This window comes from Sminthopsis crassicaudata, chromosome 5 (assembly GCF_048593235.1).
Source record: "Sminthopsis crassicaudata isolate SCR6 chromosome 5, ASM4859323v1, whole genome shotgun sequence".
Taxonomy (NCBI): Eukaryota; Metazoa; Chordata; class Mammalia; order Dasyuromorphia; family Dasyuridae; genus Sminthopsis; species Sminthopsis crassicaudata.
The window spans coordinates 206,515,544-206,587,632 of record NC_133621.1 but is presented as its reverse complement, the minus strand read 5'-3'; the positions used below and the strand labels follow the sequence as shown (position 1 = coordinate 206,587,632).

General features: G+C 36.3%; 1 protein-coding gene across 2 annotated transcripts; it reads left to right on the top strand.

Annotated features, from left to right (window-relative positions):
• Positions 1 to 22,660: 22,660 nt before the first annotated feature.
• Positions 22,661 to 71,697, top strand: LOC141544041 (uncharacterized). Of its 2 annotated transcripts, none has more exons than XM_074269698.1 (5): positions 22,661 to 22,794; positions 53,661 to 53,900; positions 58,920 to 59,067; positions 67,421 to 67,632; positions 70,600 to 71,697. In XM_074269698.1, exons 2-5 carry the CDS (start codon positions 53,707 to 53,709, stop codon positions 70,676 to 70,678), a joined length of 633 nt encoding a protein of 210 aa, XP_074125799.1. In that variant the 5' UTR covers positions 22,661 to 22,794; positions 53,661 to 53,706; the 3' UTR covers positions 70,679 to 71,697. The 2 variants fall into 2 exon arrangements, with proteins under 2 accessions (XP_074125799.1, XP_074125798.1); XM_074269697.1 differs by lacking the exon at positions 22,661 to 22,794 and adding an exon at positions 45,395 to 45,770.
• Positions 71,698 to 72,089: the final 392 nt, after the last annotated feature.

Sequence of the window (72,089 nt, the reverse complement as noted above, 5' to 3'; positions counted from 1 at the left end):
TTCCTGCTTGATTATGACCCAGAAAGCTTTCTCAAGATTATGAATCCTTATGAGTTCCTACTCAATGGGGACCAGGAGCAGATCATAATTACATCCAGTAAGCATTTATTAAATGTCTAGTATTTGTCAGATACTTTGCTAGGTGCAAAGTATCTACAAATACAAAGAGAGAAGGAAAACAGTTCTAGAGTTCATTTCACCCTATCACATTTCCTCTACTAAATGAGATATAAAGTTTACCACCTGCTATACTATTGTTTTCATGCCAAATATACTCTATTACGTTTGTTAGTCTTTTTTTTTTGTAGCTTAAAAAAATGTAAAGCTTTTTATTTTCCCAACATACACGTGGATAATTTTTCAACATTGACCTTTGCAAAACCTTGTGTTCCAAATTTTCCCCCTCTTCCCCTCATCCTCTCCCTTAGATGACAAGTAATCCAATATATATTAAATGTGTTAAAAATAATGTGTTAAATCTAATATATGATTACATATTTATACAGTTTTCTTGTTGCACAAGAAAAAATCAGATTAAAAAGGAAAGAATGAGAAAGAAAACAAAAAGCAAGCAAACAACAAAAAAGTGAAAATGCTATATTGTCATGCATCCTCAGTTCCCACAATTCTCTCTTTGGATATAGATGGCTCTCTCCATCACAAGATCATTGGAACTGGCATCAATTATCTCATTATTGGAAAATCACGTTCATCAGAATTGATTGTCGTATAATATTGTTATTGTTGTATATAATGATCTCCTTGTTTCATTAGCATTAGTCCATGCCTAGCTTCTGCCATACTAATTTCCAGTTTTCCCAGCAGTTTTTGTCAAATAATGAATTCTTATCCCAAAAGTTGGGATCTTTAGGTTTGTCAAACACTAGATTGCTATTTTTATTCACTATCTTGCCCTGTGAACCTAACCTATTCCACTGATCAACTAGTCTATTTCTTAGCCAATACCAAATGGTTTTGGTGACTGTTGCTTTATAATACAGTTCTAGATCATGTACAGCTAACCACCTTCATTTATTTTTTTTTCATTATTCCCTTGAAATTCTCAACCTTTTGTTGTTCCATATAAATTCTGTTGTTATTTTTTCTAGGTCATTAAAATAGTTTCTTGGGAGTCTGATTGGTATAGCACTAAATAAATAGATTAGGTTAGGGAGTATTGTCATCTTAATTATATTCGCTCGGCCTATCCAAGAGCACTGAATGTCTTTCCAATTATTTAAATCTGACTTTATTTTTGTGGCAAGTGTTATGTAATTTTGCTCATATAATTCCTGCCTATCCTTTGGTAGATATATTCCCAAATATTTTACACTATCGACAATTATTTTGAATGGAATTTCTCTTTGTATCTCTTGCTGTTGGATTGTGTTGGTAATGTATAAAAATGCTGAGGATTTATGTGGATTTATTTTGTATCCTGCAACTTTGCTAAAGTTCTGAATTATTTCTAATAGCTTTTTAGCAGAGTCTTTGGGGTTTTCTGTAGCGAGCTGTCGTCTCTAGAAGCTGCCGGATCGCTCTCTGGGAAGAGATCTGCTGTGTCTACTCAAATCTTTAAGACAGATTCTTCTTCCTGTAGTGAACCGTTGTCTCCAGGCAGTTGCTGTTAACTCTTGTCCTTAGAAGTGACTTCCCTTCCTGCAGAGAGCCCCGTCAGGCCTGATGTAATGCAGAGAGTCTTCTCCTTTGAATCCTGGCTCTGAATCTCCTCCAGCTCTTATCCTTCTCCAGGCCGATCTGCTCTCTGCGCCCAGTGCTGTGTCTTTTATCCTCCCAGAGAATGGGCGTGGGATAATGCAAGGGCTTCTGGGAAGAACCACCCCAGCCAATGAGCTTGCCCCCTCTATCAAGTCAACCTGAGTTCTCACCTTGTAATTGTCCAGAAAACCTGAGTTCTCACTTAGTAATCCTAACATCTCCCCCTTTCTTTTGATTTAGAACATAGGACAGTCATGACCTTGAAACATAAATCCATCAATATGGGAAGTATTACAGATAATTACATAAATGACCTTGAAACATAAATCCATCAATATGGGAAGTATTACAGATAATTACATAAATTACATAAGCACATAGTAACATAGTAACATAACACATGCTAGAAGTATATAACATAATCATAATCAAATAATCATAAATTGAAAATTTATAAATGTCCATAAGTCCATTGTCCATTAGTCTCATCTTGTGTGAGGAAGTCCAATGATTCCTGCTGGTTTTTAAAGTTCTTTAACAGTCTTCTTATTATCCATGCTCTTTCAGTGTCAGATGTTTCTTAGATCTTCTCCTTTATTTTGAGGTCTTTCTCTTTTTCTGTCTCTCTCTGGTGGACAAGGCGAATATGACTCATTGGCACCCATCTGATTCCTTCTCCTGCTGAAGAAATACAAGCAAACCCTCTCCCCCAGGCAGTTAACCTATCTGGTCCCTTCCATTCACCACTTTCTGGATCTCTCCACATCACCTGGCGATTATCTAAGGACAGTGGAGATGCTCTCACTGGACACTGCCCTTCTGGTGGGTTATAAAACCTGTCTGCTGGAGCCAGTGCATCTTTGTCAAAAATTAGAAAATTAATGGTATAGAGAACTAAATTTAGAAGTTCCCTAGGGCTACCTGTGGCTCCCCCTTTCTTTTGTTTTTGGAGGAGTGTCTTAATATCTCTGTTTCTTCTCTCTACTATTGCCTGCCCTTGAGGATTAAAGGGTATGCCCGTGGTATGTAAAATCTTATACTGTGCACAAAAGTGTGTAAAATGTTTAGACGTATATGCAGGTCCATTGTCTGTTTTTATTGCTTGTGGCACACCCATAATTGCAAAAGCTTGTATAAGGAATTCAGTGACCACTCGGGCTGTCTCTTTTGCTGCTGGCATTGCAAATGTGAATCCTGAAAAGGTGTCTACCACAACATGAATAAAAGATAGACGACCAAAAGATTTATAATGGGTCACATCCATTTGCCAGATTTCATTGGGTCTCAAACCACGAGGCTTCTTCCCTGGAGGGAGTGTAGGAGCATGGAAAGGAAGACAAGCTGTACAGCTTTTTACTATGCTCCTAGCTTCCTCTCTTGTGATTCCAAATTGTAAACGTAAAGCTCGAGCAGCCTGATGATATTTAGAATGAGATTCTTGCGCTTCCTGAAATAAAGGACTACTGGCTAACATGGTTAGAAGGCTATCTGCCATTGAATTTCCATCAAAAATAGGACATGGGAGTCCACTATGTGAGTGGACATGCAAGATATAAATCTTGCCTGGATGTTTTCTCACTTGCTCTTGAAGTTCCTTAAAGAGCTGATAAATATTGGAGGCTGCAAATTTTATTTGGGCTGTGGCAATTCTTTGTACTACACCTACTGAATAGGCTGAATCAGTAATTATATTTACGTCTCCTGGGGAATAAGTGAGAGCTAGCATGATAGCAAATAATTCATTCTGTTGAGTGGATTGAAAAGGAGTCCTGATTACTCTCTTTATGGTTAAATCATGAGAGTATATGGCACAAATATTTTCTTTGGAGGCATCTGTAAAGATTGTTGGTCCTTTAAGAGGAACCTTAGAAACCTTTTCTTCAAAAATCCATCGCCAATTATGTAGTAGCCGGGTAATCTTTAATGGAGATCCATGTGCAAAATTTGGAGCGGTGGCCAATAAAATTTGCCATTCTGGGATGTTCTCACAGCATACATTAATCTGTGCGTTAGTATAGAATGTGTATATTTTTTCAGGACTTATCCCAGATAATTGTGTTACTCTCTTAATAGCCTTTAATAAAATCCTAGCCACAAGCACTGGGTAAGGTGTAAGGCTTTGTTCTGGTTGTGCTGGGAGGTTCACCCACTCAATCACTCTGTCTCCTTGATGAAGGACTGCTGTGGGTGCCTCTTTTGTAGCAAAAACTGATATTTCCAAGGGTTTTTGAGTGACTCTTTCAACCACATTGGATAAAGCCAGTTCAACTTCTCTCAAAGCCTTTTGTGCTTCTTTTGTAAGCTGGCGTGGTGAATTTAAAGCACTGTCTCCCCTTAAAATGTCATAGAGAGGTTGTAGTTGATTGGTAGTTAAGCCTAACACTGGACGCATCCATTGGATATCTCCTATTAATTTTTGAAAGTCATTTAAGGTGTTCAACTTCTCTGTTCTTAAAGAAAGCTTTTGTACTGTGAGTGTCTTAGGATATACTTCATATCCTAAATATTGAAAAGGAGCATGTCTTTGAATTTTTTCTGTAGCTATATGCAGTTTGTAGTACTTTAATGTTTCCATGGTCCTTTGTAGACATGCCTCTAACATTTGTTCCTCAGGTGCACATCCCAAAATATCATCCATATAATGTAACAATATTACTTTTGGAAAGGCTTTTCTTACTGGAGCAAGAGCAGCTGCAACATACATTTGGCACATAGTAGGGCTGTTTTTCATTCCCTGTGGCAAAACTGTCCATTCATATCTTTTATAAGGCTCAGCCAAATTAACACTAGGCACTGAAAAAGCAAATCTTTTCATATCCTCCTTATCTAGAGGAATAGAATAGAAACAATCCTTAATGTCTATAACCCATAGAGGCCATTCTCTTGGCAACTGAGTAGGAGATGGAAGTCCAGGCTGAAGAGTTCCCATAGTTTCCATCTGTTCATTTACTCTTCTTAGATCAGTTATCATCCTCCATTTTCCAGATTTCTTTTTCACCACAAATACTGGGGAATTCCAAGGACTTAGAGAAGGCCGCAAGTGTCCTTGGTCAAGTTGTTCTTGCACTATGTCTAATAAGGCCTGAATTTTATCACTTCTTAAGGGCCACTGTTCTACCCACACTGGTGAATCAGTCTTCCACTGAATAGGAACTGGTGAAAGTGCAGGTAGGCCTTCAACAGCAGCCCTGCCTAAAAAGCCAAAGTGCTTATTTGTAATCCTATCTGCTGTAAAATGTCTCTTCCCCACAGATTGATGGGGATTTTTTCAACCACAAAAGGAGTAAAAGCTCCTGTTTCTCCTTCAAATACCCATCTCAAAGGCCTAGCACTAACCTCTGCTGCTATTGATCCTCCCACCCCAGACATATAGGTGTCTGCTTTAATCTTTGGCCAGTGACCGGGCCAATTGGCACCTCTAATAACTGTACGATCTGCACCCGTGTCTACCAATCCTTCAAATGGTATTCCGTTTATATAAATAGTAAGCATAGGTCGGTCAGCTGTCACAGCTGCTGTCCAATATATTCCTGGATTTTGTTCATTGGAGTCAAAATCTAGGCAACTATCACTAGGTTGCTTATTAGGGGTCCGTAACAATAAGCCTGATGCTACTACTTCTCCTGGTTGATAAATCACACGTTGTCTGCCTGTGTTAGTGACTGGGATATTAGATACACGTTCTCCAGTCTCCCACATCAGTGTATGGATGGACACTGTTTTGTAGGCACTCTCAGAAGGTGAAATGGTCAAGCCTACTGTGCCTGGAGGCAAAGGATCCATAGGCTCAACAGGAACAGATTTCACTTCTCCAGGGAGTATCTCGGTAGTCTCTACTGCACACAACTCTATTTTTCCTAATTTCAATCCCTTTCTTCCATCTGATTGCCTTTTGGCTGATTGATCGTGTCTTAAAATTCTCTGGATGTAACCTCGGCTGCCATCATGCCCCACTTGGGGGGCTGAAGCTGGGCCCCACCTGTCATTTCCCTGTGTCAATCTACATTCGGAGGCCCAGTGGAGGCCCTTGTGACATTTTGGACATGGAGTTTTAGGTCTTCTCTCACCCTGTCTTCTCACTGTATCTCCATATCTACACTGAGCTCTTAGATGCCCAATTTTTCCACATTGAAAACATCGCCGAGTTTTTCTAGAAGGCCCTTGCCATGAGGGACCCTGTCTTTCCACATTCATCATTGTCCGGGTGTAAAAAGCATTTGTTCCCACTGTAGCACAGCGTCTTATGATCTCCTCTAAAGGAGCATCTTTGTCTAATCCCCATATAATTCTTTTGCAAATCTCGTTGGCATTTTCCTTAGCCAGATGTCTGGTCATTATTTCTGTAGCTGAATTTTCTCCAATAGTTCTTTTGACAGCAGTTTGCAAACGTCCCACAAAATCTGCAAAAGGTTCATTGGGACCTTGCTGTATTTTAGTGAAAGCCTCTCCACGATCTTTCTGTCCAGGAAGGACACCCCAAGCTTTTATTGCAGCCTTAGCAATTTGTTCATATATTGTCATGGTATAATTAATCTGTTCCGAATTCTCTCCATACTGACCTTCACCAGCTAAGTGCTCAAAAGTGAATTGTGTGTTAACTCCTATTTCCAAATTGCATCTGACTTGAATTCTACATAATTCATGAAATTCCGAAAGCCATAATAAATTTTCTCCAGGTTCCAGGCATATCCTTGCTATGGATTTCCAATCATTTGGGGTTAGGACTTCATAAGACAAACCATCTAGTAACATTTTGACATAAGCTGATGTAGCCCCATAAAGGGTACAACCTTTTTTCAAATCCTTAATTTTATTCAAATCTAAAGGTGCATATCTTCTCCTTTTATGACCTACAGAATCAATATTTTCAATCACAGGATATGCATGTATAAAATCACTTATATCCTGTCCTTCTTTCTTAGCTTTAACCAATGCTTTTTCTAATCTTGTCATAGGCTTAGACTGCTTCACAGACAATTCTGTTTGTGTTTCTGCCTCTTCCTCTCCTCCTTCTTGCTCCACCCCTGAAGGGTTAATTGAGGGAGGAGATGGGAGGTGCTCCTGTTGCTGTTGCTCAGAATTGTACTTAACTTCATTGTTATCTGATTCATCCTTTTCACCTAGTTTAGTTGACACCTCCCCATTTTGCTCTTTCATCTCTTCCTTTGGAATAACATTTTATAAAGCCATTTGGATTAAATTGTAGGTATGAATTGTATCTTTGGAAACTGAGTTTGGTCTGGAACCAAAGGGTAAAATGTCACAAAGGTAATTGTACTGTTCACCTAATTGCTCTCCTACTAATTTCCACTCATCTGGATCCAATTCTTCTTCCAGAGAAAAAGAAGGACATATGACCTTCACAGTTCTTAAAAGTTCAGTAATCTCCTCTAAAATTATAATCAAGCCTTGGCTTTTCATAACCTTGATGATGCTCTCTAAACATTTTCCTTGAACAGAAGGTGTTTGCCCCATTTCACTATAAGAGATTGCTGGTTTAGCCCTTAACAAGTTAAGTTCCTTATTTATCTGTTAGCACGCTCACTTAATCTTTAACAAAGTTTCCTCGTTACTCACGGTTCTGGGTCAGAGAGACTGAGATCTAGATCAGAAGCTTTTCCACTGGAATCAGGACTGTGTCTGTCCCTGTTCGGGCGCCAAATTGCGAAGGTCTGGTCTAGCTCCTCTTGTCAGGATAAGCAAAAGTCCTTGCCCCACGTTGGGCGCCAAATGTAGCGAGCTGTCGTCTCTAGAAGCTGCCGGATCGCTCTCTGGGAAGAGATCTGCTGTGTCTACTCAAATCTTTAAGACAGATTCTTCTTCCTGTAGTGAACCGTTGTCTCCAGGCAGTTGCTGTTAACTCTTGTCCTTAGAAGTGACTTCCCTTCCTGCAGAGAGCCCCGTCAGGCCTGATGTAATGCAGAGAGTCTTCTCCTTTGAATCCTGGCTCTGAATCTCCTCCAGCTCTTATCCTTCTCCAGGCCGATCTGCTCTCTGCGCCCAGTGCTGTGTCTTTTATCCTCCCAGAGAATGGGCGTGGGATAATGCAAGGGCTTCTGGGAAGAACCACCCCAGCCAATGAGCTTGCCCCCTCTATCAAGTCAACCTGAGTTCTCACCTTGTAATTGTCCAGAAAACCTGAGTTCTCACTTAGTAATCCTAACAGTTTTCTAAGTATACCATCATGTCATCTGCAAAGAGTGATAGTTTGATTTCCTCATTACCTACTCTAATTCTTTGAATCTCTTTCTCGGCTCTTATTGCTAAGGCTAGTGTTTCTAGTACTATATTGAATAGTAATGGTGATAGTGGGCAACCTTGTTTCACTCCTGATGTAACAGCGAAAGGTTCCAGTTTATCGCCATTACATATGATGTTTACTGATAGTTTTAAATATATGCTCATTATTTTAAGGAATAGTCCATTTATTCCTATACTCTCAAGTGTTTTTAGTAGGAATGGATGTTGGATTTTATCAAATGCTTTTTCTGCATCTATTGAGATGATCATGTGGTTTTTGTTAATTTTGTTATTGATATAGTTGTTTATGCTAATAGTTTTCCTAATATTGAACCAGCCCTGCATTCCTGGTATAAATCCCACTTGGTCATAGTGTATTATCCTGGGGATGATTTTCTGTAGTCTTTTTGCTAATATTTTATTTAAGATTTTAGCATCAATATTCATCAGGGAGATTGGTCTATAATTTTCTTTCTCAGTTTTCAGCCTACCTGGTTTAGGTATCAGTACCATGTCTGTGTCATAAAAGGAATTTGGTAGGACTTCTTCAATCCCTATTTTTTCAAATAGTTTATATAGCATTGGAGTTAGTTGTTCTTTAAATGTTTGGTAGAATTCACATGTAAATCCATCTGGCCTTGGGGATTTTTTCTTAGGGAGTTAGTTAATAGCTCGTTCTATTTCTTTTTCTGAAATGGGACTATTTAGACTATTTACTTCTTCCTCTGTTAATCTGGGCAAGCTATATTTTTGAAGGTATTCTTCCATTTCATTTAAGTTGTCGAATTTTGTTAGGTTCTTACTAAGTGCTAATGAGATAATGAGATATTAGGTTCTTTACTAAGTGCTAAGTTGATACTTAACAATTCTCTAGTTCTGGTCTTTACTGGGAGTTTTACATCTGTGAACTCCTGGGGAGGAGCTTGCATGCTTAGGAGGAGCAAGTTCATTGGTTGAAGTAATTTTTCCCAGAAGCCCTTGCGTTATCCCACGCCCATTCTCTGGGAGGATAAAAGAGAGCGGCACTTGAGAGATAGAAGAGTCTCTGTTCTAGGTCACAGTTGAGGTGGCTCTCTGGAGGAAGAAATGTCTCCTCTAGACCAGAGAGTGATCAGCAGTCTCTGGAGACAACAGCACATTACAAATTGGCGCCCAACATGGGGCAAGGATTCTTGCTTATACTGACAAAGACTTATTCTGAGCCCTTCAGAGGAGCTAGCCCATACCTTCGCATTTAAGGACTTATTCTGAGCCCTTCAGAGGAGCTAGACCAGACCATTGCAAATTGGCACCCGAACAGGGACAGACACGATCCTGATTCCAGTGGAAAAACCTCCGATTCAGATTCCAGTGGAAAAGACTTTCTGACGCAGAAATAACTGTAACAAGGAAACTTTGTTAAAGATTAAGTGAGCGTTCTAATAGACAAATAAGGAACTTAACTTGTTAAGGGCTAAACCAGCAATCTCTTATAGTGAAATGGGGCAAATGCTTTCTGTTCAAGGAAAATGTTTAGAGAGCATCATCAAGGTTATGAAAAGCCAAGGATTGATTATACTTTTGGAGGAGATTACTGAACTTTTAAAAACTGTGCAGGTCATATATCTTTGTTTTTCTCTGGAAGAAGAATTGGATTTAAATTAATGGGAATTAGTAGGAAAGCAATTAGGTGAACACTACAATTCCAAACCAAACTTAATTTCCAAAGATATACTTCATACTTATAATTTAATCCAAATGGCTTTAAAAATTGTTATTCTAAAGGAAGAGAAGAAGGAGCAAAATGGGGAGGTGTCAACTAAATTAGGTGAAAAAGATAAATCAGATAACAATGAAGTTAAGTACAATTCTGAGCAACAGGAGCATTTCCCATCTCCTCCCTCAATTAACCCTTCAGGGGTGGAACAAGAAGGAGGAGGGGAAGAGGCAGAAACACAAACAGAATCGCCTTTGAAGCAGCCTATGACAAGATTAGAGAAAGCACTGGTTAAAGCTAAGAGAGAAGGACAGGATATAAGTGATTTTATACATGCATATCCTGTGATTGAAGAGATTGATTCTTTAGGTCAAAAAAGGAGAAGATATGCACCTTTAGATTTGAATAAAATTAAAGATTTGAAAAAAGGTTGTACCCTTTATGGGGCTACATCAGCTTATTTTAAAATGTTACTAGATGGTTTGTCTTATGAAGTCCTAACCCCGAATAATTGAAAATCCATAGCAAGGACATGTCTAGAACCTGGAGAAAATTTGTTATGGCTTGCGGAGTTTCATGAATTATGTAAAATCCAAGTCAGATGCAATTTGGAAATAGGAGTTAACACAAAATTCACTTTTGAGCACTTAGCTGGTGAAGGCTGGAACTAGAAAATTGTTAAGTACTGACTTAGCACTTAGTAAGAACCTAATTTCTCATTAGCATTTAGCAAGACCCTAACATCTCCCCCTTTCTTTTGATTTAGAACATAGGGTGGTCCATCAATATAATATCCATCAAGCCTTTCCAAAAGTAATATTGTTACATTATATGGATGATATTTTGGGATGTGCACCTGAGGAACAAATGTTAGAAGCATGTCTACAAAAGACCATGGAAACACTAAAGTACTACAAACTGCATATAGCTACAGAAAAAATTCAAAGACATGCTCCTTTTCAATATTTAGGATATGAAGTATATCCTAAGACACTCATAGTACAAAAGCTTTCTTTAAGAACAGAGAAGTTGAACACCTTAAAAATGATTTCCAAAAATTAATAGGAGATATCCAATGGATGCATCCAATGTTAGGCTTAACTACCAATCAACTACAACCTCTATATGACATTTTAAGGGGAGACAGTGCTTTAAATTCACCACGCCAGCTTACAAAAGAAGCACAAGAGGCTTTGAGAGAAGTTGAACTGGCTTTATCCAATGTGGTTGAGTCACTCAAAAACCCTTGGAAATATCAGTTTTTGCTACAAAAGAGGCAACCCACAGCAGTCCTTCATCAAGGAGACAGTGTGATTGAGTGGGTGAACCTCCCAACACCAGAACAAAGCCTTACTCATTTCCCAGTGCTTGTGGCTAGAATTTTATTAAAGGCTATTAAGAGAATAATACAATTATCTGGAATAAGTCCTGAAAAAATTCTATACTAATGCACAAATTAATGTATGTTATGAGACCATCCCAGAATGGCAAATTTTACTGGCCACAGCTCCAAATTTTGCACATGGGTCTCCATTAAAGATAACCCAGCTACTACATAATTGACGATGGATTTTTGAAGAAAAGGTTTCTAAGGTTCCTCTTAAAGGACCAACAATCTTAACAGATGCCTCCAAAGAAAATATTTGTGCTGTATACTTTCATGATTTAACCATAAAGAGAGTAGTCAGGACTCCTTTTCAATCCACTCAACAGAATGAATTATTTGCTATCATGCTAGCTCTTACTTATTACTCAGGAGATGTAAATATAATTACTGATTCAGCCTATTCAGTAGGTGTAGTACAAAGAATTGCCACAGCCCAAATAAAATTTTTAGCCTCTAATATTTATCAGCTCTTTAAGGAACTTCAAGAGCAAGTGAGAAAACATCCAGGCAAGATTTATATCTTGCATGTCCACTCACATAGTGGACTTCCAGGCCCTATTTTTGATGAAAATTCAAAGGCAGATAGCCTTCTAATCATGTTAGCCAGTACTTTTTTTCAGGAAGCACAAGAATCTCATTCTAAATATCATCAGGCTGCTCGAGCTTTACATTTACAATTTGGAATAACAAAAGAGGAAGCTAGTAGCATAGTAAAAAGCTGTATAGCTTGTCTTCCTTTCCACGCTCCTACACTCCCTCCAGGGAAGAATCCTCGTGGTTTGAGACCCAATGAAATCTGGCAAATGGATGTGACCCATTATAAATCTTTCGGTCGTCTGTCTTTCATCCACGTGGTAATAGATACCTTTTCAGGATTCACTTTTGCAGTGCCAACAGCAAAAGAGACAGCTTGAGTGGTCACTGAATTCCTTATTCAAGCATTTGCAATTATGGGTGTGCTACAAGAAATAAAAACAGATAATGGACCTGCATATAGTTCTAAACATTTTGTGCACTTCTCTGTGCAGTATAAGATTTTACACACTACTGGAATATCTTTTAATCCACAAGGTCAGGCAATAGTAGAGAAAAGAAACAGAGACATTAAGACACTCCTCCAAAAACAAAAGAAAGGGGAAGCCACAGGTAGCCTAGAGAACTTCTAAATTTAGTTCTCTATACCATTAATTTTCTAATTTTTGACAAAGATGCACTGGCTCCAGCAGACAGGTTTTATAACCCACCAGAAGGGCAGTGTCCAGTGCAAGCAGCTCCACTGTCCTTAGATAATCATCAGGTGATGTGGAGAGACCCAGAAAGTGGTGAATGGAAGGGACCAGATAGGTTAACTGCCTGGGGGAGAGGGTTTGCTTGTATTTCTTCAAATGGAGAAGGAATCAGATGGGTGGCAACAAGTCATATTCTCCTTGTCCATCGGAGAGAGACAGAAAAAGAGAAAGACTTCAAAACAAAGGAGAAAATCTAAGAAACATCTGACACTGAAAGAGCATGGCTAATAAGAAGACTATTAAAGAACTTTAAAACCAGCAGGAATCATTGGATTTCCTAACACAAGATGAGACTAATGGACAATGGACTTATGGACATTTATAAATTCTCAATTTATGATTATTTGATCATGTTATTTGTTACATACTTCTAGCATGTGTTATGTTATACTATGTTACTATGTGTAATCTATGTAATTATGTGTAATGCCTCCCATATTGATGGATTTATGTTTCAAGGTCATGACCACCTTATGTTGTAAATCAAAAGAAAGGGGGAGATGTTAGGTTCTTACTAATGCTAATGAGAAAATGAGATATTCGATTTTTACTAAGTGCTAAGTCGGTACTTAACAATTCTCTAATTCCGGTCTTTACTGGGAGTTTTACATCTGTGAACACCTGGGGAGGAGCTTGCATGCTTAGGAGGAGCAAGTTCATTGGTTGAAGTAATTTTTCCCAGAAGCCCTTGCATTATCCCACGCCCATTCTCTGGGAAGATAAAAGAGGGCGGCACTCCAGAGATAGAAGAGTCTCTGCTCTAGGTCAGAGTTGAGGCAGCTCTCTGGAGGAAGAAGTCTCTCCTCTAGTGTAAAGGGCTAGAACTGAGCAATGCGCTTGGATAATGAAGCACGTGAGACTAATTGCCAATTGGACAGTTCCCTATTAACTTGTTTGAAGGTTGACCCTCCCCAGCTGTTCTGTGCTGACTTGATTGGTGGGACTAAGAGGGGGGAGTGACGTGTGTGGGAGGAGTAGGAAGAGGAAGAGGAAGTGAGACGCAGAAGCTGACTTAGTCTCTCCTGGTGTTTGAGGGAGGAAGATGTGTGTGAGGTAGCTAGGCCTAACCTCCTGACCTTGACTGTAAAAGATCAAGAATAAAGACGTTTAGTGATCCTGACTCCAGCTGATTTCTGGGAAGACAGAGTTCCAGCACTCTAGCTCAGAGAGCGATCGGCAGTCTCTGGAGACAACAGCACATTACAGAATTTATTGGCATAAAGTTGGGCAAAGTAGCTCCTAACTATTGGTCTAATTTCCTCTTCATTAGTGGCGAGTTCTCCCTTTTCATTTTTAAGACTATCAATTTGCTTTTCCTCTTTCCTTTTTTAAATCAGATTTACTAAGGGTTTGTCTATTTTGTTGGTTTTTTCATAGAACCAATTCTTAGTTTTATTAATTCAATAGTTTTTTTACTTTCAATTTTATTAATCTCACCTTTTATTTTTAGAATTTCAAGTTTCCTGTTTGGGGGTTTTTAATTTGTTCCTTTTCTAGCATTTTTAGTTGTAAGCCCAATTCATTGACCTCTTTCTCTATTTTATGCAAGTAGGCCTCTAGAGATATAAAACTTTTCCTTATTACTGCTTTGGCTGTATCCCACACATTTTCGTATGATGTCTCATTATTGTCATTTTCTTGGGTGAAGTTATTAATTATGTCTATGATTTGCTGTTTTACCCAATCATTCTTTAGTATAAGATTATTTAGTCTCCAATTATTTTTTGGTCTATTTTCCCCTGGCTTTTTATTAAATGTAATTTTGATTGCATTGTGGTCTGAAAAGGATGCATTTACTATTTCTGCCTTACTGCATTTGATTTTGAGGTTTTTATGCCCTAGTATATGATCAATTTTTGTATAGGTTCCATGAACTGCTGAGAAGAAAGTATACTCCTTTCTGTCTCCATTTAGCTTTCGCCAAAGATCTATCATATCAAACTTTTCATTATCTATATATTTATATATATGTATATATTATCTGTATATTTTAGTAGGATATAGTTTCCTTTCTTATCTCTTTTAATTAGATCTATTTTTGCTTTTGCTTGATCTAAGATCAGGATCGCTACCCCTGCTTTTTAAAAATTTCAGCTGAAGCACAATAGATTCTGCTCCAGCCTTTTTCCTTTATGCTGAATGTATCACTCTGCTTTAAATGTTTCTTGTGAAAAACAACTTGTAGGATTCTAGTGTTTAATCCAGTCTGCCGATCATTCCATTCACATTCATAGTTAACTCTGTATTTCCTGCTATCTTGTTTTCCCTCAGCTATACTTTTCTCTTTTCTTTCCCCCTTTCCCTAGTATTTTGCTTTTACCCATTCCCTTCCTTAAACAGCCCTCTCCTTTTACAACTCCTCTCCCTTTTTTAAACCTTTTCCCGTCTACTTCTATTCTTCTTTCTATTAGCCTCTCCCTTTTCTTTCCCCTTCCCCCTTCTACTTCCCTATAGAGTGTGATAAGCTTCTCTATGAAGCTAAATGTGTCTAATATTCTCTCTCTGATCCAGGTCTGATGAGAGTAAAATTCACACAATGCTTATCCCCCTCCCTTCTTTCCCTCACTTGTAATAGGTCCTTTTTTGTCTCTTCATAAGATGCAATTTACCCCATTTTAAGTCAATCTTCCTCTTCTTCCAGTAGAATAATTTTCTCCTCTAGTTTCTTTTTTAAGTCATCACAATAAAATCAAATCATACCTGTCCCTCTAAGTACACCCATGACAGAGATACAGATCTCAAGAGTTAAACATATCATCTTCCCATATAGGGACATAAGCTTTTAAACTTTTAAAATAAAGTTTTTTTTTCCTTTTCCTTTTACCTTTTTATGCTTTTCTTGAGTTCTGCATTTGCAGATCAAATTTTCTATTCAGCTCTAGTCTTTTCATCAGAAATAAATTAAATTCACCTGTTTCATTGAATGGCCATTTTTCCCCTGAAAGATAATGCTCAGTTTTGCCGGATATTTGATTCTAGGCTTCAATCTAAGTTCCTTTGTTTTTTGGAATATCAGGTTCCATGCCTTTTTATCCTTTAAAGTGGAAGCTGCTAGGTCCTAGTAATCTTGATTGTGGCTTCTCAATTGTTTGAATTGTTTCCTTCTGGCTGCTTGCAATATGATTTGATAATTCCTTTTTCCTTTCCTTTCCCTCCCTTCCCTTTCCCTTTCCCTTAGGTAATGGGGGATTAAATGACTTGCCCAGGGTCACACAGCCAGAAGTGTTAAGTGTCTGAGACCAGATTTGAACTGAGATCCTTCTGATTTCAGGGCTAGTGCTCTATCCACTATTCCACCTAGCTGTTCCTTGAAGAATTTTACCCTCTGGTTCTAGGACATCAGTACAGTGTTCCTTGATAATTTCCTGAAAGATGATGTCTAAGCTCTTGGTTTTTTAGAAAGTCCAATACATCTTAGATTGTCTCTCCTAGATCTATGTTCCAGGTCGGTTGTTTTCCCAATGAGATAGTTTACATTTTTTTCTATTTTTTCTTTTCTTTTCTTTTTTCTTTTTTTTTTGTTTGTTTTGTTTTGTTTGACTGATTTTTGAAGTCTCATTGAGTCATTCACTTCCATTTTCATTTCTAATTTTTAGTGAATTATTTTCTTCAGTTAGTCTTTTTAACTCCTTTTGCATTTGGGCAATTGAACTTTTAAATGAGATATTTTGTTCATTGCATTTTTTCCCATTTCACAAATTCTGTTTTACTGTGAAAGACAAACCGAGTTTTTCATATCTATTTTGTAGGAGTTATGTGCCTTTTCCATTTCATCAAATATATTTTTAAGGAGTTTTCAGATAATTTTTGTTTTTCCTTTTTTACACTTTCTTGCCAAGTTCTCATTTCCGTTCCTCATTTTCTTCTCTCTTTTAAGATCCTTTTTGAATTCTTGCTAGAGAGGTTTGTGGAATGGGGAGCAACTCATATCTCCCTTTAGGGCTTTGTCTGGAGATGATTTGCCTTGAGGTCCTCAGAGTTTGAGGTCTTTTCTTTCTCCATAAAAGCTAACTATTTTTTGCTTTTTTGCTCATTTTTTTAAAGATTGAATCGGCTCTTAAGGCAAAGGTGGGTTAGTACTTAGAGAACCCCAAAGACTCTGCTAAAAAGCTATTAGAAATAATTCAGAACTTTAGCAAAGTTGCAGGATACAAAATAAATCCACATAAATCCTCAGCATTTTTATACATTACCAACACAATCCAACAGCAAGAGATACAAAGAGAAATTCCATTCAAAATAATTGTCGATAGTGTAAAATATTTGGGAATATATCTACCAAAGGATAGGCAGGAATTATATGAGCAAAATTACATAACACTTGCCACAAAATAAAGTCAGATTTAAATAATTGGAAAGACATTCAGTGCTCTTGGATAGGCCGAGCGAATATAATTAAGATGACAATACTCCCTAACCTAATCTATTTATTTAGTGCTATACCAATCAGACTCCCAAGAAACTATTTTAATGACCTAGAAAAAATAACAACAGAATTCATATGGAACAACAAAAGGTCGAGAATTTCAAGGGAAGTAATGAAAAAAAAAATAAATGAAGGTGGTCTAGCTGTACCTGATTTAGAACTGTATTATAAAGCAACAGTCACCAAAACCATTTGGTATTGGCTAAGAAATAGACTAGTTGATCAGTGGAATAGGTTAGGTTCACAGGGCAAGATAGTGAATAAAAATAGCAATCTAGTGTTTGACAAACCCAAAGATCCCAACTTTTGGAATAAGAATTCATTATTTGACAAAAACTGCTGGGAAAACTGGAAATTAGTATGGCAGAAACTAGGCATGGACCCATATTTAACACCACATACTAAGATTAGATCAAAATGGGTCCAAGATTTAGGCATAAAGAACGAAATCATAAATACATTGGAGGAACATGGGGTGGTTTACCTCTCAGACTTGTGGAGAAGGAAGGAGTTTGTGTCCAAGGGAGAACTAGAGACCATTATTGATCACAAAATAGAAAAATTTTGATTACGCCAAATTAAAAAGCTTTTGCACAAACAAAACTAATGCAAACAATATTAGAAGGGAAGTAAATTGGGAAAACATTTTTACAGTTAAAGGTTCTGATAAAGGCCTCATCTCCAAAATATACAAAGAATTGACTTTAATTTATAAGAAATCAAGCCATTCTCCAATTGATAAATGGTCAAAGAATATGAACAGACAATTTTCAGATGATGAAATTAAAACTATTTCCACTCATATGAAAGAGTGTTCCAAATCACTATTGATCAGAGAAATGCAAATTAAGACAACTCTGAGATATCATTACACACCTGTCAGATTGGCTAAGATGACAGGAACAAATAACAATGAATGTTGGAGGGGATGTGGAAAAACTGGGACACTGATGCATTGTTGGTGGAGTTGTGAAAGAATCCAACCATTCTGGAATTATGCCCAAAATGTTATCAAAATGTGCATACCCTTTGACCCAGCCGTACTACTACTGGGCTTATATCACAAGGAAATACTAAAGAAGGGAAAGGGACCTGTATGTGCCAAAATGTTTGTGGCAGCCCTTTTCATAGTGGCTAGAAGCTGGAAGATGAATGGATGTCCATCAATTGGAGAATGGCTGGGTAAATTATGGTATATGAATGTTATGGAATATTATTGTTTTGTAAGAAATGACCAACAGGAGGAATACAGAGAGGCTTGAAGAGACTTACATGAACTGATGCTGAGTGAAACGAGCAGAACTAGGGGATCACTATACACTTCAACAATGATACTGTATGAGGATGTATTCTGATGGAAGTGGATATCTTCAACATAGAGAAGAGCTAATCCAATTCCAATTGATCAATGATGGACAGAATCAGCTACATCCAGAAAAGGAACACTGGGAAATGAATGTAAACTGTGAGCATTGGGGTTTTTTTTTTGTTTTGTTTTGTTTCTCTTCCAGATTATTTTTACCTTGGGAATACAATCCTTCCTTTGCAACAACAACAACAACAACAAAATTCGCTTCTGCACATACCTATTGTACCTAGGATATTTATATTCTATTTAATATAGAATATAATTATTTACATATTTAATATATATGGGAATGCCCACCATCCAGGGGAGGGGGTGGAAGGAAGGAGAGGAAAAACTCGGAACAGAAGGGAGTACAAGGGATAATGTTGTAAAAAAAATTACCTATGCATATGTACTGCCAAAGAAAATGTAATAATTATAAAAATTAATAAAAATAATAATTTAAAAAAGCTTATTAATAATGTGCAAGGCCAAAACAATACTTCTAAACTTAGTGCTAATAAGAATGGGAGGGCTATTTTCCATTCCAAAGGAAAATTGAGAACAAAATTGAAATAAGAAAATAGACACCATTCCCCAGCAAACCATTCCAGTATTTGACATTATTAATCAACAGGGCCTTTGATTTTATTTTTTCAAATTCATACAAAGATAGTTTTCAATATTCACTTTTGCAAAACCATGTGTTCTAAATTTTTCTTCCTTCCTTCTCTCACCCCATTCCAATAGACAGCAAGTAATCCAATATAGGTTAAACATATAGGGTTTTTGAGTGTTAAGGTCAAGTCTACACTATTCCTGGCATATAGCAGATGCTTAATAAATGCTTGTTGACTATTCTGAAAAAAAAAAAAAAAAGATTGAATCTGTTCTTAAGGCAAAGGTGGGACAACCACTTTAAGTTGCCCTGAGGTCGGTGCTTCTGACTGACTTCTGACGCTGGATAGGTATGGCCAGGTCCCACATTTTTCTGGGGTTCAGAGTCTCACTATTTGCCTTTTGTACTTGCTTTGGGTGAATCACAGCTAATCTGTTGATTCACTGGCTTATGACCAGGACAGAGTAGTCAAAGAGCCAAGCTAGATTCTGCAAAGCCCTGGTTCCCTGCCCTGGGCTCCCTGCTCTGCATCTGGGCTCAGCAGCCTTTCCCCTCCTGACTGAAAACAGATCTCTTCTGAAGTTCTTCCAAAGTACCTTCTTCTGGAAATTTCTTGTGCTCCAAATATTTGTGGGTTTTGTTACTCCAAAATCACTTCAGAGGCTTGATCTAATGTTGATCTGAGGGACACTAGGAAGAGCTCAGATAAAGACCTGTCTACTCTCTGCCATCTTGGCTCCACCAATTTGTTAGTCTTTTAATGTTCTAGTTTAATTAATGTTAGTGTTTTAGTTCTAAGTTTTGACAGAATACTTTAAAGAAAACCATATATCAAGCCTCTGTGATACTACTGCTCTGCAGGTTATTAGGGATAAATATGGATAAAATCAAGGAATTGATTCCATAAAATAATCAATCATAATTTGACTCAGGGGATTTTTTTTTGTATCTCAACTCTTTTATATATTTAACAGGATGATGATATCCTGAGCTGGGGTTGTGATGAACATGCCATGGAGTCTGGGTATACCATTGATACAGACTGATGCCCAGACTATACAAGTCTTGGCAGAGAATTCAATCCATTTATGCCCTTGCAATACCCCTACCAGAGGCCAGGTATGGTGACTGCCTCTCTAGAGGAGGATTTAATATTATGTGATAAGATAATTAATGTGAGAGAAAGTCTTTTACATTTGGATTCTGATGGCCTCTCCCTGGTTCTCATCCTTCTAGAGCTGCTTTCAGATTCTGACAATATTGTTGACACCACTGGATGCTCTCTTGTTCTTTGGCTTATATGACAACTTTACTGACTTTCTTCTTGTTTATTTCCTGTGCTGGATCACCATTCATCTCTATCCATCCCAATTACAGCCAAGGATGTCACCCTCTTCTCTTTTTTATACTTCCTTGGTATGATCTCATCATTTCTAGTGGGTTCAGTTATTATTGCTGTATAAATGATTCCCAATTCTATCTCTCCTCCCCTAATCTTTATCCTGAATCCCAATCCTGTATTACCAACTGCAGGACATCTCTACTTGGATAAGTTAATTAAAGCTCAACATGTCTAAGTTGGAGCTTATTATTTTCTTCTCCAAAGCAAAACTTTTCTTTAGATGTCCTTTTTTCTGTTATTGTTCCACTGTTATTTCACTTACCTACATTTGCCTCAAGGTGTTGAATCCATGAGGGTGACTCCTCAACCTGTGGTAACTGGTATCAGGAATGCAGCCCTGTTACAGAGGGCAATCACTGTTTGGCTCTCACAGTGGGTCACAGCTAAACCCCAATATAGGACAATGGTCAGCTCTGGCAATGGAAGGCAATAGGTCAGTGGAGACAAGCACCACTCAGGCTTATGGCAACATGTAGCCGGGGCAGAAGGGGCAGGAGATAGAATTTTATCTGAGAAGTGAAGAAGAGATAGAATTTTATCTGAGACAGGGAGCAAGAAGGTAGAGATGTAACAAAGTTTTCCAGACATAGGTAGTTGATGTTGTTCACTGAACATTGTTTGGTAGTCTTAAACAAGTCACTATGGTGATTAGTTTCCTTACCTGTAAGAAATGAGGGAAGCAGTGCTATCCACTACCCAACAGAAAGGCAAAGGACTGAGGCTGCAGAATGAGACTGGATTATGGCCAATTATGATTGATTGTGGCTAACGGGGAAATTTGATTTTTCTTGACCATGCATGGCTGTTATAAGAATTTTACTTTTCTTTGTAAAAATAGGCAGGGAAGTAGGAGGAAGATGAATAGATTTCTGTATATTGAAGATAATTTAAATTTTAAAAATGACTTGTAAGTAGGCCACTATTATTGTGTTAATTTTATTGGTTAAAAGGGGATTTTTTTTGTATCTCAGCCCTTTTTATATAGTTAACAGTAGTTAGTTAGGGATATAATTGGACACAAACAGGGGGAATATATTGCCAACAAATAATTGGAAGATGAGACAGAAACCAGTATTTTAAACTGTTGCGTCTTCAAAGAAAGAAAAAAGAGAATTGGCTTAGAAGAAGTAAGAGGAAGAGACAGTGCTGGAAAGACTTAAAAGACTCTCATAGTTTGGTTGAGGGCCAAAGGAGCCTCTAATTTTGTGTGTGTTTATGGGAACTGAATTTCTCAGGACAATAATGGGTTCAGTGGGAGGTTGGGATGCTGAGAATTTTCTCTGGGTGCCTTCTCTCCCCAGGGTGAAGATTTTGGGGAAAGCTGTAACCTATCACTCCTCCCTGCTATTGAATTTTGATTGTTGAAACCTCTGCAAGATATTTTGGAGTTTGCAGGCTAGATTTCTTTCTTTCATAAGGACCATGCCTTAAACCCAAATTGAGCAGGCTCTCATTGATTGGCCAACAATAGATTCCAATCCCAGCTTCACTTGGTTTTGACTGGGGCCCTGATTACTCAGTGTGTAAATAGCAATTAATTCTATTCTGGTCAGAAACTGAGGGACTGATTTTTTTCTTCTTGGCAAGGTAAAAGAAGTCATTCTCTGCCTTAGTTTTTAACCTAGCTTTAATCACAGAGACCTGTTAAAGATCTTAGCTTAAAAGGCCAAAGTCTCCCATTTCATCTAGGGCCATCTTCAGTTATCTTGATCTTTATCTGTCCATTGGATCCAGATGGCTCTGTAGGGGAAAGTCCAGCAGGTGACCTCCTTCACTTAAATCTAATTCACTTGCATGACACAGCATCATCTGCCTGATGTCATGTCCTTTTTGAGAATGAAGTACAAACAACAACAACTACCTGTGTCTGGAAAACTCCTCCTCCTCCCTTCTGTTTTTTAGTTTCCTTCAAGGCTCAGCTAAAGTACTACCTTATGTAAGATACCTTTCTTAGTGAAGTCTTTCCCAGTTCCCATAATGCTCGTTTTCTTCCCTTTGCAATTATCTCCAATTTATCCTGAATATATATAACATTTGTACATAATAATTTGCACATTGCCTCTCACTTAAATTGTCAACTCCTATAAGGCAGGGACTGTTTTTGCCTTTCTTTGTATCCACATTCCTTAGCACAATGCCCATCATAGAGTCAGAACTTAATAACTGCTTTTTGAACATGACTAATATGGAAATACATTTTACATGATTACATCTATATAATCTACATAAAATTTCTTATCATTTTAGGAAAGAAGAGATGAGTGAGAGGGAGAGGAAAAATTTGGTACAATTTTTTTTAATGAATATTAAAAGTTATCTTTACATGTAATCGGAAAAATACTATTCAATCAACAAAAAGGTGAATGAATTAATGTATAAATAAATAAACCAAGTAATTAACAAATAAATGATGAAATAGATCCTTGTTGACTTGGAATCTGAGGGTATTGTACTAGGTAATAATTTGTAAAGTCTCTTCCACTCTCAAAATTCTATATTCTGTGTTCTATATTTTCAATTTCGTATGGAACAGAAGAGGCATTCAGAAGAGAAGACAGGAAAGTTACTTTTGGAAATTGTTGATTTAGTCAAATCCAAAAGGCTCCTAAACTCTAGGAACTTTGAACTGACCCTGAACTCTAAAAGAAGCCCCAGGAAACAAGGCCAGGTAGGAAAGGATGCCAGATACTACTGATGAGTATTGATGGTGCTTATTGTTCAGTGAATAACTGATTGATGTTGTTCACTGAACATTCTTTGGTAGTCTTGAACAAGTCACTATGGTGATCAGTTTCCTGACCTGTAAGAAATGAGGACATTTTAAAAAATTAAAAAAAAAAAAGAAATGAGGTAATCAAAAATTATTTTTTTCAAATCTAATACTCTATGATGGAATGTATGAAGAGAAAAGAAATAACTACCAATTGTTTAATTGGTGAATAAGTGAACTGGGGCCTTCATTTTTCTGCCTATAAAAATTGGATCATCTTTAAGGTCCTTTCTAGAGCAGTCAGAAAGAATTGAGTTAAAAATCTGACCTCAGGTACTTCCTAGCAGTGTGAGTCTGGGCAAATCACTTTACTTTGTTTGCCTCAGTTTCCTTATCTGTAAAATGAGCTGGAGGAAAGAAATGGCAAACCATTCCAGTTTCTTTGTCAAGAAAACCCCAGCTGTGGTCATGAAGAGTAAGATATTACAGAAAAATGACTGAATAACTACATAAAGTCTTAACATTTCAAGGATTCTAGGATTCCAATGAACTCATTTATTATTATGTGTAAGTCTGAGTAGAAACAAATGTTTTCACATATGTGTATATATGTGGGTGTGTATGTTGTGTATGCTGAGGTGTGGCTGGAGCTAACTCATATGAAAAGTTGACAAATTTTCAGAGTTAAGTATTTATACTTCAAAAATCAGTAAATGTCATATCTCAAAGCTTGATGAATTGCTTTGATTGATTAGATTTAAGAAAATGATAGAGAAAATATTAGTAATACAGGTTAAGCTTAAAAGCCATGTGTATATTATTCCTTCTCCATGTTTCTTTGTTTTTAATCAGTATTTACCAGTGCACCACTATATGCACTCCCTTTCATTTTACAGATGGGGAAATGGCTCTAAAGAGGTTTGAGTGGCTTGTCTAGGATAGAAGTGAGATATGAATCCAGATGTGAACTCAATGCTTTCTCTACCATATACCACTGAGCCCTAAGATCCTTTTAATATTTTGTCAAGTTTTTTAAATTAAAGATTTTTGACCTCCATGTCACATTGGCCCATGTATTTGATTCCATTTTAGATTGATGTATGCTGAAATCTCTAAAAGATAATATGAAAATATAATCCAAGTATCTTTTATGTATTTTCTTTAGAGTTATTTCCAGTCAAATCTTGCTAGTTAAGGAAATCTTACATCCAAATTATATGAAGGATTTCTATTCCAGGCTAACAGCATGGGAATCCTCCCTCTTAATTTGTCTTTATGCTTATTAAGGAATGTTGATTTAGGACCTTACGATTAAGTCTGGGAAGGATATTAAATTCGCTCCTCTCATTTTACAGATGAGGAAACTAAGGCATGGAGAATATAAATGGCTTATCTAAATTCATGGAAATAGAAACAGCTGAAAATGGAATCAAATTTGCCAGCTGTCCTGACCAGTGTTATCTGATGGAATTATGTAAATATATACTGAGGGACAGAGAGCCAACCTTGGAAGCAGAAAGGGCCAGTTTCAAATCTGACCTCCGTTATATGCTGGCCCTGTGACCTTGGGTGATATTATTAATTCTCAGTATCCTAGAAAATTGTCTTAGGCTATAAATTGTACAAGAGTTGCCAATATTCATTGCTGGAGGGAATTTCTTGAAGGTTTTCTTACGTGAATGAAATTTCAGATCTGTACCAAAAAATGCACATTAGCCCCTAGATTTGACATCTTAATTTGGAATTGTGTGTTAAACTTTTAAGCCTTCCATAATCCTCTAGAAAATGTGTCATTTTCACCTGGAATTCTGCAATTCCACTTAACTTTGTGTTATTGGTTTTTTCTTCCAGAAGATGGCAATAGAGTGTCATAAATGACAGCCCACCTATATCACCAATATTGCCCCTCCAGAGCATCTTTTGACCTTGCAGATCAGAGATCTTGACCTGTGTTTGATATTCTTTAGGGTGTCAAACTTGGAGATTCTATTTTGATGCAATTTTGGAAGAACAGATAAGGTTTCATTCCTTTCTATTCATCCTCCCTTATTTGCTTAACTTATGCTATTACAATAGGGATTCAGATTAAATGTGACTTTCTCCAGTGAAAAATGCCTAATTCTATTGGGTCTATGGAAAGGGAAACCAGGGTGGAGGGAAGTTTTGATCCTAGGGTTGAGAATAGAATTGCAAAACAATGTCAGATAATGATAGTAAGGGTTTGGAGTTGAACTCAACTCTTTTAACTCCAAATGCAGCATTCTGTTTATTACGCCAATTTAGCCAACTCTGTCCGATAATGTCTGATCCTGAATACAACCTATATTTGAGATGTCTACATTACATTTAGAGGAATTAAATGACTAAAGTCAGGAAGATGCTTCCTGATTTAAGGCTTAACACCTGGAGACAGGAAGACCTGAGTTCAAGTTCCGGCTTAAACACATGCAAGTTATATAACTCTGGATACCTCTTCCAGTTTCAATTTTTTTCATCAGTAAATGGGGATCCCAATATCTTCCTTATTGGGTTCCCAGTAAAAATCCAAGGCCACCCAATGAACTATTCCTTAACATAGAATCTGGGCTTTTATTTTTTTCTTCTAAGAGGGAGAGGTCCTAAATGCTTAGGAGATTATACTACAAAGTTAACTTTTGCAGGACTGGTCGTGTCTATTAAAATTTTAGACTGATATCACAATAGCCTGCCCACTTATCATTGTCCCTTCCCCAATCTGTTGTTTCTATTTACTTCACAATTTGTAGGATTCATTTACAATTCTCTAGTAATTAGTTATTAGATTGAAACTGCGAGCCAGAAGTAATCTTAAGGAAATAGGATTGCTGTTTGGTCACTTTGAGAATTTGGGGGAGGAAATTAAGCAAACTTTAAGAGCCAGAGCTTTGTAAGAAATTGGAATGGGTAACTGGAAAGAGAAATCTTGAGAATGGAGGGGAAATGAAGCTAGGTGGGGTACTGGGCTATGACATAGAAAGGGGAGGGTGCTAAGGAGGATGAAGGATGTTTAGGGGTATAGGAGAGAATAATGACCTTAGAATCATAGAATGTTAGAACTGACTCCTAATTTTCTGTGATTCTGTATTTGTTAATAGACTGCATGAAGAAAAAAAGACAATTACTAACAAGAAAATAACTGTAAAATGCTTAGCATAGTGCTGTATAAATGTTGGCTATTGTCATTATTTATCAAAAGGCACGTGTGCTGTTGGAGAGTTAAGTCCATATACCTTGTGAAATGGGAGGGTGGGAAGAGACTTCACTCTCAGAGGCTTGATGGAGCCAGATTGAACCAGCTTTGGCTGAGCCAATTGTCAAATTTTCAGAGTGAACATTTCTATCTCACAAATTGACAATCTGCTACCAACCAGGGCTTGATTTATCTTTTTTTTTTTTTTTTTTTTTATATAGATTTAAGAAAAGGATGGAGAAAATGCTAATAATGCAGATTCAACTTAAAAGAATGTTCTGTATATACATATTTTTAACTGAGAGAACTGTTGTAAAACATTTGCTACCATATTACCAGTCAATTGTGAACTTTAAGAAATCCATGTTAAATTCATTGGAAAGGGGTAATCTGATTAATCTTTATCAAGTAACAAATATTTACATGAAATAGGTAGACTTTTTTTAGTTTTCAGTGATAAATTATGGGAAAGAGAGAACTTAAAGGGTCAGTTTAAGGTAAGATTTAGGTAACTTAGTAGATAGAATGCTAGGCTTAGAGTCAGGAAGGCTCATCTCCTTGAGTGCAATCTGGCTTCAGAAACTTATTAGCTGTGTGGTACTGGGCAAGTCATTTAACCTCAATTTCCAAATAATAGCACCAATGTCCTAGGATTGATATGAAGATCAAATGTGATGATTGTTTGCCTCAATTTTCTCATGTGTAAAATGGACTTGAGAAGAAAATGGCAAAGAACTCCAGTATCTTTGCCAAGAAAACCCCAACTGGGGTCACAAAGAATCACACTTGACTGAACAACCACAACAAGGTAAGATGAGAAAATAGAGAAAACTTCTGTTCTTAGTCATTTTCCCCCATTCTCATGAATTTGCTCTCAACCAACCAACCAATCAATAAAGCATTTTATATATATATGCTTATATATTTGCTCATATATATATATGATATATATGATTATATATTTACTTACATATTTATAAGTATGTATTTATATACTTATATATTTGCTCATATATATATATGATATATATGATTATATATTTACTTACATATTTATAAGTATGTATTTATATACTTATATATTTATAAACTTACTTTGTGCCAGACAGCAGGGATACAAAGATAAGAGTAAAATATTTCTAGTCTTCAAGGATCTCCCATCCTAATGAGAGAGACAACATAAATGCATATGAATGTAAGCATAGAGTTTTTTAAAAGGTAGTTTGAGGAGGCGGTGCCTACAAGTTGGTGGGGAATGGACCAGAAAGGCAGCCTGCAGAATGTAGCCCTTAATTTGAGTACTGACAAAGACCATGGTTTCTAAGACATGGGAGATAATCTGTGCAAAACAGAGATAGGAAATGGAATGCCCTGTATGGAAAACACTGAGTAGGACTGTTTGAATAGTAGAAACACTTTTCATCATTTTCTATATATAGTCTTTTATGAATGGAACCCTATTTGAATCAAGGAGATTGTGTCTCATTTAAAGTGTTCATAAACTATCCATTTAATAAACAGTCTGAAACTTTGGTAATAATTACAGTCAAACTCGTAATTTGGAGAATTCATTTTCCCTTTTTGAAAAATCAGGAATCCATTTTCCTCTCTTCAGTCCTATGGCATCTTTCAGATTTCCTGTGGTTTTTCAAAGGTCAGGGACTGTGGCTCATTAATTATAGCTATCAGTTCTCTTAGTCCCTGCCATTACTCATCCAGCCTTGGTGACCTTCACTCACTGAGGAGATAGAACAAGAAGCCAGCTGTCCTCATTGAGTTCACTTTTGAGGTCTGATCTCTCTCCACCATTTTTGTACAAGCCTTCCTGATTGGAAGGCTTTGTGATAGAGAATAGTCTTAGTTAACTAAGTTACTAAGTTGTCTTTTTTTCTTAATGAGAAAAAAATACAGATAAAACTTAATGATGGCTATTAAATCTTAATGCAGCTTATTTCCTGGGGCTGTCTAACAGAAATGTTCTCTGCACAATTCCTTTAAGTAATTTGGGTTTTTTGCTGGTAAAAAAAAAAATAGGCTCCTTTCAAAGATAGAACATATATGGATCTATTTATAAATAGTGAATAACAGAATTTTCCTTTCATGTGAATTTTAGATCATTCATTAAATGTTTAATAAGTGTTTTTGGTTGAGGAAATATGGAAAAGTAGAGAGTGGTGGACTTGGGATCAGAAATAATAATAATTATGATGGTGATGATGAGCTAATATTTATATATCACCTATGAAGTACCAGACACTGTGCTAAGTGCTTTATAATCCTTACCCTTCAAAGTAAATGCTCTTATTTTCCTCATCTTACACACATGGAAACTGAGGCAAATAACAATTAAGGAATTAAGAATTGAGAAAAAACAATTAAGCAGCTCGTATTTATATTATTCTTACTATGTGCCAGGCACTGTGCTAAGTGGTTTACAATCATCTTATTTGATCTTTATAACAACCCTGGAAAATGTTGGGCATTTTATAAATGAGGAAATTGAGGCAAATAGAAGTCAAATGACTTATCCAGGATTACCCAGCTAGCAAGTGTCTGAGGCTGCATTTGAATTGAAGTCTCCAAACCTGGTACTCTAGTCACTCTAGTTCCCCTGGTAAGATCTAAGTTCAAATCTTATCTCAAACATTTATTAGCTATAAGATCCTGGGCAAATGACAAAACTTCTCCTTGACCTAGTTTCCTTATAGGTAAAATGAAGAAATTGGATTTAATTCTGATTCCTAGATTCTTTCCAATTCTGAATCTATGATTAGGGTTAGAATACAGTAAAATGGTAGCTTAGTTGTTGTTGAGTGTTCCATTTGGGGTTTTCTTGGCAAAGATACTAGAGTTGTTTGTCATTTTATTCTCCAGCTTATTTTACAGATTTACTGAGGCAAACAAGGTTAAGTGACTTGTCCAGAGTTACACAGCTACTAAGTGTTTGAGATCAAATTTGAATTGTCTTCCTTATTCCATTCATTACTCCATCTAGCTGCCACTTAATTCTATCTTTTCTCCATAACATCGTAATTGTTTCATCTGCCCAAGCTGTGGTTCTATGTATTCCTAGTTTATTCTGTTGCCCTCAGCATAGCTTTTGTTTCCTACATCATTCAGTAAATTTCAATTAGTTCTGGGCTTTTGCATTCCTGACGTAATTTTTATGGCACTGGGCTGGCTTTTCTTTTTTTGCTTCTCTCATGTCTTTTTTTTTTTTTTTTTTTTTTTTTTTTTTTTTTAAATTTGAGTCAGCAAGCTCTTTCAACATCCACATGGGTTTCTTTAGACAGCTTTGCCTTGCTTTTTATTATTATTATCATCAACTGGACTGTGTCTTCAGAATCCCATTTGTGGGAATTCCCTGACTCTTTTGAGCTGAATTCTATGGAATCTTAAACTACTAGATTCAAGGTTCTTTTTCTCTATACTCTTTTAAAAGCTACTACTTTCCCTCAAATCTAGAGGCCAAATCAGGCCATGTCTGGCATATTTCCTTTCTTTTCCATCGTGAATTCAATGATGGCGTGATTGCTTCCTCCCAAAGTTCCCATCATTTCTACTTCAAAAACTAGTTCCTCCTTATTGATAAGAATCATAATTTTTCTACATTGCCTCTTTTATCTTCTGAAAAATGAAAGATGTCACTACAGAAGAGGAGGACCAAAGAGTTGTTGTTTTTGTTTGTTTTTTTGGGTTTTTTTACTTTTCTGGTGCAACCAGATTAAGGATAATTAAGTATTCCTATAAAATAGGTATTCTTAACCTTTTTGTGGATCCCTTTAGAAGTCTGGGAAAGCTGTGGGACCTCCTCTTAGAACAATGTTTATAAAATACATAAAATGAAATATCTAGTATCACAAAGAAAACCAATTATATTGAAATGTGCTATCAAAATTTTTTTTTAAATAACCTTAGGGACAACAGATTTAAGTACTTTTGAATAAGATGTTACTACTTTGTCAGCTGTGGTATTTTTAAATGGAGAGAATTCCAGTTGATCAGAGAATTGAATTGTTCCATGACTGCTATATCACTTTAATTCCAGCTTTGTGATCTTTCAGAAGGTGTCATTCATTTCCTCCTTTTACCCAAGATGGTCTGTTTTATTTATTTTATAATATAATTATATATTACTTATTTATAACTTTATATATCATATTATAGAACGTAAAATATTATATATTTTATTTATTATAATATCCATAATAATATAATTTCTTTTTCTCCTTCCATTGATTTTCACCTAAATACTATCTACAACCTGCTTTTCCATGAAAATTTAAGAATTTTCTTTTCAGAGAGATACAATACTACTTGATAGCCCCTTTGTCAAATATGTTTCTTTAGAAAGAGCTACACTCTTCCATCATTCTGTCCCAGTCATCAGTCTCATGTAGCCAATTCTCATTGATATATCCTTGTATTAAGATCTCAAGTTCATTTTACTCATTACACAGAATATCCACTTGCATATAGAAACCTGAGGCTAAGAGCATTATCATTGATCCTATTTCTGGATCTTGTCTCTCATGAATTATTGGGCCACCCCATGCTGGCTCTAAATGAATAGTTTTCTCCCTCCCCCTCCATTTTCAATTTAAAGTCCTCTTGAATGAAGCTAGTATTTATTTATGGGAAGCTATACCTTAAGAAGCATGAGAGTGTAAAATAGGGTTCAAATTGTCCCATATATTTTCATCTTCAACTACAATTAGCAATTTCTTTCTGAAGATATTAGTCACTGGACATCCTATGATAGTCTTTTTTTTTAATTTAGAATTTTTTTCCCACAGTATATATGCATGAGTAATTTTTTAAAATAATATTATCCCTTGTATTCATTTTTCCAAATTATCCCCCCTCCCTCCACTCCCTCCCCCCGATGACAGGCAATCCCATACATTTTACATATGTTACAATATAACCTAGATATAATACATGTGTGTAAATACCATTTTCTTGTTGCACATTAAGTATTAGCTTCCGAAGGTATAAGTAACCTGGGTAAATAGACAGTAGTGCTAACAATTTACATTCATTTCCCAGTGTTCCTTCTCTGGGTGTAGTTGTTTCTGTCCATCATTGATCAACTGGAAGTGAGTTGGATCTTCTTTATGTTGAAGATATCCACTTCCATCAGAATACATCTTCATACAACATTGAAGTGTACAGCGATCTTCTGGTTCTATTCATTTCACTCAGCATCAGTTGATGTAAGTCTCTCCAAGCCTCTCTGTATTCCTCCTGCTGGTCATTTCTTACAGAACAATAGTATTCCATAACATTCATATACCATAATTTACCCAACCATTCTCCAATTGATGGGCATCCGTTCATTTTCCAGTTTCTAGCCACTACAAAAAAAGCTGCCACAAACATTTTGGCACATACAGGTCCCTTTCCGCTCTTTAGTATTTCTTTGGGATATAATCCCAATAGCAGCAATGCTGGATCAAAGGATATGCACAGTTTGATAACTTTTTGGGCATAATTCCAGAATGGTTGGATTCTTTCACAACTCCACCAACAATGTATCAGTGTCCCAGTTTTCCCACATCCCCTCCAACATTCATCATTATTTGTTCCTGTCATCTTAGCCAATCTGACAGGTGTGTAGCGGTATCTCAGAGTTGTCTTAATTTGCATTTCTCTGATTAGTAGTGATTTGGAACACTTTTTCATATGAGTGGATATAGTTTCAATTTCACTATGATAGTCTTTTAAATATTATTTCTTTACTTCTAATTTTTAGCTACTGAGCCATGAAGAATGTAGAGGGCAAAACAATATAATACAACAAATTTGCAAGGCTCTTAGCCATTCTCCTACTTAAGTAATATTAAGAATTTGGCTTCTAGACAAAGAAAGCTGAAGGATTCTGTTCATAAAAAAATCGATTCAATCATTCAGCAGTTGATTAAACAGTCAGTGGGTTATGTAAGTCCCTTCTTTCTCTGCTCTCTTCCTCTAACCAGATTAACACCTGAGCTTTCTGGGCTGTCTTGGATATGGACTATGCACTTTTCACTAACCTACCCAAATCTACACAACTCTTTTCAATGTATTTGGATATGTTGTCTCCCCATTAGAAAGTTAACTCCTTGAGGACAGAGGCTTTCCTTTTGCTTGTATTTTTGCTTGTGTTGCTGTAACCTTAGTACTTAGCACAGTGCCTAGTACATAGTAGGCACTTAATTAATACTTACTGAATGACTGAGACCAGGGATGGACCAGGGAGGGATAATATCCAAATATGAGGACAGAATGTGACAAAATGCAAATAGATCAGTATGACTGAGTGTTGTGTCCTGCTTTCTAGAGCCCCCAAGTTGGGGTGACATAACATGCTGTTGCTTTCTAGACCTCCCACACTGGGGTGATTAAAATATACCTTCCTAGTGGAGAAGTGATGAGGTGGGACTCTTGAGGAGGGTGGAAAAATGGAATCTGTTTATTTCAAGGGCTTTCCCCTTTTAATAATATAACAAAAACAACGCTGAGCACATGGGACCACATAAACAACTTGCTATTGTATGTAGTTTGCCACCTAGTATCACCCTGCTCCAATCTCAATACAGGTTGTCACCACCCCCTGACTTTTCAGGAAGGCCAAAAGCCCTTAGGGTTGATGGGGAGCCGAATCAGACACTGTCAGCAGATTCCCTCTGGGTTGAAGGGTCTTATAGCTCACCCAGAGTTTCCCCACTGACTGTGATTCTCTACACCTCACCCTTTCTTTTGTTTTAATTGAAGCAGGTATATATCAGTGATTAAATCCATCACCATGTGGGACTCACACAGGTAAGTTGTAATATCATACAAGCAAGTAGTAACATAATAGTATAAATAAACAAAATACTATAAAGATTTCCATGAGTCCCAGAAGGAAGGTTTAAAAATAACTATCAATTCACAAACCACACATACACCTCCTTCACCAGCCATAAAGTAGTCCAAAAGCAATCTATTGTCCATTGCTTCATGTTACAGGAAATCCAATTATTCCTGCAGGTTTTAAAGTCCTGCATCAGTCTCATTGAGAATTATTTTTGATGTTCTTGAGTACACAAAAGGTTAACTTCCAGGCTCTTTCAGTGGTGGGCACAGTCAGCAATGGAACTACCCCTTGCCTCCTGGATCTTCCCCTTTGCCCCAAGGGTCCTCTCCTTTTCTGTGTCTCTCTCTGATGGACAAGGCAGATACAGCTCATTGGCACCCATCAGGATACTATAAACAAATTAGGAGAACAAGGGATAATTTACCTATCACATCTTTGGAGAGGGGAAGAATTTATGACTAAAGAAAAACTAGAGAACATAATGAAAGACAAAATGGACAACTTTGTTTACATTAAATTAAAATGGTTTTTTTTTTTGCACAAATAAAACCATTAGAAACAAGATTAAAAGGGAAGCACAAAGCTGGGGAAATCCTTACAGATAGCATTTCTGATAAAGGTTTCATTTCTAAAATATATAAAGAACTGTTTCAAATTTATAAGAATACAAGCCATTCCCCAATTGATAAATGGTCAAAGGCTATGAACAGACAGTTTTCAGATGATGAAATTAAAGCCATTTGTAGTTATATGAAAAAATGCTCTAAATCACTATTGATTAAAGAAATGCAAATTAAAACAACTCTGAGGTACTACCTCACACTTCTCAGATTGGCTAAAATGACAGAAAAAGGTAATGCCAAATGTTGGAGGGAATGTGGGAAAATACATTGTTGGTGGAATTGTGATATGATCCAACTTTTCTGCAGCACAATCTGGAGCTATGCCCAAAAGGCTATAAAACTGTCATACCCTTTGACCCAGAAGTGCCATTACTGGGTCTGCCTATATACAGAAGAAACCATAAAGGAGGGAAAAAGACCTTTATGTGCAAAAATGTTTGTAGCAGCTCTTTTTATGGTAGCAAAGAACTGGAAAATGAGTGGATGCCCATCAATTGGCTGAATAATCTGTGGTACATGAAATATATTATTCTTCTATAAAAAATAATGAACAAGCTGATTACAGAAAGACCTGGAAAGATTCACACGAACTGATGATGAGCGAAACAAGCAGAACCAGGAATACAGTGAACACAATAAAAGCAAGAATGTGCGATGATTAACTATGAAAGGTTTGATTTTTCTCAGCAGTTCAGTGATCCAAAGCAGTTCCAATCGACTTTGGATAGAAAATGCCATCTACATTCAGAAAAAAGATCTAAGGAGACAGAATGTAAATCAACACATACTATGTTCACTTCTTTTTTCTGTTTTTTAAATCCTCTCTCATGGTTTTTCTGTTTTGTTCTGATTTTTTTTTCTCTCCCCAAAATGATTCATAAAACAAATGTGTAGTAAAAATAAACTTACTACAAAAAATAAAATTTTCCTCAGCATTTTTTCCAATTACATGTAAAGATCTTCTATAACACTTATTTTGTAAGACTTTGAGTTCCAAATTTTTCTCCCTTCTTTGTCCCCTCCCTCCTCAAGACAGCAAGCAATCTGATAAAGATTATACAAGTACAATCATTTCAAATATATTTTCATATTAGTCATATTGTGAAAGAAAAATCAGAGCAAAAGGGAAAAACTACAAGAAATATAAAACAAACCAAAAAAAAAAGTGCAAATAGTGTTCTTAGATCTGCATTCAGTTTCCATAGTTTTTTAGAGTCTACTGGAATTGTCTTGGATCACTATTTCTGAGAAATGATAAATCTATCATAGTTGATCATCACATAATCTTGTGATTGGTGTGTACCTTGTTATATTGGTTCTGCCCACTTTACTCAGCATCAGTTCATGTAAGTTTTTTCAGGCTTTTCAGAAATCAACTAGCTCATCATTTGTTTTAGAACAATAATATTCCATTACATCTATGAGTGGAATCTTTAGAGCTGTGATAAAATAACTTGAGGAAATTTTCAGATAGCAACTCTAGAGAGAGCCTCCTTGTTCTTTTATATCAACCCATGTACAATCATAGAACATACCTCTTATATACTAAAAAAAAGTTGAAGATCATAAGGGGTGGAGACGGAGACAATAAAACGAATAGGTAAAGCCCTTTCAGATGTAAAACTGAACATGTCCATGACTTTTAGAGTGTCTCAGGCAAGAGTAGCTCACTGACATATGAATTGGCTAGGAAGAGATTTTTTGCCCTAAGTACATAGACTATTAATCAATTTTTAAAAAATAGATCTTTTTTTTTGCATGTCACTCATTTGCATAGACCAACAAGAATCTGGGAAAAATGCTTGCTGATATGTACAAGTTACAGAGAGATCTCTCAAAAAGGGAATCCAGCTCTGAACCAAAAGGAGTGATTAAGGCTAGTGGTCTCTCATACTCTTTCTTGTAGGTAAACTTCAGAGCTGAGGTCCTGAAGGCACAAAATTGTAGAAATTTCTACCAATCCTATGCAGAAGAAATCTGCTTTTTCTGAAGGAAAGAACAAATGTATGACTGAGTCATACCTGAGCCTGGGACTAGAGGTAGCATAGAGAATAGCTTCCCATCAATGAACAAGCCTGAGGAACACAGAGGATTGATTTATTTAGTAGAGACTCCATGCCCAGTGAGGAGCACACTCAGATGAGTTATCTCTCTAACTGTAACCCTGTACCTTTGTAGAAAACCAGCTCAGCCTAAAAGGGCAAACCATGCATTACCGGCCATTGATAGCACTCTCTGAAGATCAATATTAGAGCATACAGGAAAGAGAAAGTACATTGAGCTCCTTCAGTTTATCTCTACTTTCTCTATTCCCCATGGATCTCATATTTGTGGGAAAATGCATAAAATCTGAGGGTACTCCGGTATCCTGGTACCAAAGATGATGTTGGGGAAGGAGAGAATCTGAGGGAACTCCTGTATCCTGGTACCAAAGATGTTAGGGCAGGATAGAATCTGAGAGTACTCCTGTATCCTGTACCTAAGATGATAGCATGGCAGGAGAGAATCTGAGGGTACTCTTGTATCCTAGTACTGAAGATGATGTGAGGAAGGAGAGAATCTGAGGGTACTCCTGTCTCCAGGTACTGAAGATGATATCTTGGTTTTGGTGGTGAATACTTTATAAATACCATTCTTGCTATGGGATTTGAGAAAATGTCTTTTCTAAGAGCCAATTAATTCTACTAGCTAATTTTTAATGGGGAAGCAGGGCTTGTAACTGTGTTGTTAGGATAATGACTCATAAGAGTACCACTAAATTCTGAAATGTCAGTTCTTCCTCTGGGGAATCAACCTGCTGGTGCAAATTAATGGAGTAAGCCCAGAGGGGTGATTATATAGGTGAGACCAGGCTTGTTAAAGAATGATCATCACTGGAAAGTATATTTCAGGATAGGGGATCTAGTATTAGAAGGAAATTAAGTTAAATGAGTTAGAGTTAAACAACCAGTTAAAGATGCACAAGTAGTACTCAAAAGCCACTTTTGCCATTGTACATGTTGCTCCTATTTAAATGCAGCTGAAATGCCTCAGTTCAGGGATTTAAACTGTGGTACAGCTCCTTTCTCCTTTTCCCCTGAAGGATGGGAGTTGAGAAAATGTAACTGCTCATAGGTATTCAAAGAGAAGCCAAGGGTTTTCCATTCAAGGTTAGGTGGGACATGCCCTTGTCCTTTCTTTTGGGGAATGAGACCAGAGGAGTGTTCCTATCAAGCATGATCAGAGTTCTGCTCTCCTCTCTGTGAACTGGAAATATGAATTCCTCTTTGTTATGAAGTGTTAATGGATTTCTCTTCTGAATTAATGATGTCCAGAATTTGGCATCAGCATCTGGGATGTATCTGGGACAGGACAAGTGCGGGGAATGGGGGAAGAGGGGTGACCAGCATGGAGGTGACCCTATGGGGAGTTATATATAGAGATGAGTTGCAGAGCAGTTTGTGGAAAGAAGCAGGGGGAAATAGACATTCCTAGACTCAGATTCTCTCCTTCCCCGACATCATTAGGTACTAGGATACAGGAGTACCCTCAGATTCTCTCCTTCCCCAACATGATCTTTGGTACTAGGATACAGAAGTATCCTTAGATTCTGTCCTTCCCCGACATCTTAGGTACCAGGATATAGGAGTACCCAAAGATTCTGTTCTTCCCTGACATCTTAAGTACCAGGATACAGGAGTACCCTCAGATTCTCTCCTTCCCTGACATCATTAGGTACTAGGATACAGGAGTACCCTCAGATTCTCTCTTTCCCCAACATCATCTTTGGTATTAGGATACAGGAGTACCCTTATATTCTGTCCTTCCCTGATATCTGAGGTACCAGGATACAGGAGTACCCTCTGATTCTCTCCTGTCCTGACATCTTAGGTACCAGGATACAGGAATACCCTCAGATTCTCTCCTTTCCCGACATCATCTTTAGTACTAAGATACAGGAGTACCTTTAGATTTTGTCCTTCCCTGACTTCATCTTTGGTACCATTATATAGGAGTATCCTGTAGGTACAGAGAGATATATTTTCACCACTGGAGTCATGAATCTGGCGGAAATTGAATTGCTGACTATTCTGGACTGTAAAAAAAAGGAATGACTTAATGACTTTGTATTCATTAAGGGATGTAGTCATACTGTTTTCATCAATTTAATATTTCTTTTTTTCTTATGTCAGGATGCTGAACATTCAAGTAGTAATCTATCTTGCAATTGTGAATCAAGTAGTTGAAGAAATAGACAAGAATAAAAAGAAAATCGAGATAGCTCAGGGGATAGTAAACATTTTCTACCCCAAAATAATATCTAACTTTGTAAAAAAAAACAACACAAAACCAACAAAAAACTTTCGTGATATTTACCATTTAAGTACTGTTCTTTAAGTGGGTTTATTGAAATCATGAATGATAGCTGAAAATTTAGCCCTGAGCAAAGTTTAGAAGTTCATGGTTTTCAGACTAGAGGGGATAAATCAGGCCCCCCAAATCCCCATGGTTGGAATCTGAATCTGAGAGAGGAATTGTGGGGAAAAGGCCATCAGGGCCTCAGAAGTAGCAAGGGAGGAATCTAAGTCCTGCTTTTGTCACATACTATCTGTGAATCTCTGGGAAGATCACTTTGAAGCAGCTAGCCAGAGTCAGTAGATTAAAGTATGGTAATTAAAGTCAGGAAGACCTGAGTTCAAATCCAGCCTCAGACAGGTGTGTGACTCTAGGCAAGTTAGTTAATTTCTCTTTGCCTCAATTTCTTTATATAAAATGAATCTTACAGAATTAAATGATCTTCTGTCTTATAGAATTAAATGATCCTAACATATATAAAGTGCTTTGCAAACCTTAAAACATTAGGTAAATAATACTATAATGTTTAACAATATTATCACCAAAATAATTGTTATTATTTAACTTAAGTTAGTACTACTATTATTCCACTACAACTATGCTATAATTACTACCCTACTACAACTACTCTATTACTACTGCTACTCTATTACTCCTCTACTCCTCTACTACTCCAACTATTATTCCTCCTCCTCTACTGCTACTATAGCTACTACTACTACTACTACTCTACCATTATTACTCTACTACTACTACCACTACTACTATAACTAGTACTATTCTACTACTATTATTTTGCCACCACTACAACTACAACTTTATTTCTCCTCTTCTTTCTCCTCTACTCCTCTTCCTTTTCCTCCTCCTCTTCTTCTATTACAACTACAACTACACCTACTATTCCTTTACTATTACTACTACAACAATCACTACTCTTCTTCTATTACAACTACAATTACACCTACTATTCCTTTACTATTACTACTACAACAATTACTACTACAACAATTACTACTCTTTTACTACGACAATAGCAACAAATACTACTAACACTACAATCACTTTTAAAAATTAACTTAATTTTTAAAAAATATATTGCTTTGAATCTACTATTACTACTACTGCTACTGCTACTACTACTACTATAATCTAGGCAATGGTCTAAGAGTGTAGATGGCATTGGGGAAGGGACAAAGGGTTAAGGGAGTGAAACTGAATATGGATAAAAAAGGGAAATTTTATTTTCACTAAACTCTAAATGTAATTAGCATTTCATTCAATTATTTTAAAACCTTTTTCTAAGAGGTAAATTAATCTTCATCAGGCTAGCAAAAAAAAAGTTAAAAATCTCTGCTATAACATTAAATGTTAAAGAAAAAAGGCAATCTCACTTTTTAGAGGGTGTTTCCTCATTGGAGAATTTCATTTCTCATTTAAATCTCAGGTCTTGTCCCTATCCCTCTCCACAAAGGTCTTAGGTAGGTAGGTGGAAAGGCGAGGAACTCACCGTGAAACTATTTCCTACCAAAAAATGGTCTCATCTGGCACCTCTTGTGACATACATGCAAAGTCTTATGACAAGAAGTGTTATTAGAACCAAAATCTCTGTGAAAGGAGAGCATTTCAAGTCCTAATCATGAGCTTGTATATTTAAACTAAGTGCTAACACTGCAAAATCTCCTTGGAACACATTCTAGGATTTGTACGGAATCTAATTTTCTTCAAGTATTTTTTTTCCCTTTTGTTTGATGGAGTAATATCTTCATCTTGGAATCTCAGACTTCTGAAGAGATTACCAAATAACAATGGAAAATCTTGCCCCTGAGACTTAGAGGCAAGGACATTTTTTTAAAGCTTTGTTTTAAAATTTTTTTTTGCTTCAGGAAAGACCTTTCCAGAGCTTCACAAGCAAAATTTGTGATCCAACTTCCAGACTGCCTTTGATTCCAGGAATATGATTGGAAAGTCATCTCTAGTTGCTGCTTGATATTTTAAAGTAGAGAGCTAAAATCTTTATTTTGGGAAAGGGCCTAGGCCCTCCATCCTTCCTTCTCAGGACTTTGCCACCATGTTTACCTTGGATGGTTCAGGGGACAGAGTTTGGGGCCTGGAGTCAGAAAGACTCATCTTCCTAAGTTCAAATCTGACCCCAGCTGCCCAGCTGGGCAAGTCACTTAACCCTGTTTGCCTCAGTTTCCTCATCTGTAAAATGAGCTGAAGAAGGAAATGATAAACCTCTCCAGTATTTCTGCCAAGAAAACCCCAAATGGGATCATAAAGTTGGACACTACTCAAATGACATAACAACAGCAAAAATCTACCTTTCTCCTCTGCTTCTCTCATGGATGAATTCTTACCTAAACCTCCATTTTAAGAAAGGGTCTAGCCAGTCATGTTCATTTTCCCTTTCCCCACATTTAATTGCTTTTAAGCTCCTTGTTTTGTATGTTCTACTTCCATTTGAATATAAGCTCTCTGGGTGAATTGATAATATATAATTTCTCTAGGTGTTACTAGTTCATGGTAAAGTTAGCTCTGTCTGTTTATAGAAGTTTCATTTACAATTTCTTCCTAAAAATGGTAGCAAAAGCTAAATGATGATTTTTTCCATCTAATTTCTCTTGTTCTTAATCATATAAGTTCTTTTCTTATTTTTTTTTTGTTTTTGTTTTTGTTTTTGTTTTTGTTTTTTTCAATGCAGAAAAGATTTAGTTAACATTCTTGCAAGAATGAGTACCTAGGTTGGTACACATTCTTTTGGAACTACAAAGGCAGTGTTTTATTTCCTATCCTGAAAAGTAAGTCTCTCCCCTATTAATTATACAATTTTGGGCAGGAAAATGGTTCTGTGATCCCATAGGGACAGACTGAGACTTATCCATCCTTGCCCATCCTCTGAGCCTCTTCTCCTCAAGGAAGCCATCTGCTTTCTCTTAATATTATATTTGTTGTATGAGATACTCCATCTATTCACTTGTGATCACTTGCTCTTGTCATGTGACTCTGTTTCTGGAATACAATTTCTTGTGGATGTTTCGTGAATAATTTCATATTATGGACAGAAAAGTTATTTTTAATTTTCTGGTGTTCCATGGATTTATTCTCATGAAGCCTCATTCCTTTTTTCCCTTTCCCACTGAGGTGAAAATGATATTTTCCTCCTCAATTATCTAACAACATTTCCCCTGGAAATCTCCTTGACAATTGTTTGACTTTGTGTTGTGATGAGGCTACAGTGAACTCCCCAACTGTTCGGTTTCTGTCCCTCTTTTTTGTCCAGGTTGATCAGGAGTTCTTAATGTTCTTCCGTGTCATAGAGTTCTTGACAATCTGATAAGCCTGCAGAGCCCTTCTCAGAAGAATGCTTTTTTAAATAATTGAAGGAAATCCTTAGTTTTTGTTTTAACTTAGTGAAAATAAATTTATACTTTTTCCTGATCCAAGTTCATGGACTCCCAGAATTCTCCCCACAGTCATCAGGTTAAGAACCCTTAACTTAGCTGTTTTGAGATATATTCCCTAATACTTTGAATATTCCTACTCCTTAGGAGGGATGGTCTGTACAGTGGGACTAATAATAGCACCTACTTAGAGAAAATTATTGTGAGAATCAAATAGCATAATCCACGTAAAGGTTTACAAACTTATGAATTCAGGCCTTCCTTTCTCCCAGGCTATTCCTTTATTCTTTTTTTCATATTACTTTTCTGTTCACAGGTAGGGATTATTTCCTATGGGCTTCAAGAAAAGTTCACTCAATGAACCCAAAACTGTAAATAAACCTGCTCATATTCATTGTACTCCCCTGCCATCTTCTTACCAGCCACTCTGTGGGTCACAAATCAGATATGGTTTAACAGAGCAGAGTACATTGGAGTGATCATCTCCCTATGTCTCTCTTAATACACTATGTACATGAAATAGCTAAAAAATCAGATCAAGGCAGGGCTATAACTCCATGCAATATTAGGCATGCCCTTGAGACACAGGAATAATATGATATGACTTCTTTATCACTTCTATTCTCACCATATTTTCCAATGTTGGTTTTCTAGTTCTGTAGTTTCTCCCAGACACACCAACTCATAAATCTCTTACTATTATATAGTCATATTTATTTTCTCTGGTTCTAGTCAACTTGAAGAAATAACAGAGGGACATGCTGCTATCTTATTTATCCCCCTTACATTAATTTTCTCTTTTATGCTTACCATTTATTGTTTTTCTTGTCCTGAGAAGGATTAAACTCTATCTTAAAACACCAAGTATAGATTGTTCTTGGCAAGAAAAAAACTAGTGAATTAATTTTGTGAATGATAGCAGTAGTATTGAAGACATTTTCTTCTTTGAAGCTCAGCTTGAGTGGAAGAGAAAAGGAGTATATGTAAAGAAAGTGGGTAAGTTATATAGTATCTAATGCCATTGGGAGCTGACAAGATCAGGTTGGGTTGGGGCCAGCTTTAACTGGCTGGGAAGAATAGATTGTTTAATATCAGCATGACCATTTATATCTTGAAAATTAGCAAATGCTACCGCTTGGTTTACTGTTTATTATCTTAGGAAACTGATGGAGAGAATATAAATAATGCATTGTACTTAAGTATGTATTATGGGTATGTCTCCTTCCCAACTTACTTCCCCAGTAAGAGCCAGTTATTCAACATTTATTAACACATCCCTGAAAAAAGTTTGCTTTGTGTTATAGCTGTGTTCTCTGCCAAGGTGAGCAGCGTGATCAGTTCTTCCCTCTCAACATGAATAGTTCACTTTGATTCAATGATACATCAAGAAGACTTTTTAAATTTCTTTTTTCTTTTCTTTTTTTTTTCTCACATTATAGAGGAGGACACTGGGTCAAGTGGCCTGCCAAAGATAACCCAACTAATGAGTGTATGGAGCCAGATTTGAACAAGATGAGTCTTTCTGACTACAGGCCCAGCAATCTATCCACTGCTGCACTGAGCTGACCTACATCAAGAATATTTGATGTCCAATTAATCAGACTTTCATTATGATAAGACGTATTCTTGCACTTCCCCAATTTGTGATTATTTCTAGTTTCCCCAGGGAAAAAGCTCTCAGTCACATCAATACAATATATGAATAGCCATAGAAAGAACAGTGTGCATAATGATACCTTGATACCTTTATACCTTAGATCTCTGGATTCTTGCTTCTCAATGTCAGCTTTGGCATTTTTGCTGGAGAAAAGTGCTGTTTTGTGACTCTGTAATTGGCTGAGCTGTGTTTTTTTTTTAAACAAGAAAATAGAGTATCTGGGCTTGGTTTATAAGTAACCTTGCAATGTCATTGTATACTGGATTCCTATAGTTTGTAGGTCGTGTTATCTTGTACATTCAAATAGTTGTAGATATGTGTGTGTTTCCTATCATACAATCAAGTTTTTATTGAGTCCTTTTATGTGCCAGGCATTATGCTAGGAGTTGGTGATACAAGTATAAAGAATTAGATAATCTCCACTTACAGATCTTATATTCTTCTTCTTCTTCTTTTTTTTTTTTTTTTTTTTCAGTCAGCAAGCTTTTTATTAAGCACTTACTATATTTCAGGCTCTATGCTAAGTGCTGGAACTAGAAATGTGAGTATATATATATATATATATATATATATATAATTCTTGCCCTCAAGGAGTTTGTATTTTATGGAGAAGACAATATATAAAAGGAAATTGAAAGGAGGTAGAGGGAGGGAAAGTATGCAGTATAGTGACAGGATGGAAAAATCCAGAGAAGTGAAAAGTGGTTTTATAGTCTAATGGGGAGGAGACAAGACATATTTAAAGTAGAAATTTATAAGAAATGATGGAAATATATAAATATAAACAAATATAAATATGTAACCAATATGACACTATGAATATAAAGTTTATATGCATAAAATAGTTAAATATAAAGTTGTTAGGGAAGGAAGGCACTTGCAAGAGGGCGAAGCGGATTAAGAAAGGCTTCATTATAAAAGTGTTTAAACTCTATTTTTGACAGAACATATGCATAGGTAATTTTTCAGCATTGTCCCTTGCACTCACTTCAGTTGAATTGTTTTAAAAAGAGACTCTATGAGGCAGAATTAAGGAGAGAGTACTTTTGGGCATGTGGGCTGGAACATGAAAAGATGAGATGATGATGGATGAAGTATAGGGTGAGAGAGGAAGAAATAGGATTTGGTTGTGAAGGGTTTTTAAAGTTAAATAGAGGAATACTTTTTTATTTTAGTGGATCTAGAAAGCTACTGACACTTTAAATTAGGAAAGTCTTGTGGTCAGGTTGATGCTTAAAGACAATTATTTTGGCTGCAGCCATGTAAGAAGGACTAGAGTGATGATAGATTCAAGGCAGGGGGACAATTAGATTGTTGTAATAATCTAGGTGAGAAATGATAAAAGTTTGAATTAAAGTAATTTGAGCGTCAGATGTAAAGGAAGTGAAAGTGGAAAGAGCAAGATTTGGCAGCTGATTGGCTATATGAGGTGATGGAGAGTGAAACACTGAAAGGGTGCCAACATTCTGAACTCAAGACATTGGAAGGATGATGGCCCTTTAACAGAACATAATGTATGGCATAGACGTGGTCCTCAAACTTTTTAAATAGGGGGCCAGTTCACTGTCCCTCGGCTGGACTGTGGTAAAAACAAAAACTTGCACTCTGTCTCCTCCCCTTAGCCCATTTGCCATAACCTGGCGGGCTGCATAAATGTCCGGCCGTAGTTTGAGAACCCCTGGCTAGAGTAAGAAATCCAAAGTATTATTAGGTATTTGTGGATGTCTGGAGCCCATTCAGTAGAAACACTTGTTTTTATTTGGAGTCTCTTATACTATTGTAGTCACAGCATATAAGCATGATCAGAACTCACTATTGATTTAATAATTTTAATTTATAAATAAATTTAATTAATTTGATAATTAATCCAGGCTAGAATTTGTCCCTAATATAAACTTTTATGATTTCCCCAAGTATATTGCTGCCAAGACTCAAAGTCAGGAAGATGAGGAAAGAAGTAGAAATGATGGCCTGCAGCATAGACCCTAGTGATCAGTGGTTGGCCAGGGATGCTAATTAATCATTAAATGGAGCTGGCAGAAATGGGGGCAAAAGGACAATTACATGAGCTCATTTTATGTCTTGGACGAGGATGTGCAGAGCCTAATTGAAGCCTGGGACCTTCTGGGTCCGGGAAGAGGTGGAAAGAACACTGACTAGGGGTTGACTTTGTTCTGCTGTTTCTTGGCTGTGTTCTCTTGGGAAAGTGATTTCACCATCTTAGGTTTCAAATTCTCCACCTGGAAAATAAGTGACTTGAAAGAGGCAATCTCTAATATCCTTCCCGGCCCTGATAATTTTGTGGAGTGATATTTCGGATATCTTGGCCTGGCATGCAAACTCTTTGCCACTTGTGCCCAACATACAGATTCCGATTCTATATGATGGCCCTTGAAGTGTGATCCTGAAATAATAACAGTCTGAGTCATTCAGGAATAATTTTCATCTCAAAGCATGGGAATCATGAATATCTGGGTGAGGGTCTTAGCCAATTTACAGATGATCCTACTTTCATATCTTATATTCTTTTTTTCCAGTCAGCAAGTTTTTATTAAGCACTTACTATATTACAGACTGTGTGCTAAATGCTGAGAATACAAACACAAGTAAAAAGGTCTTGGCCAACTTGATGGAGGAAAGAGAAAAAGAACAGGAGCCGATTCAGCAACCATGGGGTTAACACTACACATTCTGCCACTGCAGATATTTTCTCCGCCATGTTGAATAATAAATGAGATAGTTGTATGTCTTTATCTCACGGTTCAGGAAGGAAATAAGAGATGCTATCTATAAAAATTGAGAAAGGAGAAAATGCCTCCATAGAGAAAACTACAGAAGATTCTTAGAGGTAGAAAAGTTCTGAATAATGGTAAGCTTGGAAAGTAGAGTATTATTATTATAATACTATAATAACAATACTGCTGTTGTTATAATAGGAATACTAATAATAACAATAACTAGAATTTATATAATGCTTTTAAAGTTTGTACATACTTATACAATAACTTTAGGAGACAGATGTTATTATGATGATGCTCATTTTACAGGTGAAGAAACTGAGACAAATAGAGGTTAAATGACTTGCCCACATGTTTGAGTGCAGGTTTGACCTCGTCTTCCTGATTACAGCTCTAGCATTCTACCTATTGTGCTACCTAGTTGCCTCTGATGAAAAAACATACTACAGAATGTCATTGGAGCTGAAGTTCTCAGTAATGATGAGGTCCAGTGTATGTCCATGCTTGTGAGCGGAGAGTAAATAGAGTAAAAGTGTAGATCATTGGTGTTGAGCTTATTAGAATGGAAGAATTTTAAAACAGATCATTTCCAAAGTTCCAGATGGAATGATGATGTTTTAATGTTCTGGGGATTCTAATGGAAAATCTGATTAGACTCAGAGGCAATGGGCAGTTTTTTAGAGTAGGCCATTGGAGCAATGTGACACAATAGCCCTCAGCAGTTTTCCTCCCTTAGTTGATGGTCTGAACTATAAACCAATAGGTGGAATTAGCCTTTTTGCTGGCATGGGAATTATATAATGATAAGATTGGATTGTGGAAGGGGCAAACCAAGCTGGGGTGAGTTGTTTTGGTCAACATTGAGGGATCGCAAATAAAGAAAGTATAAACAAAGGGCAGCCAAATTATATAAAAAGAGAAGTACAAATTTTAGAATAGCAAACTTGCTAAGATTGAGCTCAGTAATATGGCACCACAAATTTAATATTTTTCTATTTTATGAATAGTGTTGACAAAATGAGTTATTCACATTATATTTCTGTGGATTAAAGTCAGCATTACTAGGAAATGACCAATTGCTGTTCATTGCAATTTACTCAAATCTGTTTTGGTTCTTTCTATTTAGGAACATAACAGATATTCCCTAGGTTATGATGCAATTTTGAAAAGTGCATAAATTAGGATAAGATATTATGCTATGTATTCATTTTAGTTGGAAAGGCAGTATGACAATGACAAGAGAACTGGCTTTGGGATCAGGAAATCCTGTGTCCAAGTCTTACTCTTGGCTAGGTGGCCTTGGGAAATTCATTTAAACTTTCCAGGCAACTCTTTATGATTATAAATCACAGATTAGGGGCCATTCTGCTTTTTTTAGAGAGAGCTTCCTCAGTACAAGTTCTCTAAGCTAGTAAGGTCATCAATGTGGTCCAACAACAATAACAAAAAAAATTGGCTATTATTGTGGGTGTTGGAAATGAAGAAATCTTGGAGATAATCTGATTCAATTACTTTTCATATAGCAGAAATAGGATTTGGATTCAGTGCAGTTCAATAAGAGCCTACTATGTGCTAGGAGTGTATTGAGGACACAAAGACAAGAATGAAATGGTTGCCATTCTCGAAGAGCTTACTTAATATAGGACTTGAATCAAGAACTTAAGATTTGCTCTAGATTCCATGATCAATCCTCCCCTCCTTTCCTACAAAGATTTTTTTTTTAGTACCTGTGCCCCACGTATAAACTTCTCCTTCTTGATATCTCTCCCAGTACTCTCATCCTTATATGTTCTGTACACAGAAGGAGCTTAGTTAGTCTTTTGAATTGAATTAAATTGAATTTTTCAATGACTCAGGATGTTTTCCTCTCCTTGAAGAATGACAGGGTAGAGGAGCTGAAATGTTTACAGTGGTCATGGTGGTTAGTCATCTTCAGGGACAAACTGGGAAGTTTTACTTGAGATCTGATTGCTTATTTGATTAAAAGATGTTGAAACTCTTGGAGGTATATCCCTGTTTTGTCCCAGGTGTAATAAACACTAATAAGTATGACTCACCTTCTTTATGCCTCCTCCTCCTTATTTTGTTCTTGTTCTCCTCTTTCTCTTCCTTTCCCTTTTTCTTCTCTTCCTTCTTATTCTTGTTCTCCTTTTCCTTATCTTTCTTCTCCTCCTCTTCTTCTCCCTCTTTTTCTTCTTCCTCCTCCTCATTCTCTCTTTCTTTCCTTTCTTCCTTTCTCTTTCTTTCCATCCCTTCCTCCTTCTCTTTCTTTCCTTCCTTCCTTCCTTTCCTTTCTCTTTCATTCCATCCCTTCCTCCCTTCCTCCTTCCCTTCCTTCCTTTCTTCCTTTCTTTCTTCCTTCCTTTTCTTCCTTCCTTCCTTCCTCCCCTCTCTCTCCCTCCCTCTCCCTCCCTTTTTCTTTCTTTCTTTCTTTCTTTCTTTCTTTCTTTCTTTCTTTCTTTCTTTCTTTCTTTCTTTCTTTCTTTCTTTCTTTCTTTCTTTCTTTCTTTCTTTCTTTCTTTCTTTCTTTCTTTCTTTCTTTCTTTCTTTCTTTCTTTCTTTCTTTCTTTCTTTCTTTCTTTCTTTCTTTCTTTCTTTCTTTCTTTCTCTCTCTCTCTCTCTCTCTCTCTCTCTCTCTCTCTTTCTTTCTTTCTTTCTTTCTTTCTTTCTTTCTTTCTCTTTCTCTCTCTCTCTCCTTCCTTCCTTCCTTCCTTCCTTCCTTCCTTCCTTCCTTCCTTCCTTCCTTCCTTCCTTCCTTCCTTCCTTCCTTCCTTCCTTCCTTCCTTCCTTCCTTCCTTCCTTCCTTCCTTCCTTCCTTCCTTCCTGTTCTTCTCCTCTTCCTTCTCCTTCTTCTCAAAAATGAAAAAGAAAGCCAGTCTCTCAAGGAACTTACAATCTAATAGTGAAATAGATCACACCAAAGGAAGCAAAGTTTGCTGGGCTTCTGAGCTGTTTTTATATGTTGGCTTTGGGAAGAAGTTTTTGCTCTAATCTCTAGCCTTTCAATCAGAGAATACTGATGTGAGAGTCCCAAATTTCAACTGCTCTCTGGGATGATGAGTTTTCTGGTGTTGAAGGGAATGAGGTGGTGGTGTGATGAATACAAATAATTATTTCTCTCAGTGGTCATGGTGATGGTGGAGTGGAATCCAAAAAATGGGGAAAGCACTGCCTATGCTAATTTATGTCTGTCCAGGATTAGCCTCTCATTGAACAGTGGACTTTCAAACATGTCCCTGGATGATACATCTATCAATCAAAGTATCAGGTTTGAATAGATCAGTGGCTGCAAGATGACTGGAGGGGAATGACAGTTACTTTGTTTTCAACTCAGTACTCCTAATGAGATTATTGCATCAATTAAAAGGAACCCTACTGGGTCTAAACATGGCTTTCATGGTGCTATAGTATCTCAAGAATTCAGTGTAAAGATACCTGCTAATCATTCTCGAGATCAAATTTTGATAGACACAGAAAAGAAAGATCTCAAGTTAGATATACTTTAATTCCCAATATAGTATTTACAGTTGATTTGAATAATTTTAAGTTGTAATTGTTCTCAGAAGTGTCATTTTGATTCAGAACCAATATGAATTGTAAAGTACCCATTTCACCAAAGCCCTTCCTTTAAAAGTCTTTTGATGAAATTAAATGAATTACATTATTAAGCGCCTACAGTATGCCATTCAGAGACATCGTGGAGTTGTTCAGAGTCAGCCTCAAATCAGGAAGAGCTGGGTTCAATTCTTCAGATGCTTGTATAATGTGGGCAAGCCTCTGACTCAGTTTTCTGTATTCAACAAATACCTTCTTAACCTCTTGAGTCTCCTTTCCCCTTTGATTGGAGGGTTAGAAGGTAGAACATTAAATTCATCCTAATATCTTCTTTTATATCCAGACTTTTTCAGATGACTCCATTTTCCAGCAGCAGCTCTGCTTGCCAGTGATTCCACAAAGAAACAAACTCCTTGCTGCTCTCCCCTTCCCCCTTTTAACCTTCCTTTAGTGTATGTGTGTGGGATTATTAGATTGTAAACTCCTGGAAAGCAGGGACTGCTGAGCTGATGGAGGAGCCAAGAAAACACAGAATGTATTCTTTTATTTTAGAAACATTTATGAATTGGTTCTGGGATACAAGGAATTCAGGGACAAGGAAATCACTTTTTCTCTCTCCCCAAACATACTTCCACAGTTTCCTTAGAGGAAAGAGGTTTTTACTTTAGGATATATATTGTTAGTGGAAACTTTCTCCTTCTGTTGAAATACTTCAGCTTCTCAATGCCCTTTCTCTCCCTGCCCTTCACTCTCAACCCCAGAACTTCCAGATTTTGTTCTTTTAGACCAGAGTTCAAATGGGACTATCAGCTCTCTTGCTCTGGATCCTAAACTCTACCAATATAAGCTACAATTCACATTAGCTGCATTGGTTGCCAGTTGAGAGAACTCCCAAGACTTTCACAGGAGTTGTTTTATAAATACATCTTCCACTACTCTCTATTTCCTAAGGTAAATTTTTTTTTTGGAATGACTGAGTGGAAGACAGTTTAGTTTTCCAAGGTTCTAGACTTCTCCTAAGCAATTTCTGCTTTCAGTATGGTCTATTCAAAATTCAGTAAGGATATCATTGTGGCACACACTGTACAATTAGCTCATTAAGCCTCATGACAACATCTTATACCTAGTTAATATGAGATTGTCTTTGAAAAGCATTGATCCATAAAGGCAGCAGCATCTGTCTGGAGTATGTTAAACATCAAAATGGAATTTTAATGCTAATAAATAACCAGAATATCTCACTTGGACAGAAGCTATTTGATTTTCTTGTTTGAGTTAAAATATCATTTTTTTAACTATCAAACTTCCACACTGGAAGGGCAATTTCAATTTTCTATATAGTCATTTTTTGGGAGGTAGGGTTATATATATGTAATCATGTAAAGCATATTACCATGTTAGTCATATTATAATTTAAAAAAAATATATTTCTGTTATGAACTTGATAGTTATCAGCAAATATGAACATTTCTGTTTTCAAAGAAATAAAGAAACTGCATATATAATTAAAATTATATGTCTTTATGTATATATAAATATATATTTAAAAGCATAATGTGCAGTCTTTAAAAGTATAATGCAACTTTAACATAGCTATAAAAACACTGTTCTTGTTGATGTCTTCTTCAGAAATTTCTTGTGAAGAACGTAATTTTTTGATAAAGGAATTTAAATTTCTCCTAAAGACATTAGGGAGCCCCTGAAGTTTGTTGAATAGTCAGGAGCCATATTTAGACTTGACCAAGCTGAGGCCATGCCATGATTCCCTGTCTTCTTGCTGGTACTGAATGCTTCCTTTGGTGCTATTTCTTTTGTCTTTTTTGGGGGGGAGCAGCTGGGGTGGGCTCTGCCTCTAAGGGCAACCAAGGAAGCTAAAACAATGCTTGCGTTGACCTGATACACTAAATAACTTTCCACAGCTCTAGTCTTGAGAATGACAGGATTGAGCCATACAAGTGACAGAAACCTGATCAATAAACTCAGAATACAGTCATTTACTCTCCTCATTTTTGGAGGCTGGTAGAATCTGAGGAAACCAAAACTGTTCACTTGCCCTCAGTGTTTCTGGCTTATTCTCCTCTAACAGTTCTCTCTCTCTCTCTCTCTCTCTCTCTCTCTCTCTCTCTCTCTCTCTCTCTCTCTCTCTCTCTCTCTCTCTCTCTCTCTCTCTGTCTCTGTCTGTCTCTGTCTCTGTCTCTGTCTCTGTCTCTCTCTCTCTGTCTCTCTGTCTCTCTCTCTCTCTCTCTCTCTCTCTCTCTCTCTCTCTCTCTCTCTCTCTCTCTCTCTCTCTCTTTATTCCCAGAAAGAGTTGTCAGTTAAATTCATGTGTAAGAAGCAAGCATCAGGAAAACAGAATAGTGCAAGTGGAATAGGCCATAATTCGGAAATGTTTTCTCAGAGCAACAAAATTCCTTTGATAATTGATTTTTTGACTGTTAAATTAGTGGTTCCTATTTGATATTTGGATATTAACAAATGCCAAGAAGTCTGTTACAGACATTGCCTATTAATGCCTGCCGGATCTCTCATTCACATTGTACCTCGATACCAAATTCTAGAATTATAAAATCATGGTTTTACAGATGGAAGGTACCTTAGATGCCCTCTAACCCTCTCATTTTAATAATTGTAATAATAATAAAGATAATAACAACAATAATAATGATAGTTAGCATCTATGCTTTAAAATTTTCAAACCTAGGTGCAGTTGCTATTATTATTCCCATTTCACAGGAAGCTGAGGTAGACAAGTTAAATGACTTGCCTAGGGTCATACAATTGATATATATTTTGACAATGAATGTGACTTCAGGTCTTCCTTGGCACAAGTCCAGTATTTTAGGAATGAGGAAACTGAAAACCAAATAAGCTTAATGATTTAGAGAAGTTTGTTGTTGTAATCATCTTTTTGAACTCAGATTCTCTGAATCCAGAGTCAGTGCTCATTCCATTTGGACTCTTGCATTAGCCATTTATCTGTCTTAACTTGTAATCATTTATTTGACACTAGCTTATTTCTTTGATCCATTTTATATCCTCCTGCAAGATCAGTGTCCTTAATGTGTAGTTCTAATCATATGACTTCACTGCCCAAAAAGCATTTTCTATTATATCAGTCAGAGAAGTTGGTTTTGGATTTTGATTCTGCTCCTTCTTATCTGTTAACTGATCTTCTGGCAGGTCAGTAAACTTAGCTGGACCTCAGCATTTAATCTAATGGAAGAAGGTCATATCAGGTCAGTGCTTCTTAAAGTGTGATCCAAGGGATCCTGAGGATCTTTGAAACTCTGAGGGCCTACAAATTCAAAATTAGTTTTAATTTCTCATATGGAAAGTATCTATAAATACAACTCACATAAACAAAATCTCTTTGGATAGCACCTCAATAATTCTTAGTAGAATAAAGATACTGAGGACAAAAGTTTGAGAAACACTGGATGATCTCTTAACCCATCTCAAATCTTTAAAGTGATGAGCAGCACATAATTTTATACTCAGGATGTTCTGTAATCTGAACTTTCTAGCCTTTATCTTCCATTGCTTTCTGACCTCCATCTGGGACTCCTTTTTGTCATTTAAATATAATTTTTTAAATTTAAAAATGTATTTATTTAATACTTCATTTCCTCAGTTACATGTAAAAATTTTAATATTCATTTTTTTTAAATGTGGCGTTTCAAATTCTGTCCTTCGCCCTCTTTGAGAAGGCAAGCAATTTGATATTGGTTATATATGTGCAGTCATGCAAAACACATTTCTGTATTAATCATGTTGTGAAAGAAAATATAGACCCTCAACCCACAAACCCATAAAAGGAAAAATAAAGGTAAAAAACTTCAATCTTCATCAGTTTTTTCTCTAGAGAGTGATAGCATTTTTTTCAAGTGTGAGATTCCTTAGCATTTTCTACAAATCCCTTGTTGTTTTTTGATTCCTTTACTTTGCTCACATCTGTTATTGCAGTAACACAGTTGAGATATGGTGGCTATGTGAATAGAGAGGAGATGGATGGGAGAATTGTTTTGAAGGTAGAAGTGACAATGACATGGACATTCGGAATGAGGAAGTATGAGGAGTGAGAAATGAAGTTGTGAACTTGGGTAACTACAAGGGTGATATTACTCTTGATAGAAATGGAAGTTTGGAAGAGAGTTAGATTTTTGGGAAAGACAAGGAATTCTCTTTTGGGCATCTTGAGTCCGAGATGATGATGGGCAATGAATTTGAAATGTTCAGTAGGCAGCTGGAGATGTAGAGCTCATGAGAGAGAGACTGGGGCTGGGTATAAAGATAATTATCATCTGCATAGAGATGATCATTAAACCCAGAACTAATGTGGTCATCAAGGGAAGAAAAATAGTCTACTGGTCAGAAAAATGTGATTTGAACATTTATTAATAAGTGAAATAGTTATTTAAAACTGCACATGAAATCATACTGAGTCTCTTGTGTAATTTACATTTCAGCCTTTTTGGTGGCCAGAGTTCCACTATATAGTCTACATTGGGAAACATGTCAATCTCTGGCTCTCCTCTGCCTTTCATCAGCACTGCCATGATAACCACAGAGAAGCTGGATCCAAGGAAGGTCGCCTTGACTACCATTGTTGAATATGTAACTAAGAGGAATGGGGCTCGGAATGTGAGCAAGGTTCAGATCCAGTGCTCCTCCTCTTATTTTCCTAAGAATTCCCCTTCACCGTTGAGGTAAGACCTGTCACCTGTAGCTGGATGACACTTGGGTGACTGGTCATTGGTTATTCCAGTCTTAAAAGGAGAGTCAGTGTCAGCGTGCTACATACAGTAAGTAAAACCCTACTCTCTAAAAACCTTTTCCCTTCAGGCCAAACGATGCTGCTACTGGGGAGATACATATCTATCTACTGTACTTTAGAACTGTTATAGAAACTTTAAATCCATTTGTTGTCACTTTTTTAAAAACATGGCTTTCAGGGACTCAGCAAAATTTCTGAAGAAGTTTAATGAAACAAACAACCACAAAAAAAGGAAATTGATAAGTTAATTTACTTCAAATATATTTTAAGTTTTTACAAAGAGTAGTATAATTTCTTTTCCTATGACGCTGGCAATTCATTTAAGTAGGTGTCACTTATAGTGTATCTGGGGGGTCTGCTGTCCAGGTACTGAGCTAGCTTTGGAATTTACCTAAATAAGATAGTAAAGATTTCTTTTTTTTTTTAAATAAAGGAGACTTGTCTTAATCAGTTAGGACAGGGCTCTTTTCCTGCAGTCTTGGTGTATAGGAAGTATAGGAAGTAAAGGAAGAAAGAAGGTGGAAAGAAGGAAGGAGTATGGAAGAAATGATGAAAGAAGGGAGGAAGAAGGAAGGAAGGTAGAAGGAGGAAGATAGACAGGAAGAAGGAAGAAAGGAGCAAGAAAGGGAGGGTAGGAGGAAGAAAGATAATTCCTGCCCTCAAGTTGCTTACGATCTAATAATGGGGGAAGATGAAACATAAAAAGCTGAAGGGAAGGATTGGGGGAAGGAAGAAGAGAAGATATCTAATGGGAGTTGTGAGATAAGGCGATGTCTCCTTATCTTCCTTAAATGTCCATGGCCCTACCCTCCAATCTGAGAGGCTGAGAGAAGTGATGAGAGGTGGGTTACTAAAGCTGATGAGATCTTACAGGAAAGTAAGGTTTTCCCAGTAATAAGATTCCTGGGACAGGGAGAAAGAATCAGAGAAGTCCCAAAGTGAGAGATGAGGATACAGATGCATTGAAGGTACTTTTAGTAAGATTGCCATGTAAGACATGGGGTTTGGAATAAAATAAGGTTGCCATTATAGAATAAGGCGTTTAAAAAAACACATTGTAAACTAGATGTAGAAGATGGAACAAAATTGAGAATACAAGAATATAAGTGGTATTATATGGGGTCTGATTCAGATCCCTACACCAGTGTTCCCTCTAAATTTATCAAGTTATGAGGAGTGCTGTAAAGAAACTGCCAGCTTTACAGACAAAAATCCTGAGTTCAAGTCTTAAATATGTCCCTATTTATTGTAGGATTAGAGGCTTTCTAACTTTTCTTTCATCTCTAAATCTATGATCCTATAAAATGTGACCTGAATTAAAATGTGGCCTCAGACACCTATTAGCTGGATCATTTAACCCTGTCCGCTTCAATTCTCCATCTGTAAAATGATCGGGAAAAGGAAATTACAAACTACTCCAGTATCTGTGCCAAGAAAACCCCAAATGGGGATAGGAATAGTCAGATATGACTGAAAAAAAAAAGATTAAACAACATTAACAATAGAATGTAAATAATCCTTAAATAAGAAACTATTAAGACTGATCAACTGTGAACATATTTAAGCATTGTAATCAAATATAAACCATCATTTGGCTCTGGAGAGTGAACTCCTTCCTATCATGAAGTCATCTCTATCTTTCAGTTCATCCATCCACTGGGAATATGATTTTTCCTTTTCCCAGTAACTAATTCCTCCTCCCTTTATAGGGGCATGGCTTTGTTTTAAAACCTCAGCTTGCTAAAAATAAAATACATTTGAAAAAAAATCTGGCAACCAGGAGTGGGAAAAAGAAAGTAAACATTTCCTGTATTTTATACACTTACATATTGACTCTTATTTGTCTGGTTTGCATCTCAGCAGGCAACTGGTCCCCAAGTATTATTCTCTTTCTCTATCAAACTCTAAAATATCATTTAAATATGTGGTTTGAACCCCCAAGCCAGTTTTTTGCTGGCAAGAGGCCAAATTGGGTTTATAAAATCTCAGTAATTTAAATCTACTCCCCAATTACATTGATTCAGACTCTTTGCCCAGTCTCACTGCTTAGATTCATGTAAATGGAACTGGCACAGATTCAAATAGCTATTCTAATTGTCACATACTGAGAAAGAAATCTAAAACAGTACCTAGAAAAAGGATAACTGTTCCAAATGTGGCTCTGCCATCTGCAGCTAAAAGGGCAGAGGGGTAAAAGAAAGAATAACTGGTTTTCATTTATCATCCTTTTCATTAGGAAATAGGAAAAGCAAGTAAGTAACTGAGGTGGGCGAAAAGGAAGGGGATCCCTGGTTCCAAGAGAGCACAAGAAGAGAATTTTCAAGTCTCCAAACCTCCAAATAAAACAAACTTCATTCTGCATCTCCAATGAACATCCTTTGATCATTAGGGAGAAGTGAACTGGTCAGCTCATGGCAACACAAAAGTTCAATATAATGACTGCTAATATTCAATATAATATTCAATATAATGACTGCTCAATGGTATTCTGGCTCCAATCTGCTGCATTCTCCACTCTTTTCCAGGCCAAGTCTTTTGCAATTTCAATACCTAACCCTCTTCATCTGCCCCACTAACTTTACTTTCACTGGGGCTTCTTGTTTGCCCCAGGTCCTTCTCCAGCTGCAATCTCTCCATTCTTCCTCAGCCTCCCTTAGGCTGAGAGGGCTGGTTTCTGAGCCATATTGTTGTCCTCCCTTCCTTTGGTATGACTGAGTAAGGGGATGCTGGGAATTTCTGTCGACATGTGATGACACCTCCATTCCTCCTACCTGCTTATCTTATCCTCTTGCATTGTGTTGGCGAAAAACCTTTTCAATTTCATGTAATTAAAAGGATCTATTTTAAAAGGAAGCTTTTCTTTTTTAAAATTAAAGCTTTTTATTTTCAAATTATATATACATGGATAATTTTCAACATTCACCTTTACAAAATCTTGGGTTCTAAATTTTTTTCATACCCTTTCCCGCACCCCTTCCCCTAGATGCAACTAATCCAATATATATTAAACAAGTGCAATTCTTCTATTCATGTTTCCACAAATACGCTGCATAAGAAAAATTAGATCAAAAAGGAAAAAAATGAGAAAAATGCAAGCAAACAACAACAAAAAGAGTGAAAATGTTATGTTGGGATTCACATTCAGTTCTCACAGTCCTCGTCTGAATCATCTCACTGTTGAAGAGAGCCACATCCATCAGAATTGATTGGCATATAATCTTCTTGTTTCCTTGTACAATGATCTGCTGGTCCTGCTCATTTCACTCAGCATCAGTTCATGTAAGTCTCTCCAGGCCTCTCTGAAATCATTCTATTCATCATTTCTTATAGAATGATAATATTCCATAACATTCATATTGTTCGGCCATTCTCCAGTTGATGGGCACCCACTCAGTTTCCAGTTTCTGGCCACTACAAAGAGGGCTGCCATAAACATTCTTGCACATACAGGTTCTTTGCCCTTCTTTAAGATCTCTTTGGGATACAAACCCAGTACTAACACTGCTGGATCAAAGGGTATGCACAGTTTGACAACTTTTTGAGCATAGTTCCAGATTGCTCTCCAGAATGACCGGATGTTTTCACAGTTCTACCAACAATGCCATCAGTGTCCCAGCTTTCCCACATACTCTCCAACATTTGTCATCTTTCTGTCATCTTAGCCAATCTGACAGGTATGTAGTGGTACCTCAGAGTTGTCTTAATAGTGATTTAGAGCACCTAAAAAAAGGAAGCTTTCTTTAAGCTAGTAGTAATTACTCAACTTAAAATTGTTGCTCATGATGATGACCTGAAACATGATTGGTAACTTTAGAGTAAAACAGTTGAAGGGTAGATGTTATGCTTTATTAGATGTGATATTAAGGAAATTTTGTCTTTAAGGTCTTTGAGGGAAAAAAGTTAACACTGTGTATTCTAGCAGCTATTCTTATATGGTAATTCAATTTAAAAAATCTCGTTAAGTGATTGCTTCGTGGAAGACAATAAATATTCAAAGAAAAAAACAGTTCTTGCCCCAGGGACTTTATATTTTGAAGGTGAGAATGAGGTAAGAGATTGGAAATTACCTATGCAGAAGTAAGTGCAAAGTAAAATAAATTTAGGATGGGGGAAAAGGGCTACTAAATAGGCCTCCAGTAGAAGGTATCACCTGAGCTAAGTTTTGAAATCACTATTTTTTTTCTGAGGCAATTGGGGTTAAGTGACTTTTCCAGGGTCACACAGCTAGGAAGTGTTAAATGTCTGAGACCACATTTAAACTCGGGTCTTCCTGACTTCAGGCTCTATCCACTTCACCACCTAGCTGCCCCTACCTAATTTTTAAAAAAAATCACTATTTTCTCCTCCTTCCTTCCCTCTCTCCCTCCTTCTTTGGGAAGAAAGTAAGACACAGTACAATATTAAGTATTTACTTATCCTGCAATCCTAGTTTACTTTCAGAGGAAGTTCAATCCACAGTGTGGATAGCAACTTTGGAAAACTATGTAGCATTTGATGAAAGTGGGGATTTGAAGAGTGGGGATAATTGTTTAAGTATGATTTGTTTACTTTCTGCCTTTTCAATGAACTTTTGTAAATCTTTCTTTTTCCTGCATTTTCTGAAAGGTGGAATAAAGGTTGTCCATTACTCATTATGTACTATTGTTTTGGATGCTTAAATGGGAGTTGAGGTGGCTTTGACTTTTATTTATGGGAGATAGGCATGAGCTATATTTGAACTATACTCTGAAATATCTCAGAGAGTTTTCTGGGCTGGGGGAAAACAAACCAAAGCAAAATGATTATTTTGGGGGGATAGTGTTCTTGAATGGACCCATTCTATATTAATTTAATTAATTAGAATGACTCATTCCTTAACCAGGTTAAATAATGGTGGACTGTGTGTGTTCTTTACAAGACTGTTCTGGATTATAATTTATGCTTAGAATTCACAATTTGTTTTTCCTTACAGATTTTCACAGAGTGAAATTAATGAAAAAATGAGCACACTTGCTTCAGCTTCAAAAAACCACATAGAGTTAGATAATAAAATGAAAGAACACATTTTGCCTAAAATTCAACCATTGCTTCAAGTGACAGCACCTATAAAGAAGGAGCAGGTAACTATATAGTGAGATGAACCTCTCTTTCAAATAATGACTTATACTATATACTACATGTATCAAGAGAATATATTTAGTATTTAAATCACATAAAGATTTGTATTTAAACACCATTAAAGCTGTTGGGTAGAGTGTATGGAAAACTCTTTGTATAAAATTCTTAACTTAAAACAACAGAAAATTAACAAGTTTCCTACATCAAATTTTTTTTAACAACAACAAAAAAAATTAGCAATTGGCAAAAAAAATTGATAGCCTCAGAATTTGGTGGAGTTTGAAAGAAATGGTTTTGCAATAAGTTACTATCCTGCTGTCATTCTTCTTTATTTTAATGTTTTATGGATTATTGTATGGGTGAATAAAATGAATGCTTATTTAGAGTTTCAAAGAAAAAATAAGTTCTAAGGTCATTCTTTTTAGGCTTACTTGAAAACATCCTTAATACAACTCAAGTAGCAGGGCCAGATAAGATTGTAGTTTCTTTTGCTTGGTCTCTATGTTTTGCAAGCTTTTTCTTCCAGTAGCTTGGAAATTGTGAATATTTAGTATGATAATGTTAATTAAAATATTTAGTTTTTATGACTTCTTTTAGATCTAGGAACTAGTCTAAATACTTCATTTGTATTTCTAGATGAACCAGCTCCTGCCTACATTTTCTAGTGGCTCACTGTATGTTTAATCTTGACTCCATTTTTTGTCTCCTTGCAAAATTCTGATTCAGAATAGCTTTACAAACTCCCTCTTCCAATATCATGCCCCTAATCTCTATGATGTGAAAGGAATAACTGTATTAACCTTGGAAAGTTGTTTGCTTGTTTGTTTAAGGAAAGAGCAGTGTCTGTCTAAAATTGCTAAGAGGATAAGTTTTCTGAATTTTCTCCTATTTAATTTCCCAATCATATCCTAGATTATCAACAGAACTAATATTACTGGACGTTTCCTTGGCTATTTCATTATTTTTCAAAAAAATATTGTTAAAATTAATCTCTTTTTTAAAAAAAGATTGTCTTTTACATTTCCTAGCTGTGTGATCCTGGGCAAATCATTTAACCCAATTGTCTTAGCAAAAAAAATTGTCTAAAATTAATCTCTTGATCAATAACATTCAGTCAACTGGCTTATATTATTAATAAAGCAATATTGTGCTTCAGATTTGAATTACATAATTTTATTCTAATTAAATCATTTTGACATAAGATTAGCCTTTATGTGTTTAAAGAAAATTAGAAGATCAACAGTAAATGTAAAGTGGTATTGTAACAAACAGAACTAGAGGGCTAACACTGCATACAAACTTCTAAAACTCTTTTGGCCTAGCATATTCAGCACCTTCCAAATTTAAGTAAAATATTTTATTCAAAAGAATTCTAAATATATCCATTGTGGTTTCAACAGTATGTTAAGTAGCCCTTTTACTAGCATCCAGAAAAGGTACTATTGCTTGAGTAAATAATTTGATGCAACTTGTATTTAATAAAAATAATATTTAACAAAAAACATGATTTTAAAATACTTTGCATTCCTATGTATCAATTCTCCATTTTTAAATGTCTATATCTTTTGGTCTTTGGTTTACTTAGACAATCAAGTTCACAAAACATTCTTGCAAATTGAAGTTTGTTTACTTTTAAGTCGGTTACAAATCTTTCTCTTTTCATAGAAGTAATTCCTAAAAGCCAGATAAATCTAAATAGCTAATTGTTCCTGAAAATCCACTGATAATCCCAGTTTCAATCTATCTTTTTACTGATAAGTGAAACAAGTTCAATCCCCCCCCCCCTGTTTCTCTTTCCTCTTTTAAATTATAAACTTATCACTCTCCAGGGATCCAGTGAGATCCATTTTGTACTTTTCAGAATCTAGATAGTTTCCTCTGTAAATTCAATATTCCCTTATTTTCTTTAAAATATCCAGTACAAGGTTTGATAGGATTTTTGTAACTTCCAAATCAAGAGTTGGACTTTTCAGTTCTTAACATTTCTTATATAATGGTTTTACAATAAGAGCATACATTTTTAAATATTAATTTTGACGTCCTAAATTGTATTCAAATTAAACTTTAAAGATAAAAACTTACTTTTGCAGTTTCCAAACATATTATCCTAATGTCAAATATGGTGACAACTTGAAAATTGAGCTCAACAGCAGCAGTCTATATGTAATATTTTGATAGTGCACTTTTACATTTCTGAGCTCTATCTTCATGATCTCTCACAAAAGAACCTACAGGCCTATTAGCTCTTTCTAAATATCCTACAGATTCCACCAATTCTTTCTGTAGAGAAAGAGGCTGTTACTTTGGTTCAGAGGGATGACACTCTGAGTGGCTTTTGGCAAAGATCTCCTTTAGTAGAAATCTATTGACATGCACTAGGGAGTCCAAGGACAGGATCCCTCACTAGAGCTCCTTCATGGTCATCAACTGTCATGATGAAATTAAGGTAAATTGAAGTAGAATTTTGAGCATATTATCTTTATTAGCAAGGTAGTCATTTATCAATAAACAGAGGCAATTGTTCCTCAGCAGCCAAAAACTCGATGGGATCTTTTATGGTGATTAATAAAATGACCAAACAAAACCTCAAGTAATATAGGTATTGGTTAGACTGACTACAATTGGGTTCTGTCATCTCAACTCTTCCTTTACTTCATTGGGAGATGGGCTCAATTGTTACGTGACAGGATTTGTCTGCAGGGAATGGAAATTGCAAAAGCAATAGTTTAATAAATTGATGAGATTAGTCTTTAGATAAAATTCTCCAGAATCTGGGCAGTTAGTAAAGTTACAAATGTGGAAGTACAAGTCACAAAAACAGAATGGTGACCCAAGTGACCTGAAGGGGAAGGAATTTAGACTCACACAGAGAAGGAAAATGTGAAATCCACAGCTCTAAACAAATAGAATTAAAAATCAACTTTTAATTTTACATTTGACTGTTTACAAAATTTTTTGTTTAACTTTAAAATTGTAAAAATTAACCATGATTTATCCTTGGAATTTGAAACAAATTCTTCTGGGACACCTATGAGCCTTAAGATATCTCTTTGTAGCCTGTCTTCAAGCCCAATCACATTGGTTTGTATAGATTTGATGAATTCTCACTTTTTTTGAAGCTTCTCTTCCAAAGTTTCTTCCACTTTAGTTTGATTCCAAATTTGTTATTTTTCTCCCTCAGAGCCTCTATTTCTTCAGAGAAATTGTCTATTGTATATTACATTTTTCCTATTTTGCAATTTGCATTTTGCAAATTATATATTGAGTTCTTATTTCTGATCAAAATCCATTCCTAGGTTTTTTTTCTTTTTTAAGATTTAATTTGTCTTTTAAACCATTTATAGAGTTTCTTGAAATTGTTCCATGTTATCCAGGAATTCTGCAGAATTTTTCTTCTTTTTTTAATCCTAATACTTTGGATTCTCTTTGTTTTGCTCACTATTTATTTTGTCCTTATGAACTTTTATGCTGCTTTATCTGTTTAGAAAGTAAGTTTCAAGCAGAACCAGGGATGTATTCTACACAGTAGCAGCAGAAATGTGAATGATCAGCTGTGAAAGACTTGGTTTTTCTCAGTAGTTCAATGATCCAAAGCAATCCCAACAGATTTTGGACAGAAAATCTACATCCAGAAAAAGAACTGGGGAGACAATGTAAATCAATACATTTTATGTTAACTTCTTTTTTTCTGTTTTTTTCCCTCTCCCATGTTTTTTTCCTTTTATTATGATTTTTCTCTTCCAATATGATTCATAAAGTAATGTGTATTAAAAATAAATTTAAAAAACAACAACAACAACAAAAACCCCAACAAAAAAAGAAAGTAGGTTTCAACTTAGCCATTTTCTTGGAACTTTTGGTTGAGGACTTTCTTTTTATTCTCATTCATTTGCCTTTGGATTCTCTTCTCATGCTTTGATCTTTCCCCCTTCCTTAAAGAACAATTATGTCTAGTTACAAATTCTCTCCTTCCCTTCCTCTTCCATTCATTGAGAAGGAAATATGATAGCTATTATAAATAAATAAATAAATAAATAGATAATCAAATAAATAAATAAATAAACTTATCTCCGCAATTGCCATCTTGCCAAAAAAAAAAAAAAAAAAAAAAGCAAGAAAAATTAAAAACCAAACACGTTTCATTCTGCACTCATTAGTTTACTCTCTGGAGGTGAATAGTATTTTTTGTCATGAGTCCTTTGGAATTGTCTTGGAACATTGTATTGATAAAAATAGCTAAATCTTTCACAGTTGGTTGTTGTTACAGTACTGTTTCTTTATGCCTTCTAAGGAAGCTTAATCCTCCAGGGATGGACTGTTGGGCAATCTTAGCCTGTTTCCTTAGCCCTTTCCCTCACCTTGAGATTGCTCACATCTCTTGGAATTGCAGGGCAGGAAGAGTCTCCCCATAGCTACTCTTCTCCTATCCATCCCTGAATCCAGTTGCCTACTGAGGGGGCCAGGTAGGAAGCAAAACAATATTATTCACATTTCTTGGGTGAATTCATATTAGCTAATTAAAATCTTCCAGTGAGATGTAACTGGTAGGACTCTGTGAGACTGCTTGCACTTCATATATCTAAACATTCAAGAGACTTGTGGTGGATTGGGATACACTGACTTGGAGCTTTGAGGATTTCTCTGAAATTATTCCATGAAGTGGTTTTTTTTTTTTTTTTTTTTTTTTTTTTTTTTTTTTTTTTTTTTACATTTTGTTGTAATCTATATTATCTTGTAGATTCAATTTTAGTTACTCTATTTTCAGTACATTTCATGAAGTTTTTGGGTCATTGAAAGCTGCTAAAAACAACTGCTCTGTCATCTTATCAGCCACAAGGTCTCTCCTCAAGTAAATAATAAGTTTATAAAATGGGATGTGACCTGATTCCTCTTCTGATACTCCTTCCTGGGTTTGAAGTCATGAGATATTCTTTCAGATGCTAATGGGCTATGTTACTGTGGGCAAGCCATTAATCTCTATGAGCCTCTGTCTTCTAATTTGCAAAATTGAGATTTCTGGTATTTCTTTCATAGGGTTGTTTTGAAGGATCTAAGGAGATATCATATTTGAAACTCTTTGTAAACCTTCAAGTGTCATGTAAATATTACCACTATTCCTTCTGCCTTCTTCTCCCTTCTTCCCACTCCTCTACTGGTTTTTTTTTTTCTATGAGGGAGATTTATAATAAATATCTTACTAGGTTGTGCTTAAATAGTGGACTTTAAGTATTTATTAATCATTAATTCACTAATCATTTTTGAAAATGCTAGTCACTGGGAATACAAAAACTAAAAATTATCATACTGTCTCCAATCTCAAAAATATTACTATCATATCATTGGTAACAGATAATATTGATGGGTAATGAAGTGGACAGTGGAAATTTTATCACTCCCATTTTACAGATGAAAAAAATGAAGCTCAAAGAGAATAATGATTTGCCTAGAGTCACACAGCTGTTAAATGTAGAGCTAGAATTTGAAAACAGGTCTCTCACAATTTCAAATTCAATATTCTTTCTGTTTTACCAGTGTTGACTCTGAAAAAAAATCCCTCTCCTCATTTCTTGTCCTCTTCTTCAATAAAATCTAGAGATGATCATCACTAGCCATCACAGAGCAATAGGGGCAGCTAGGAATAGAATACTGATCATGGTGTCCCTTTTCAGCATGAATGCTGAATATTCAAATGAATAAGGTCCAAATTTCAGCATGAATGTTTAAATGCAGTCTCATACTGTTTAATGATGAGCAAGTTAATCCCAATTACCTCCAATCTGTCCTCCCACACACACAAAAAAAATCAGAAACTGATTAATCTTTTAATTGATTAGTAAGGACTTATTGAGTGCCTTCTCTTCTTCTTCTCAGCACTCCCTACAAATAATTCACACATCCCTCTCTAAAGTTCTATGAGATACATAAGTGGGAGATTCTGGGATGGCCAGGTACCTTGCTAGGAATTATGAATACACATATCCAACACAGATGGAAAACTTTTTGGAAAGCACATGTAACATGTAATACACACATGAAGAACGAAGCCTGGGACTCTCTAATAGAAGATTGCCATGCATGGGGGAAAAGGGATAGAAGTAAACACAGCAATGCATCAGGATAAGTCTTTTTCCTCTTCTCTTTTTTGTCTTAAACTTATGATCTGCTAATAACAATAGTCTAGTGGAAATTCTATTACTTCTGTAGGGGTGGTGATAATTTCTAATTTTTTGGATTTCTGATCTCCCCCTGCTTATTATACTTCCCCTGGTCCCCCTTCCCCAGTAGATACTGCTTGAGTACTGATTTAACCATATTTATCCTTGTCCCCCTGCCCCTATTTTTTAAAATAATCTTATACACAAATGGAGATTAGCATGCTAATTCTTTTCTCTAGTCATGATATAGAATAGCAAGAAAAGAGATTGTAGGAGAAAGGGGGAAGGAGAGAACAGTAACAGCTTTTTACAGTTAAGACACCTGGGGAGTGGGTAGGAGATAGTTAATGATTTGGTTTCCTCTCTGGCTTAGGGAGGGAGAGGAAAGGGGGGAGGGGGAGGCAGAGGCTCTTCATAGAAGCAGTTAACTTCAGCATCCTACTGCCTCCTCATCCTCAGCCACTACACTAAACACATTGCCTTCCTCAGGAGGCAATCAGATGTTCACAGTGGTTTCTCAGACCAAAAGAACAGACCCCGAACCAATGTCTCTTCATATGTTTCCAGGATGGGGGGCACACCAGTCTGTCTCCTATTCATTATCCTTTTGGAGTCTTTCTCTCAGAATTCTTCAGAATAATCTTAGATAGAAGCCCTCCCATAAATCCCTGTTCCAAAGCATCTGGTGGATTGCTGGTGGATTCTGGGGTGACTGTATTATAAGGCAGGGCTACAAAAACAAGTCAGTCCCTGCCCTCAGTGCTTATATTTTTCTGAGGGTTTATATGTTTATAGATAAAAAGATCAAAGGCACAAAATTAATCTATAGTCATGAAGAGGTTCACTAACAACTGAAGGAATTAGGAAAGGGCTCTGGCGTTGTCTTGAGCTGGTTCTTGGAGTGAGCTGGGGTAGGTGTCCCCACTTCCACTGAACTGAAGACATCTCCCACAGCTGTGGCTCGGTACCTGACAGACTACCAGCCATCCTGGGGACTCAGAGTTGAAGACAGAACTGTTACCCCAGGGGCAACCAAATACCATAAGGCATAGAGCAGTGGCCCAGGAGTCAGGAGGACTTGAGTACAAGTGTGATCCCAAACTCCTTGGGCACTTCACTTAACCTCAGTTGCCTCATCCCCCCTCCCAAATGCATAGAAATGTTACCCCATTGAGCAAGAGCAAGATAGCTCTTATTATCCTCTGAGACTTTCAAGTATCACAGAGAAATTATTCAACAGATAAAAATCTCATTTGTACATTGCTTTTCAATAAGATTGACCATGTTTAAGGTGACCTCTGCCTGTCTATTTCCAAACCTTGTCTATCAAGCAATGGGGATTTTGAATGACAACTAATTACCTTTAGGCAGAGATGCGGGGAGGGATAATTTATTTTTAAAAATAGAAAAATCAAAGAAGACTTGCTTAATAGCTGGTACAAATATGAGTTTCATAACAGCTGGATACAAAGGCCAATGTTTATAATAAAAAGAAGACTCATGATGGGCTATATTTATGGGCAATCTATTTTCTATCTGATGAAATATGCATGACATTTTCTCAGGAAAGCTTGGGAGAAATCCCCAGAGAAGTAAGCATGTGGGCCATTTTTCAGGTTCAGACTTGCTGCTTGTCACAAAAGATGTTTTTCAGCCTTGGTTTTTGCAGCTTACCAATTGACAGTGGCAACTATGACTAAGAACGTGAGTAGGATTAGAAATGATAGGATCAAAAAAGGCTTGCTAACCAAAATGGTTAACCTTGCCTGGATGTCTCAAGCTTGTTTTATCTAGTTGAGCTGACTGCATTATAACAGGTAAAATGACAAATGTGAGAGAGAAATGTCTGGATTTCTGAGATCCCTACTATAATCCACATGAAGACTTTTGTTTTGATATTTTAAAAACATTTTAAAATCATAGATCTAAATAATGATTTATTTACTCTCATAATTCCAAATTGTTTTCTAGAAAAGTTGCATGGATTCAGGGATCCACCGAAAAAGCATAGGTGTGCTTGTTTAAATTGGTTCCCAAGGGCAACAAAGAGATTTTGGGAATGTTTGTCAGATGACATTTGAAACAATGACATTGAGTTGTAAGGCACAGTTCTTCCCTCTTATTAAAAATAAACATCAAATAAACCTGTTTGTTTTTTATTTTAAGATCTACTTGCCTCTCCCAATTTGCTTCTTTTTAGAATGCCAAGAAGAAGAGACTGAAATCCAAGCCATACGAGGCTCTGCTCCATGATTTTCGACAAAATATAAAGACTATTAAAAGTCTCATGAATCCAGAGAGCAACTCCCACAATGTGGTGGAGAATGAACACAAAGATGTAGATTGTCGAAAAAGAATTAGGCATGAACAGGTTCATTTATTCTCATCTTTTCCTGAAGCAAGCTGTGAAAGGTAACAGAAAAGAGAAAAATCCAGTCATATATTTGTCATTAAAGAGACAGTATGGTTTTCTGTGGAGGTATCAAATTCAAGGACAAACAAGGCCCACCAAACCCTTCAGAAGATTCTTGTGGGTGCATATTTCCAACTTTAAACATTTAATCTTACCGATTTTGTTAAATGTTTCCCAATTACATTTTAATCTGTTTTGGTTCTGTTCCATAAAGAGTCTCCAATGAACATTTGGGGTGGATTCTCCAACTTTGTACATCTCATGGTTTTTCTGAGCTAATTCAATTCTGCTTTGCTCACAGAGCACAGACCTACTCTGATGAGGGCATACTATATTGGGCAGTCCTGTGCCAGCATCTCCCATGTATCCAATTCTAAAGTTCTTAATCGAGTCCTTGTATTGCTTTTTCTGACCTCCATGTAAGATTTGCTCTGAGTTCTCCATAACTTGCAGGGAAAGAGCTGTTCTGCTATGGGAGGGAATTTGTCAGTTCCCAATAGGACTGAAATCATGAGTCTACTCTCTATTCCTAAATGTAAGCTATTATATTTATCACAGAACATCCCTCTAAACACCCGGGCTCAATAACTTCCTGTTCCCCAAATCTTTATTTTTCATAATGTAGTATCTCAGAATTTTAGAGACTTTGGAAATCCAGACATAAGGTCTGTGGGCCACAAGTGTTATCTAAACCAAATTTCAATGTAACTGAGAAATATTTAACAAAATAAATAAAAATACAATATAATAAATAATGGCTCTATCATTTTCTAAATCAACAGGTGATTCTCAGAGATCTTATGTAATGGATTAGCGGCCCCCATTTCTACTTGAGTTTAACACCACTGATCTGGCCCAATCTCCTCATTTTACAAATGACTGAAAAATCAAATGGCTTATAACTGCATAGCTAATAGGGGCCAGAGATGGATTTCATACAGATTGAAACCAATGAAGCTCTTTAGCTAAACATGGTCTTAGGAACGTATTTTTCTTTCTTAGAGTAACTCAACCAAAGATGGGAAAAAAAAAAACAAAACAAAAAATATTTTCTAAGCACCTACTTTATGCCAGTCATTGTGCTGGACTGCAGAGGTAGAAATACAAAGGATGAAATGATCCTTATCCAGAAGTTTATTTTAATGGGGAAGCTAAATATGCATAAGTATTTACATAATGATTATAAAGAGGAAAAATGAAGAAAATTGAGAATAGTTGGGGGAGGGGGAGAGGGATCAGTAGTTTCCCTATAGAAGGTTGTTTTTGAGCTAGTTTTTTCCCCTTAGGAAAATTTTAAAGTGTAATTTATTTTTGAATTTCTTTTTAAATTTTGAGTTCCAAATTCTCCCCCTTTTCAAAACTAATTTCTCCCCTATCCATTGAAAAAGGCAAACAATATGTTACCCATTATATATGTGAAATCATGCAAAACTTATTTCCATAGCATGTTTTTTTAAAAAGCAAGAAAAAAATTTTAAGAGTATGCTTTAATCTCCACTTGGAGTCTATTAGTTCTCTTTCTGGAGGTAGGTAGCATTTTTCATGGAGCTGTTTTGAAGGAAAAGAGAAATTTAGGAGTGAAGATGGAGTGCATTCATTTCAGGTATGGAATGAGGGACTGTTGGTTTAAAAATACAGAGACTCAAACTGACCATGAAAACAATGTAGGTAACAGTTCTGAAATTTATATAGAATATACTCCCAAGAGTCCATTAGTGTTGACTGGTATGCCCAACAGTTAGGGTGAGCTTGTAATTGAAAGTTTTGGTCCTGTGTTGGAATAAGTTCTGATAAGTGATTGGCTGTGGTCCTTAATGGTTAAAAATTTAAATAAGTTGGTGCCTAGGTAACTACTGGAAATCCAACATGGCATTGAAAAGTCAAGAGACTTAGATTATTGTAGGTACCTTTAGTGATATGTGACAATTTCACTAAGGTCACCCTTCAAGGAAATAAATTAACACTTTGAAGTTTTAGTAATAATATCACATCGAGTCAAATCTAGTTACAGTGAACGTAAAAGGAATGTCAACATTGCTTTATTGTCTTGTCATGTCATCTTATTGAAAACTGGTTCTCACTACCTTTTCAGTCTTACTTCACATTCTTGGGTGAGTGCATCTCACATACACTGTTATAACCAAATTAGACTGCTAATTTTCCTCCACATTCATAGAAGTCTTCCCCTTTTCCTGGGATGGATTTTTTCCTATTTCCACTTTTAAGAATCCTTTTCTTCAAAGATCAGCTCAGCATCCCTTCATCTGTGAAGCCCTTCTCTGGTTCCTTCCAGCTGAAACCACTAGGACAGTTTGCCTGCATTTCTCCTTTATTCCCATTCTTCCTTAACTTGTATTCCACTTATCCGTGTCCATTCTAATCCTCCCAGTGGATTGTAAACTCCTTGAGGGCATTTTTATAAAACACTATCACAGTACCTTGGGCACCAGTACTGTTTGTGGTTGTCAAGCAAGTGAGCCATTGGCAAAAGCACAGAAATATTTTGCTTGTAGTAAAATTTTACTGGAAAGGAATTTGACTTTTAATCCTAAAACTGAATCTGGAGGACCCTGCAAGTCTGTCACGTCCAATTCCATTCCATCACTCCATGATTAATGGCATCTCTTATGCTCTTTTCTACTAGTTTATAGAGTTCCTTGTTCCATGGATACATGGAAGTATTTTTTTTCCAATTCGTTTCTCCAATATATTAATGTATAGTTGATGAAAAGTTATCTTCATAATAAATATATAGAGAGGCACATCATGATTTCTCCTTTTTTTTTTTTTTAGAACATTAAGAATTCAGATAAATAATTTCTGAATATTTACAACTTTGGTTTATGAACATGGACGAATTGGGCCAATGAAGAATCTGCTATTTCTTAAACACCTTACTGAGTCAATTGATGAACCTTTTAAAGTTGTGTTGTGTCCATATTTGATCCTTTTTTTTTTCTTCCCAGGGCAGAAGAAATCAAGCTGTTGGTCACTGGAAATAGTTACCCAAAACATAAGACAAAACTTACTGCAGAGCAAGACTAAAGGCTTACTTTTGTGGGAAGCTACTGAATGTATTATTTTTTTCATAGGCTGTTTTCATGTTTTCTTTCTGTTGGAATTTAGAAACTATTTTAGCCACATTATTTTCAAAATTAGATTGTGTCTTCATGAGAAGATATGTAGATAAGATGGAATGCAAACCTAAATAATCAATGTCCCTCATTGCATTGGGTACTTTTGCAATCTCCCTTTCTTATATATGTGAGCTTTGACTATTTATAAGGTGGTATAATCATCATTCATTATTCATGTTGCCAGGGTCACAATCAAATATTGAACATGTTATGGAGGCAGATTAAAAACAGAATAATTTTCATAACTATTTTAGCATGTTTGCCAGACAACCTATATATGTTAGTTAAGAAAAGTTAGTGACAACTGAAAATTTTCCCCTCTGCACAGTAATGGACAGACTTGGTTAGCTGCCTCAAAAGCTGGAAGGAATCTTAAAGACCATTGCTTCCTTGAGTGGTTGTGTGGGGCTTAATTGAGATGTTTTTCTGCAAAATGAGAGAATTGTATTCTATGGTCTCGAAGACCCTTTATATAGATATAGCTTTAATTCTGTGATCCTATCATGATATTTAAAGCACTTCACAGACTTTATAAGTCATCATATAAATGTCAATTATTAGTCAGATCCATCTGTGCAATTTTATAGGTAAGTAAACTGAGACCCAGAAAGAAAACACATCTTGCTAAACGACCCACAGTTAATAGTTGGAAAGGCCAGCACTTGAACCTAAGTTTCCTGTTATCTTTTATCTCCAAATCCTAGGGTCTTTTCATTATTCTATGCTTTACCCATTAGGACAAAGGGTCATTTGGAGAAACTAGAAGTACTTTCTGAGGAAACCTTGTTTCTAGACAAAAAAAAAAAAAAAACAAACAACAAAAAAAACCAAAAGGCAACATGTAAAAGGAGAAAGAACTTTGGAATGAGGATCCAGAGACCTGAATTTAAGTTCTAGTTTTGTTTAATCTTGGACAGGTCTTTTTACTATTCTGAAGTCAATTTCTTTAATTATAAAATGAGAATTTTGAACCATATATAATATCTAAGGATTTTTTTTTTGCGGGGGGAGGAATTAAAAAATCTGTGATACTATGCAAAATCACAGAAAACAGTAGGTCATTAGTGTAACAGGTAATTTATTGGCAAAAGAATCTGTAGAAAAACATTGCTAGTGATTTATGTAGAATTTTGTGTTGGATCTAATGTGTAAAGTGTAAATGAGAACAGAGAAACACAAATACGTTCTCTTTGTGAATCTGGACAAATAAATAATTTAACCTCTGTTTGCTTTAGTTTCTTCATCTATAAAATGGGGATAATAGCACCTATCTTCCTGGCTTGTTGCGAATGAGGATTAAGAGATAATATTGTGCTTAG

What these genes read in the sequence shown, in the direction of transcription:
- LOC141544041 (XM_074269698.1), top strand. Translation starts at nt 53,707, where the DNA reads ATGTCAATCTCTGGCTCTCCTCTGCCTTTCATCAGCACTGCCATGATA. An exon ending in CACCTATAAAGAAGGAGCAG is followed by an intron (nt 59,068 to 67,420) that starts GTAACTATATAG and finishes GCTTCTTTTTAG; the next exon opens with AATGCCAAGAAGAAGAGACT. An exon ending in CCTGAAGCAAGCTGTGAAAG is followed by an intron (nt 67,633 to 70,599) that starts GTAACAGAAAAG and finishes TTTTCTTCCCAG; the next exon opens with GGCAGAAGAAATCAAGCTGT.